Source organism: Rattus norvegicus, chromosome 15 (genome assembly GCF_036323735.1).
Source record: "Rattus norvegicus strain BN/NHsdMcwi chromosome 15, GRCr8, whole genome shotgun sequence".
NCBI classification, from domain to species: Eukaryota; Metazoa; Chordata; class Mammalia; order Rodentia; family Muridae; genus Rattus; species Rattus norvegicus.
Genome location: NC_086033.1, coordinates 29,292,207 through 29,355,979, shown reverse-complemented (window position 1 = coordinate 29,355,979; position 63,773 = coordinate 29,292,207). Strand labels below are relative to the sequence as shown.

General features: G+C 40.9%; 3 gene segments (V, D, J or C); all 3 read right to left on the bottom strand.

The window, feature by feature from the left end:
- Positions 1–19,499: 19,499 nt before the first annotated feature.
- LOC134482304 (T cell receptor alpha variable 10-like) lies at positions 19,500–23,414 on the bottom strand. The segment is given in 2 exon segments: positions 19,500–19,813; positions 23,369–23,414. Coding segments are annotated over 2 exon segments (360 nt in total).
- Positions 23,415–31,626: 8,212 nt separating this feature from the next.
- LOC134482303 (T cell receptor alpha variable 13-1-like) lies at positions 31,627–33,693 on the bottom strand. The segment is given in 3 exon segments: positions 31,627–31,742; positions 33,192–33,479; positions 33,642–33,693. Coding segments are annotated over 3 exon segments (456 nt in total).
- A 9,101-nt stretch (positions 33,694–42,794) lies between these two features.
- LOC134482302 (T cell receptor alpha variable 9-1-like) lies at positions 42,795–43,325 on the bottom strand. The segment is given in 2 exon segments: positions 42,795–43,150; positions 43,280–43,325. Coding segments are annotated over 2 exon segments (402 nt in total).
- Positions 43,326–63,773: the final 20,448 nt, after the last annotated feature.

Genomic DNA, 63,773 nt, shown 5'->3' with positions numbered 1-63,773 from the left:
GGGCTTCTGCAGACGGAAGGAGCGGCTGCTCTTATGGAGAGTGGCGTGGAACCCTTCGTGCTCGGTCCTCTTGTTGTCTGTAGAGCTCCTCAGGAGTAGCCGAGGGGCTTCATTGAGATATTGCACATACCAGAACAGGGTAGAAACTGAGTAAGTAGTCTGATAGGTGCAGTTCAGCACCACAAGCGACCCCTCTGTGAGAGTGACCAGGCCTTCTGTCTGGGTCACTGAGTCTCCATTGCTCCTTCCTGAAATAGATAGATAGATAGATAGATAGATAGATAGATAGATAGATAGATAGATAGATAGATAGACAGACAGATAGATAGATAAGAATTACTTTTGTATGTGAAGAGGAACACTAAAGACTTCTAGAGTTGTAAGAAAAGGACGTCATTAACCCTTAGAGTTGAACATAACTTACTGAGTATTAGGAGGAGCACGAGAACAGAGCAGGTGTCAGGAAGCATGTTCATAGAAGAAATGACACTTGGTGCACCAAAGTCACAGGGCAAGTCCTCTGCAGGCTCTCCTCAAACTCCTCACTCAGAGACAAGGACCTCTGTCTGCACAGTGAGTCTCTCATGTTAAGTCACCTCCTGAATGAGATCTTAGCCACATCTGAAGAGGCAGCGCCCTCTGCTGATTTCCCTTCAACCTGTACCACAGAGATCAGCACCTTGTAAATAAACTTAGAACCTCACCGAAAGGAGGAAGGTCTCAAGCCCCCAGTGGATGGCTGAAATCACAACTGTTACTGGACTATGTGTATCCTATGATATTTAGCACAATGATTATACATAAAGTATACAAACACATCTGTTAAAAATCTATCTATATTCTCTTGGATTTTTAGTTTTTAAAGATTGCTATGCAGTGAATTTTGTTTATACTCACCTGCTCCCTCCCTTTCTGCCAAATCCATCCCCTCTTTCATACCAAAACAATGTGCCCCACCCTTTTTAAAAATAAAGCATAAGAAGTTTTGTGCTAGAGCTTGTACTATTCATATACTCTTGGATACATGGCCTTCAGTGGAGAGTGATCTATGTGCCAGTGTCTGTACCTTTAAAGAGAAATGGAATCTCATCTCCAGCAGCTACCAACTACCAATAGCTCCTTAGTAAGGACGGGAACGCCCACTTTCCCCTTTTGCGACAGAATTTTTGACTGACCTGATCGTTTGCAAGGTTTGTCAACCTCTGTGAGTTCATATGTGCAGCTGTCCTGCAGTCTCCAGAAAATGCTGTTTCCTTTACAGGTTCATAGAGTCTTCCCACCCCCTCGTCCTCATTGAACTCTGAGTCTTGGGAGGAGGGTGTGGGATGTACATGTTCCATCTGGGGCTGAGTGAGCTACAACGTCGTCTTCTCTGTATCATGTTCTGGTTTTTATTTTATTTATGGAAGGATCTATAATTCATTTCGATGTGAAATTTCCAAAATGCACAATGGGAAAAGAGCTTCATTTTTTCACATATACATCCAAGAACATTAAGTACCTAGAATATTAAAAGAACATAAAAATCTAAACATCAATAAACCAAACAACCAAATAAAATTGGAGCATGGAACTCTATAAATAGTTCTCAAAAACTGAAGGACAGTTAGTGTTAACACCTCTAGATATCATGACAATACAGATTAAAGGTACTTCACGGTTTCATTTTACCCAGAAATAATGGCTAATGCCCAAACAAATAAACAAGCAAATCAGAAACAAATGAATGTACTATTGTTTAATGACCAATTCATCAGCTGTATGTATTCCCTAACTACCATGAGCAGAACAACAATGAACATGAATGATCAGATGCAGTCTATAGAGTTACAGAGTTGTCAATAACACAGAACAAAGAAAATATCCCAGGATCATCTGATAAACCTATTTCTAGACTTTGAGGAAACTTTACATTGATTCCATTAGTATGCACACCCATCAGCAGTGAATTAATGTTCCCCTTTCTCCAAATCAAAGGCATTATTTCTCATCCTTTGCTTTTTGGTTCTTAGCTATCATTTTTAGTACTACCCAAGTAATATAGAATCTCAAAGCAGCTTTAGTTTTCATTTATGTAATAAGTGGGGATGCTGAACATTGTAAAATGTTTCTCAGCCATTCAGTATTCAGTAGTGTTTGTTTAGTCCCATCTTTAATTTTTCAATTGGACTTGTTTCTTGATGTTTATGGGTTTTAGTTGCTTGTATACTCTACATATGTGTAGCTTAAAAGGATTTTCTCATTCTGTAGGATGGCTCTCCACGCACGTGTTGGAGCACTTAGCTGTGCAGAAGGTGTTTAGTTTCATTGGATCTTGTTTATTGCTTGCTGAGCTTATGTCAGAGCAGAGTATAGAATGGAAAGCAGAAGTGGAAAGTCACATAAAATTATATCTACTACTGTATAAGTTTCCTATGTCTATACACATATTAAATAGACTGAGCCTATAATGGGACAACAAGGCTCCTAAAAGACACCATGGAATAACAAATTAAAATCCCAGTGCCAGGATGAGTATTATTTTTTGAAGTTATTGTCCAATGGAGTTCCATATTCCCTCAAGTACTACACTTTATTGCCAGTTCTCTATATTGGCTGTATATTGGCAGTGCTCTGGTTACTGTCCAGAACTTGATGATAAAACCCTATTCTGAATGAAACATATGCTTAAGTAGTAAAACATTAAGAAATGAAGCTGGTACTCACTTAGAAGCTCACCAACAGACACATTTATTCACTGGCTTACTCATTCTCTCACTCACTCACTCATTCACTCACTCACTCCTCACTCACTCACTCACTTCCTTATGGTCCCAAGACATCCAGTCCTTCACTAGGTAATTACTTGCTGCTTTTACCCAGACTTTTTAGTGAGAATGGAGAGAATAAAAATAGAAAGATATAACGTGTTTAAAGCTACAGACATGATAGGTGCAGACGAACATCAACCGTAATCATTCAATAGATCAATGCTGGTATAGAGAGTACACGCTACTTTTCACTGGAATGCTGGAAATGGTGCCTGGACGGTAAGATACCCCAGAGTAAAAGAATAGAAGATTTTTCACTTAAAGAAAAGGTTCCTGCAAAACAGTCTCTTTGGGCCCTTTCTGGAAAAAGTTTATGCTGGGAAGTGTTTTCCTTAATTTAGTCACTTAGACATTCAGGAGCCATTCCCTGTATCAGTGATAAAGGGTCCAGACTACAGGGGAACTTGGCAGGAGAATTCAGTGTCATTTGCCTAATGCTTGTTTTGAAGAATGTACCAGCCTGGTATCACCAATGCCTGCACTGAGGCACACAGGAAAGCTAGGGATACCAGGCACGGTACAGCACAACCAGATTCCTGAAAGCCTTGAGAGGCCAAAGGGTGAAGTTGGCAAAACCCAAGTCATAGTGGTGACCACTGAGTGTTTCAGATTCCAGGAAGAGTAAATGTCTGCTGAGCAAATCTGCAAGATTTGAAAACTCTAATGCATGTGCATAGTAGAAGCAAGTATAACTAGATATTAGAGTGCATTTAATCATAGGAATACTGTAACGGCTGGTTATATGTGTCAACTTGACACAAGCTGAAGTTATCACAGAGAAAGGAGTCTCAGTGAGGAAATATGTCAATGAGACCCAGCTGTAAGGCATTTTCTCAACTAGTGGTCAAGGGGGAAGAGCCCAGCCAATTGTGCCATTCCTGGGATGATAGTCTTGGGTTCTATAAGAGAGCAAGCTGAGCAAGCCAGGGGAAACGAGCCAGTAAGTAACATCTCTCTATGGCCTCTGCATCAGCTCCTGCTTCCTGCCCTGCTTGAGTTCCAGTCCTGCCTTCCTTTCATGATGAAGTGTAAGCTGAATAAACCATTTCCTCCCCAACTTGTTTCTTGGCCATGATGTTTACGCAGGAATAGAAACCCTGACTAAGACAAACACCTACCTCCAAACCATACCATTTCAGGATGCTGCTCATTTTAACACCTCATGTTCAGCACTTCTTGGAACTGGAAGATTTACCTCAGTAAGTCAAGGGCCCATCTAGGACTTAATGCTACACACAGAGATTAGGGGCCTTTCACTACTAAGTCCTTCCTCATGATCCACAAGTATTCAAACCTTTTTATTCTGGACAGTATAAATAAATCTGCTAATATATATATTCATATATATATATGTATATATATATATATGAATATAGTTGACCAAGTGCCTTTGTGAGATGTTGGAGCATCGTTTGGGTATATGCCTAGGAGTGGTATAGCTGGGTATTGAGGCAGAAATATTCCCAGCTTTCTGAGAAACCACCAAATTGATTTCCCAAGTGGTTGTAAATGTTGGCATTCCCACCAGCAATGGAGGAGTGTTCCCCCTGCTCCATATCCTTGCAGCATGTGCTGTCCCTTGAGTTTTTAATCTTAGTCATTCTGATGGGTATAAGATGGGACCTTATAGTTGTTTTGATTTGCATTCCCTGATGACTAAGGACTTTGAACATTTCCGTAAGTGCTTCTTGACCATTTGAGATTCCTCTATTGAGGATTCTGTTTAGTTCTTTACCTAGTTTTTGGTTATTTGGGTTGTTGGTGTCTAAATTCTTGAGTTCTTTGTGAATCTTGGATGTTAGTCCTTTGTCAGATATAAGATGGGTAAAGATTCTTTCTCAACCTGTGGGCTGCTTATTTGTCCTATTGACAGTGTCCTTTGCCTTACAAAAGCTTTGTAGTTTCTTGAAGTCCCACTTATGAATTGTTGATCTTATAGCATGAGCCATTGGTTCAGGAACTCATCTCTTGTGCCAATTCATTAAGGGTATTTTCCACTTTCTCTCCTATGAGATTTAGCATATCTAGTTTTATTTTGAGGTCATTGAACTACTTGGACATGAGTTTTGTCCAGGGTGGTGACTATGGATCTCTTTTCATTCTTCTATAAGTCTCTCAACTGAATAATGTATAAAGAAAATGTGGTACATCTACACAATGGAATACTATTCAGCTATCAAAAACTAAGACATAATGAACTTTGCAGGCAAATGGATGGGACTTGGGAATATCATCCTGGGTAGGGTAACCCAGTGCCCAAAGACATGCATGATATGAACTCATAAGTGGATATTAGCCATGAAATGCAGGGACCACGTTACACTCTACAAAACTGAAGAAGCTAAACAAGAAGGAAGATCCAATCTAGGGAGCTTGAATTTCATTTACAGAGGGGAAAAAATAGTCATAAGAGGCTGATGAAGGGAGGGTACTGTGAGGAAGGGAAGGGAGATAGGGGAATGGGGGAATCAGGATCAGGTGTGGAGGACAGGAGAGATGGCTAAATGACCATTAAAATGAAGGGAAACTGCAACTAATGGAGGTGAGGAAGTAGGGGGCATCTCCAGGATGAGACAGAGACCTGGGATAAGGGAGGCGCCCAAGAATCAATGGGATGAGCTTAGCTGTGACTCATTACAGTATATGGAACCTGAAGAAGCCACCTCCTGTAGCCAGACCGGAACCCCAGTGGAACAATAAAACACGATTTCACCCATAAAACTTTCAACTCAAAATTTATCCTGACTACAAGAAATGCAGGCACAGGGGATGGAGCAGAGACTGAGGGAATAGCCAACCAATAACTGGCCCAACAGGAGACCATCACATGGACAAGCACCAGTCCCTAACATTATTAATGATACTATGTTATGCTTGCAAACAGGAGCATGTTGTTGTCTTATAGGCCCCACCCAGCAGCTGACTCAAACAGTAACAGACACCCAGAGCCAAACAATAAACAGAGCTTGGAAACTCTTATGGAAGAATAAGAGTGGCCCCTGAAGGGGATAGGAACTCCAAAGGAAGACCAACAAAATCAACCAACCTGGGTCTCTCATAGTCTGAACCACTGTCATGGTTAGATTTTTACTGCTGTGAACAGACAGCATGACCAAGGCAAGTCTTATAAGTGACAACATTTAATTGGGACTGGCTTACAGGTTCAGAGGTTCAGTCCATTGTCATCAAGGTGGAAGCAGGGCAGCATCCAGGCAGGCCTGGTGTAGGAGGAGCTGAGAGTTCTACATCTTGTTCCAAAGGAGCCAAGAACAGACTGGGCATCCTCAGGAGGATAGGAGGTAGATCTCCAGGTCTACCTCCACAATGACACACTTCCACCAACAAGGCCACACCTTCTAATAGTGCCACTCCCTGGGACAAGCATATGCAAACCATCACAACTACCAACCAAACAATATACACAGACTGGACCTAGGCCTCCCCACACATATGTAGCAGATGTGCAACTTGGTCTTCATGACGGTACCTAACAACTGGAATGGGGGCTGTCTGAAAAGCTCTTGCCTGTATGTGGGATATGTTTTTCAGGCTGAATTGCCTTGTCTGGCTTCAATGGGAGAGAAAGTGTCTAACCTTGTAAAGCCTTAACATGTCAGGATGGGGAGGGAGATATTCAGGAGAGCCCTCACTTGCTCTCCTGAGAAAGTGAGAAAGGGAAGGGCATGGGGGAAGGATTGTGGGAGGGAGTAACTGGAAGGGCAGCAGCCATAAGTAAAACAAATTAATTTTAGTAAAATAATTATTAACTTATTCAAAAGGGAAGATTCTTTATTCTGATATTAGCGTATGAAGAATATTTTGTGATTGCTCATCTGCATCTTTCATTTCAGTTGAAGAAATGCAAGGTCATTACGCTTGAAGATGTGTACACAAGAATGGCCAGAGTTGAGCCTGGTTTTTCAGGTTTTAATCTAAGCTCGTGGTATTTTGCCTCAATCAAAGAACAGGGGAGGGAAAGGGATGGGTGTGGGGAGAGAGGAACATGATCTGGTACTGGGTGGGGAAAAGGACTGAAGCCTGAGGGCCAGCAGAGAGAATGGAAATAGGTGAGCTTGACAGGAAGGAGTTTGGGAAGACCCTCAGAATGTACCAGAGACCTGGGAAGTGAGGGACTCTCAGGACTCAAAGGGGTGGACCCTATATGATAGGCCCTACAGATGGGAGAGGGAACTTATTGAGTCCACCTCCAGCAGAAAGACTTGGCATCAAGTGAGGGATGGTGTTGCTATCCCACAGACAATGCACTGACCCATAATTCTTCCTGACTGAGAGAAATGCAGGCGTGGAAATGGAGAAGAGCCTGAGGAAAAGAAGGTCCAGCGACAGGCCCAAAGTAGGTTCCAGAACAAGGGGAGGCCCCAAGACCTGACACCATTACTGAAACTATGGGGCATTCACAAAAAGGGTCCTACCATGACTACTCTCCAAAAGACCCAACAAGCAGCTGAAAGACTCAGATGCAGATATTTGCACCCAACCAGTGAACAGAAGCTGCTGACTCCTCTGATTGAATTGAGGAAAAGATGGAGGAAGCTAAGGAGGAGGGCGACCCTGTAGAAGAACCAGCAGTCTGGATTAACCTGGAACCCTGAGATCTCTTAGACACTGGATCACCAACCAGGCAGCTACACCAGCTGAGATAAGGCCTCCAGCACATATACAGCAGAGGCCTCCTGGGTCTGGGTTCAGTCAGAGAAGATGCTCCTAACCCTCAAGAGACTGGAGACCCCAGGAAGTTTAGAGGTCTGGTAGGGAGGGTGGGGTGGGGACATCCTTGTGGAGATAGGGGTTGAGGGAGTGCGGGGGGCCTGGAAGAAGTATGGAATGTGGAACTCTCGGGGGAGGGGTGGTGGACCAGGAGGAGAATAAAATCTTGAGTGTAAAATTAAATAAATAAATAAATTTTTTTAAAAAGTCACAAGTTTTGAAAGGGTTCACCTCAACTACTAACAACATCCTTTTCTTTTCGAGAAGACATAAATACTAACTCCATCTATAGTTGGGGTTTGTTGGAAGCAAATGATATGATATAACAAGCACTGTAACCACAGCACAGCAGCAGTGTGTGCAGCCAGGAAAGGGACAGAAAAGTGCTCTGAGGAGAGGTCTTTTCACCTTCTGGGACTGTGATAAATTCCTTTTCTCTGTCAGTTAAAAAATTACTAGGTAGGAAAATCTTGAGCACAATATAGAAGCAGAGAGAACACAGTAGACAGCATCAACTGATGATGAGAATCTTATATTATCATGAGAAAACACATAGATGATAGATAGATAGATAGATAGATAGATAGATAGATAGATAGATAGATAGATAGATAGATAGACAGACAGACAGACAGACAGACAGACAGACAGACAGAGACCAGAGAAAGAACCTCTGCAGAACAGAGGCGGCATTCAGGAACCCAAAAGTGTAGTGTCTTCTGCAAGGCTGGTGTTTATAAGGATCTTTAAGAAGATTTCCTCCCCTCATTTAGGTCTGGTCAGTTTGAATAAACACAAGATGGTTGATTGGCCCTAGCTTTGGTGTAAACTTGTCCTGATCAGGTCTTGACCATGTTCAGGTTCAGATTTAGCATCAGTGTAGGTAGGGGTACTTGTGGACAAAAGTCACACCATGCCTCTGTTTTAAACTGCCAAGCTTCATCTCAGGTAAGATGGTGAAGAAGAAGCCAGCCATCTTTGAAGTCCATCATTGTGGGTAACTATATGCCCCTCCTCCCTACCTGTCTGCCTAACAGTGAATCTATTTCACTCCTACTCCCTCTGTGTCAACAGTGATTTTAGTCTTCCACTGTTTCTTTGTCACAATTAACTTTATTAAGATAGCTGGGCGGACCTCCACCTGAGTCCTGCCTGTGCCGCTGCAGGGCAGCTATCGAAGCTATGCGACTGCAGTTCTTGGTGATATGTTCAGCCCCCTAGATGCTTGGGGCCTGAGAATTCCCTTCTTGTACGTTGTTCACCTCTAGACAGAAATAAAGGCTGGAGATCAGAAGTTAGCATTTACATTTTCCAAGTGCACTTCCAAACTATCAAGACCTGGCCTCTTGAAAGTTACAGCCACTGAACTTAGATGTCCCTGTTCCCATTACCAATAGATTAAGCTCACCAGATAGTTGAAGGCATGCAGTCATGAAAGCTCCCAGAGTTGATCAATTCTCACTTCTATCACAGGGGATGCAGCTCTGAACTCTTATTTGGCACTAGATTCCTACAAAAGAAGAGTGAGTTCCCGATACTGAGAACACACTCTAGTCTATTTTCCAGAGCCTTTAGTCAGAGGAAAGCTTAGTCTACACACACACACACACACACACACACACACACACACACACACACACACACATGTCTAAAAGGACAGAAGCACTGCCACATTGCCATCTGCCATCTGGTGCTTGCCACCTCATTCTGCCACTAGAACACACTGTGAGATTCCTGAATCCAGAGCTCCTCAGAAGAAATTACAAAGCCATTCCATTCTCTGCCTTCTCTAGAACAGTTTAGAGGCAACGGTTTAATTCAGTAAGACATGGATGTGGAAAGGGTTTTACACAGTTCCCAGGGATGCAGAGATCTGTTTGGCAGCCCCACTCACAACTCAGCTTATGCATGACCAAAGGACCTGGTGCCAGACACTGACATCACCAAAGATTGACCTGGGACAGTGGCTCTGAGTTTGTGACCTCAGGTCAATGAAAGTAAAAATGTGGACTCTTATATGTGTATACAAGCCAAGGAAATCTTTAAGAGAATTATAGAAAAGTGAGGATAAGGAAAAGTAAAAGAAACTTGTGAGAGAGACTCCAGAGAGGAAAGAGCTGGCAACCTTCTTATCTAAGGTCTTTATGGAGCTATGGAAGAGACTGGGCATGTGCCTGTGTAATTATGCTGACATTCGTTAATTATCTGGGTGATCATGCTCTATGCATGTCTCAACTTGGGAAATGACCATGTGATATTCAGGTACTAACCACCCACTAGAAGTTGACGAAGCCTCCTCTACCTACCTTAGAATTGTGCTTTCTTGGATGCTGTCCTTGACTGCCTAATAGCTGATAGTCACTGGCTGGTGTTGACACTTGTGCATCTCAGATGCCTCTAGTGCTGTTAACTATATTAAGCTTTTTATTCTTTAGGCCAATAAGAAAATGCCACATGGGACAGAGAATTCTATGAGAATGCAGAAAGGAAACCAAATTGGGTCTCCGCAAAATTAAACAAGGGATAAAGTGACAGAAAACAAAATATACATAAGAACTTTGACCCAGGCTTTAAACACTACAAAGGATGATAGCATGGGCTGAATAGGAACATGGCTAGTGTTTATACCTAGAGTCCTGAGGAAAGTCATAAAAGTGTGACCAGATCTGAGACTCCATCTAGGAAGTTTTCTTGAACCAACATCGATAACCTGATCATCCAAAGGAAGAGTCAAAATGTGCCGACAAGATGCAAGGAAGGAATGTGACTGAGTTCAAACAAAATGCAATGACCAGAATAGTGTTGGTCTTAACCTTGGTCCAGGAAGCTTTCTTTTCATTGAACTAATGCCGAGATGCATAAAAACTACCTGAGGTGCGGAGAGTAAGTGCTGAGGGTTCAAACCTAAATGGGATATCTATATCAGCCCCTCCAAGGCTGGGGAAACATCACAAAAGTGGGGATTGAGGAACTGTAGAAAGCCAGGGATCAGAGGAATTGCTCACAGTAATGAGAATAGGAGACCGAGAATGCTTAGCCACAGGTGAAACATCTACCAACTCCTCATCCCAACAAAGCTTAGGGAAAATCCTAGAAGAGAAGTGGAAAAAAACATAAGACTGAGAGGATGAAAGCTTAAAATCTTTTCTTTGGACATGACATGGCTGTTGCCCAACATGAACTCACAGGGCCTGCAGTTACCTGCACCAGACATGCACAAGATCAAGACATGTGAAACTTCAAGTATGAAGAGTAAAGAGGCTCCTGAGGCCCCTTCCATGCTGAGGAGCAATTGGTGGCTGTTGGGGCAAGGACAGTCATTATTCCTTAGAAAGGTGGCCCCTTGTAGGTTGCCCGTGTATCAGTAAATGATCCACACCATAAGCAGAGGGGCACCACTCATTAGAGTCACTAGATTATGAAAAATAAAACGGAGGAGGAGGGAGAAGACTCACGAAGCTTAAAGCACTATGTGTTGAGACTGAGGTATTGGCATAAGGTAAAGACTTCAAATCAAGTCTGCTCTAGCTCAGGCCTTGTGGGACCCAAGGTTTGGGTGCAGGCTGCAGGTGCCTGGGGAGCACTGTGTGCTCACTGCACAGAGGTAGACAGCAGAGTCACTGGGCCCCAGGTCTCTGATGTGTAGAGAAACATGCAGTCTGGCTATATTGAGGTGAGCTGTGAATCTGCCTTCTTCTTTTTCACCATTGGAGAAGATAGACACCAGCAACTCAAGGCCTTTCCCAGGAAGCTGTCTGTACCACCTGAAGTCGTTAGAAGCACGATCACTGAATGTGCAGTTGAGAGAGGTCATGGCTCCCTCTGGAACAGTGAGGGATTCTGGGCTCTGCTGCACCTTCTGCTGGCTGCTCACCCCTGTGCAGAAAGACAAAGGTCAGACAAATAAGACTGGATGCACTTGGATGGTAGCATTCTAGAATAACTTTTCCATGGTCCTCCCATCCCTTAACTAGAGACTTAAAACATCTGTGTTTCTACCATTATCCTAAAATAGACAATGACATCATACATCACACCTTCTATCCAAAAGAAATGCCCAAAACTCACAATTAAATTGGAGCCACAGGATCACTAGTGAAACACTCAAGGATTTCATCATTTCCCCTTATCTCTCTGTGCTGGGGATTCAGATCTTAAGCCCCTAAAAATGAGTTTCACATTTCTAATGTTTCTCCTTCTGGAAACATAAAAATGCTGTCCCACCAAGTAGAGTAAAAGCTCTTTTCAACACCCTTGTTCCATCAGCAAGCCCCTCCCTTTTCCCTTCCCCCTCCTCTCCTACCACTTCCCCCAGGACTCTCATTCAAAAACACTTGAGAGTTTCCTCCAGAGTCTCTGAGAAGAGGCTGCCATCTTGTGGATATTGACAGTGACCAAAACAAAACAAAACAAAACAAAACAAAAAGCCAACTTTCCTATTTGAGATGTTCAAAGTAAAAGTCTGACATCTTAGTGACAAAACGAAATCAAGAGGCATTTACTCCAAGACACTGTGGGAGAAAGTGTATGTTTTCGTGTATTTCAAGTTAGAATTGAAATATTTCCTGTTACCTCAAGCAGCCACTTTCCTGGGCCCAATGACTGATACTTTTTCTGTGACCACCTCGAAGTGAGATCTTATAGATCAGGATTATCTCACACTGAACAGCTTCTCTTGGTGCGAGACAACACACCTGTGTAAAACACTTCACCTTTGAATGGAAAGACTGTCTCTAACTAAAGGATTTCTGGAAAACCCACTGGGTTAAAATCTCACTTAATAAACATGGTTCCATCTTAAAATATAAGGAGGTTTTGGGGGTTTCTTTTTTTTGTTTGTTTTTTGTTTTTTTTGAGACAGGGTCCGCTGTGGTGGTTTGAACTGGAATTTCTCCCTTAGGCTCATATATTTGATGCGTTGTCACTGACTGGTGGAATTGTTTGGGAAGAATTAATAGATGAGGGATTTTGGAGGAGGTTTGTTATTGGGGATGGGCTTAGAGGTTTCAAACCACCAAGCTGTTCACAGTTGGCTCTCAGACAGCAGGCTGAAAGCTCTTACTTACTACTTTAGCACTATGCCTGCCTGCCTGCCTGCCACTGCCATGCTACCTGCCATGATGATTATGGACTCAATCTCTGAACTGTCAACCCCCGTTAAACTTGTTCACAAGGACTCATCACACTGGGAGAAAAGTCAGACAGGACGTGGTGGTGTAAATGGAAATGCCCCCCATAGGCTCATAGGGAGTGAGCAGCACTACTAGGACGTATGGGTTTTGGAGTAGTGTGTCACTAGGCATGGGCTTTAAGACTTCGAGAGACCAGGGACGCTTTCTTACTGCTGCCTGCAGATTTGGGTGTAGAACTCCCAGCTCCTCCCCAGCAACGTGTCTGCCTGCGTGTTGCCATGTTTGTAGACATGCTGACATCTCTGAAACTGTGATCTAGCCACAATTACATGCTACCCTTTATAAGAGTTGCTGTGGTTGTGATGTCCCTTTATAACAGTAGAAAGCATAACTAGACACGGGGCTTCTCTTTGTAGTTCTGGATGGCCTGGAAGTCTGTACAGATCAAGCTGTACTGGGAACGCTTTTAAATGTTATAACAATTTCTATAATAGTAGTTTTCTATGATAATTTTCTATAATTTTATTTATTTTAACTGTAATTGTTTTTGAAATTAAAATATAAGTTTAACAAATATTCAGAGTCCCTGAGGAAATATCATTGTATTTTGCACTAATCACAGACTTGTGTCCAACTAGGAAGCCAGAGTTATCTATTGTGTGTGGTAGAAGCCAAGGAGCCAAATCCTTTTCTTCACAAATACCTTGTTCTTTAAAAACATAACAAATGGATTTCTCAATAAATGTGAAGGCCCAAAGATGCATAGCAATGGCATATGAGAGCATCTGCCATGACTTAGAAAATGTCTGAATATTCAATAGAAAGCCTTAAAGACAATGCGTGGACCAGAGGCACAGTGTTTATACTAAGCACACCTATTAATAAGATGATTTTTAACAATGACAAGATAAAATATATAATACATTGAACGCAGTAGAAATGCAAGAACCACATAGCAATGATAAACTAACAAATTATACTGGCTGAAATCAGGGTTGTACTGGAAAAGCTAAACATGATGGTAAGGGAGTGTGAAGACCTACAGGTTCACACAGGAGAGTATTACATTTGACCATGAGCCAAAAAAAGCAACAGTACATTTAGTGTTGCTCCTTTGTTTTCAATGGGAATAAATGGCTATTTATCCCAAAGCATATAAACCTCAAATATAAAAATTTTATTAAAAATTATGTCAGAACCCTTATATATACAGAAAACTATACATGTAGTCATCTAATATGTTATTAGGAACACATCTAGTGTTTATCTATTGTATCTTATGCATTTATTTTTTGAGCTATGTAAAAGGAAACATGCTACAAAAGATATTAATTTTGCATTTATCTATATATCAATTTTTATCATGTTCATTAATTTTGCATCACTCCAAGCTATTGCATGTTGCTTTTGTATTTCAGCTTGCAGTATTCTCCATATTTTATTAATTTTAATAATTAATTTTTATTTAATTTATTATATTTTATTAATTTGTAGTTTTATGAGGTCCCATTTGTCGATTCTTGATCTTAGAGCATAAGCCATTGGTGTTTTTATCAGAAAATTTTCCCAGTACCCATTCCCTACTCTTTCTTCTATTAGTTCGAGTGTATCTGGTTTGATGTGGAGGACCTTGATCCCCTTGATCTTATGGTGATAAAAATGGATCAATTTTCATTCTTCTACATGCTGACCTCCAGTTGAACCAGCACCATCTGTTGAAAATGCTATCTTTTTTCCATTGGATGAATTTAGCTCCTTTGTCAAAGATCAAGTGGCCATAGGTATATGGGTTCATTTCTGGGTCTTCAATTCTATTCCACTGATCTACCTGCCTGTCTCTGTACCAACACCATACAGTTTACATCACTCTTGCTCTGTACTACTGCTTGAGGTCAGGAATGGTGATTCCCTCAGAAGTTCTTTTATTGTTGAGGATAGTTTTTGCTATCCTGGGTTTTTTGTTATTCCAGATGGATTTGCAAATTGCTCTTTCTCGCTCTATGAAGAATTGCGTTGGAAATTTGATGGGGATTGCATTGCTTCTGTAGATTGCTCTTGGCAAAATGACTATTGTTACCATATTAATCCTGCCAATCCATGAGCATGGGAGCTCTTTCCAGCTTCTGAGATCAATTTCTCTCTTCAGAGAGTTGAAGTTCTTATCATACAGATCCTTCACTTGCTTGGTTAGAGTAACACCAAGGTATTTTCTATTATTTGAGACTATTATGAAGGGTGTCATTTCCCTAATTTCTTTCTCAGCCTGTTTATTCTTTGAGTAGAGGAAGGCTGCTGATTTGTTTGAGTTAATTTTATAACCAGGCACTTTGCTGAAGTTGTTTATCAGGCTTAGTAGGTTTCTGGTGGAACTTTTGGGGTCACTTAAGGATACTATCATATCTGCAAATACTGATATTTTGACTTCTTCCTTTCCAATTTGTATCCCTTTGACCTTTTGTTGTCTGATTGCTCTGGCTAGGATTTTGAATACTTTATTGAATAAGTAAGGTGAGAGTGGGCAGCCTTCTCTAGTCTCTGATTTTAGTGGGATTGCTTCAAGTTTCTCTCCATTTAGTTTAATGTTAGCTGTTAGTTTGCTCTATATTGCTTTTACTATGTTTAGATATGGGCCTTGAATTCCTAATCTTTCCAGGACTTTTATCATGAAGGGGTGCTGAATTTTGTCAAATGCTTTCTCAGCATCTAATGAAATGATCATTTGGTTTTTTCTTTGAATTTGTTTATATAGTGGATTATGTTTCTGGATTTCCCTATATTGAACCATCTCTGCATCCCTGAAATGAAGCCTTCTTGATCATGATGGATGATCGTTTTGATGTGTTCTTGGATTCAGATTGCAAGAATTTTACTGAATATTTTTGTATCAATATGCATAAGGGAAATTGGTCTAAAGTTCTCTTTCTTTGTTGGGTCTTTGTGTGGTTTAGGAATAAGAATTATTTTTAGCTTCATAGAAGGACTTGGGTAGTTCTTTGTTTTTATTTTGGAAAATAGTTTGGACAATATTGGTATGAGGTCTTCTATGAAGGTCTGATAGAATTCTGTATTAAACCTATCTGGTCCTGGGCCCTTCTTGGTAGGGAGACTTTTAATGACTTCTAATTCTTGTGGAGTTAGGAGGTTGTTTGGATGATTTATCTGATCCTGACTTAACTTTGGTACCTGGTATTTGTCTAGAAAATTGTCCATTTCCTCCAGATTTTCCAGTTTTGTTGAATATAGGCTTTTGTCGTAGGATCTGATGATTTTTTAAATTTCTTCTGATTCAGTTGTTATGTCTCCCTTTTCATTTCTGATTTTGTTAATTTGGATATGATTAGTCTGGCTGAGGGTTTATCTGTCTTGTTCATTTTCTCAAAGAACCAGTTCCTGGTTTTGTTGATTCTTTTTCTTTCTACTTGGTTGATTTCAGTCCTGTGTTTGATTATTTCCTGCTTTCTACTCCTCCTGGGTGTATTTGCTTCTTTCTGTTCTAGAGCTTTATGTGTGCTGCCAAGCTGCTAATGTATGCTCTCTCCTGTTTCTTTTTGAAGTCACTCTGAGCTTTGAGTTTTCCTCTTAGCACTACTTTCATTGTGTCCCATAAGTTTGGGTGTGTTGTACCTTCATTTTCATTAGAGTCTAAAAAGTCTTTAATTTTTTTCTTTAGTTTTTCCTTGACCAAGTTATCATTGAGTAGAGTGTTGTTCAACTTCCATGTATCTGAGGGCTTTCTCTTGTTATTGAAGACCAGCCTTATTCCTTGGTGATCTGATAGGATGCGTGGGATTATTTCAATCTTCTTGTAACTGTTGAGGCCTGTTTTGTGGCCAATTATATGGTCAATTTGGGAGAAGGTACCATGAGATGCTGAGAAAAAGGTATATTCTTTTGCTTTAGGATGAAATATTCTGAAAATATCTGCTAAGTCCATTTGACTCATAACTTCTGTTAATTTTTCTGTGTTTCTGTTTAATTTATGTTTCCATGATCTGTCCATTGATGAGAGTGGGGTTTTGAAATCTCCTACTATTATTGTGTGAGGTGCAATGTGTGCTTTGAGCTTTAATAAGCTTTCTTTTATGAATGTAGGTTCCTTGTATTTGGAGCATAGTTATCTAGAATTGAGAGTTCTTCTTGGTGGATTTTTCCTTTGATGAATATGAAGTATCCTTTCTTACATTTTGTGATGACTTTTGGTTGAAAGTTGATTTTATTCGATATTAGAATGGCTACTTCAGCTTGTTTCTTTGGGCCATTTGCTTGGAAAGTGGTTTTCCAGCCTTTTACTCTAAGGCAGTATCTCTCTTTGTCTCTAAGGTTTGTTTCCTGTGTGCAGTAGAATGCTGGGTCCTCTTTACATGTCTAGTCTGTTAGTCTATGACTTTTTAATGGGGAATTTAGTCCATTGGTGTTAAGAGAGATTAAGGAATAGTGATTGTTGCTTCCTGTTATTTTTGTTGTTAGAGGTGGAATTATGCTTGTGTGTCTCTCTCCTTTTGGATTTGTTGCAAGGAGATTGCTTTCTTGATTTTTCTAGGTTGTAGTTTCCCTCTTTGTGATGGAGTTTTCCATCTATTATCCTTTGTAGGGCTGGATTTCTAGAAAGATATTGTGTAAATTTGGTTTTGTCATGGAATATCTTGGCTTCTCCATCTATGTTAATTGAGAGTTTTGCTGGATATAGCAGCCTTGACTGGCATTTGTGTTCTCTTAGGGTCTATATGACATCTGCCCAAGGTCTTCTGGCTTTCATAGCCTCTGGTGAGAAGTCTGGTGCAATTCTGATAGGTCTGCCTTTATATGTTACTTGACCTTTTTCCCTTTCTGCTTTTAAAATTCTTTCTCTGTTTTGTGCATTTGGTGTTTTGACTATTATGTGATGGGAGGATTTTCTTTTCTGGTCCAAACTATTTGGAGATCTGTAGGCTTCATGTAAGTTTATGGGCATCTCTTTCCTTAGGTTAGGGAAGTATTTTTTTTCTATAATTTTGTTGAAGATATTCCTATCCCTTTAAGTTGGGAGTCTTCACTCTTTTCTATAACTATTATCCTTAGGTTTGATCGTCTCACTGTGTCCTGTATTTCCTGGATGTTTTGTTCTAGGAGCTTTTTGCATTTTATGTTATCTGTGACTGTTGTGTCATTTTCTTTGCTATCTTCTGCTCCTGAGATTATCTTTTCTATCTCTCGTGTTTTGTCGGTGTGGCATCTATGACTTCTGATCTCTGTCCTAGGTTTTCTATATCCAGGGTTGTCTCCCTTTGTGCTTTTGAAATGGTTTCTATTTCCATTTTTAAATCCTGGAGTGTTTCGTCCATATCCTTCACCTGTTTGGTTGTGTTTTCCTATAATTCTTTAATGGATTCTTTAAGGGATATTTGTTTCCTATTTAAGGGCTTCTATTCGTTTACTTGTGCTGGCCTATATTTCTTTAATGGAGTTATGTATGTCCTTATTAAAGTCCTCCATCATGGGTGCTGGTTAATAGCATTGACTGCTCTTCCAGAGGTCCTGAGTTCAATTCCCAGCAACCACATGGTGGCTCACAACCATCTGTGATGGGATCTGATGCCCTCTGCTCCTGTGTCTGAAGACAGCTAGAGTGTACTCACATACATTAAATGAATAAATTTTAAAAAAAGTCCTCCATCATCATCATAAAATGTGATTTTTAAATGCAAATCTTGTTTTTCCAGTGTGTTTGGCTATCCAGTATCAGCTTTGTGGGAGAGCTGGGCTCTGATGATGCCAAGTAGTCTTAGGTTCCTGCGCTTGCCTCTTGTCATCAGGTTGTCTCTGGTGTTAGCTTGTCTTGCTGTTTCTGAAAGTGGCTTTGCCCTCCTGTAGTCCTGTGTGTCAGCACTCCTGTAGACCTGTTTGCTTTCAGCCAGATCTGGGAAAAGTGAGTTCTGCTCTCAGGTGTGTAGGTGCTCCTGGTGACTGGCTTTCAACTCTTGTCACAGGCAGAAACCGGAAGTTTCCTGCCTCTGACTACCCCTAGGTCCTATGCCCAGAGGGCACTGATCGCACTAAGTAATTACCTCTTGGGTCAGAAATGTGGGCAGAAAGTATTTGTCCCCTCTGTGTTCTCAGAAGTGTCCACACTTATGAGGGCCCAGCTCTCTCCCACAGAAGATTTGGGTGCAGGGAGCTGTGGTACTGGTTCAGTCAGTTCTGGGTGCAGGCAGAAACCAGCCAGTTCCTGCCTCTGACTGCTCCTATATTCCTGTATCCAGAGGCACTATGCATTTTCCTCTCAGGCTGGGAATGTTGGCAGAAGTGGCCAGAAATGGCTGTCTGTCCTGAGGTCTCAGGATTCTCCACACTTCTGAGAGTTCAGCTCTCTCCCCCAGGTATTTGGGTACAGGGAGCTGTGGGATTGGTTCAGTTCCATCAAATGTGTTTCTGTTTCCTCTTCTAAGCACGTATCTCAGGTGCAGTCCTTTTACCTGGGACATAAGAGTGCAGTACTGGCTTCCCTCTGCACACAAATGCAGGGCTCAGGCTCAGCCCTCCTTTACTTTTTTCCATAACATTCAGTACTTTCTAGCAGTTTCTCTGACCTCCCTGGCTAACGAAAAGGCTAATGTTTTCTCTACCTCCTCCCTTTATGGTGGCTGCCAGGATTTTCTGTTTTTCTACAAAGTTTTTCTCTTGAAATCTATTGAAAATTCCTTCAAGCTCTCTTTTCAGACTGTTTTAAAATTGTCTTTCTAATGAAATCATGGCCCAAAAAGGGAATTTCAGTTCCCAGTACAGTATTTGAAAGACTTCTCTGTCACCTATGCCTTCTCAAAGCCTCCAGGAGCAGGTTTTGGTACTGACTCTAAGTTTCTGGGGAGCATGGTGCGGCCACCACACAGATGTAGGTGGCAGCGTCATCCAGCAGGGAGGCTGTGATGTGCAGGGTGCTGTGCTTAGCGCCTTCATCCAGAGTTGCCGAGTATCTTCCCCTTGATGTTTTCTCTTCCTTGTTTGTCAGGACTGTCAGGGACACAGGACCTCTGCCTGTGTCTTGTTTGTACCACCTCAAGTTGTTGAAGGGAGTCACAGTGTAATTGCATTGAAGGACACAGCTCTCTCCTTCATGGACAACCAGGGACTGGGGACTCTGCTCCACTTGGGTCTTGCCAGCCACCCCTATTCAGAAAACAGTGAGAGAGTCCAGAAATCAATCATCTAAGCTTAGATGAGATCCTTCCTTACTCTCTACAAGCATCTCAGGTTATCCTCAAGCAGGCCCATGTGTCTCTCCTGGCACACAGAATGACATCCTTCCCCAAATCCTAAGATGCCTTCCTGTGGCCCCCAGCTAACACCTCCACTCACTCACACTGATGATGCAGCCACAAAAGCACCCAGCAGGCACTCAGGTGCTTCCCCATGGTTTTTCTGCAGAAGCCTAGCCCAAAGCTGCTGCCTGATTCATCAGCTTTTTCTTGTAGCATTAAATGGGGACTCTCAGTAAGTACAGCCAGCCAGTCAGAGACTGATGCACGCACGCACTCACACAGGCATGCACGCAGGCATGCACGCAGGCAGGCACACACTCACCAGCTCCTGAGGTAGGACTAACGCTCGCACTGCCATCTTGGGGTCAGAGTTGTACTTGCTCAAAATCTCTGAGTCAGCTTTCTGTGGTTGCTTTTTACTGTCGGAAATTTGGTGCCAAATGTAAACTCCTATGTATGTATGTATGTATGTATGTATGTATGTATAAGAACCACAGGAGGGTGTCTATAATAATTTGTCTCAGGACTATGTAAGACAGTTAATATTTACTTTCCTCATCTGAAAATAGATGCCAAAGGATCTTTGAAAGTTTAATAGAAATGATTCATGGTAAAAGGTAATGATAATGACAAGCCTCAATTTAGTGCTCCCCTAAAATGTAAATGTCTTTAGAATGTGACTTTTCCTCTGCTCTATTTGCAACTATGTTACCAATTTCAAATGACGAATTTTGTCAAAAAGCAGGTACATTAAAATTCTGTGTAAAAAATATGTATGTTTATTAATTCTTTGACAATTTCGTGCTAACACACGATGTGTTTCTGATTTAATATAAAATTATCCTCTCATAGTAATGGCATGATTTTTGATCATTCATTATTAGTCCAACAATGCTTTTCAAGACCTACGCTACCAAATTGTCCATAAGAATCAGCAATTCTCTGTGCTCATAAATGACACACTAATGCAGGAATAGTTGAGTGTCTGGCACAGACACCGATGAGTGGAAAGTGCTGAAGGTTTTGAAAACTCCTTTCTTCAGGCGTCACACTTCTCAGTGAAAATGGAACTGTGAAATGTTTAAGTGTGTGAGGATTTACCGTATGTCTGAGATCTGATGCGCAGAGACGATGACAAATCTAAAGGAACCTGGAATAACCCTGTCATACAGGACACAGCAAGTTTTTACGGGAAAATTACTAGAAGTAAAGACGGTGTGATCTCTGGTTTTGTGACAGCATGGACAGGCCATAGCACCCACATAGTTAATCCAACACTTGTCTAAATCTCACTGTGAAATAGTTGGATCTCATATGATCATTTTGAAGGATTTAAGAGAAAGATGATAGCTTTTCCCTGTGATTTAGGAGGCAGGCAGAGGCAGAGGCAGAGGCAGAGGCAGAGGCAGAGGCAGAGGCAGAGGCAGAGGCAGAGGCAGAGGCAGAGGCAGAGGCAGAGGCAGAGGCAGAGGCAGAGGCAAGTGTATCTCTGTGAGTTTGGGGCCAGCCTGGTTTACAAATAGAGTTCCAGGGCAGACAGGGCAACACAGAGAGACACTGTCTCAACTTTAAAAAGAAAGAAAAGAGAGAGAGAAAATGATGTGGTTTCCCATAAAATAGTAGAAACTCTGTCTTTTGCACACTGAGTGTCCCCTTCAGCTCTCCAGGTTGTTGTTGCTCCTGGATCCCTGCTCTTCCTCCTTCTCCTTAAGAATTCAGTGGAGTAGATTCCTCTCAGGTTACTCTCCACTCGCAAAGACTCCTAGTGATGGGCAACACAAACACAGCCTGAATTGGCCTCTTCTGTAACCAGCAGAGCCTCAGGGGGAGCAACTGGGAAAACTCAGCCACAAGACCTTTGACCTAGAGTTTGTCCTGCCTGCAGAGTGTTCTGGACCAAGTCTAACAGAATCATCATCAAAGAGACCGGCAGAGGGGAGCAGATGGAGAGTCCACAGCGTCATAGCAGGCTACACTCACAGGGTCCACAGCCTCATAGCAGGCTACACTCACAGAGTCCCGCAGCCTCAGAGTTGGCTACACTCACAGAGTCCACAGCCTCATAGCAGGCTACACTCACAGAGTCCCGCAGCCTCAGAGTTGGCTACACTCACAGAGTCCACAGCCTCATAGAAGGCTACACTCACAGAGTCCTGCAGAGGATGGGGAGGAAGGACTGGAAGAAACAGAGGTGTCAAGGACAACAAAGCCATGAGAACAAGATCCACAGAATCAACTGACTGGGACTCACGGAGACTGGCAGAGATCAGGGATCCTATAAGGGTCTCCCCTAGCTCCTCTGCATCTATGTTATGGCCAAGTGGCTTAGTGTTTGGGGGGAATCCTAATAGTTAGAGCAGGGACTGTCCCTGACTCCTTTGCCTACTTGTAGGACCCTTTCCTCCTATTGGGTTGCCTTGACAGCCCTGATGTGATGGTTATGTGCCTGGTCTCCTCACACTGTGTTTGGTTAATGTCACATGAGCCCTGCTCTTTTCTGAGGGGAGGTGGGGGTGTGGATCTGGGGGAGAGGAAGGTAGGGTGAGAAACTAAGGGGATGAGAGGGAGGGAAAACTGTGGTTGGACTATAATATATGAGAGGATAATAATCTTTTTCAGAAAAGAATTCCACAGGCCTTTGTTAGGGAATGATTGCTGCTCTCTCACATCTTTCCTTCCGGACTCTGTGTAGATCATACTACCCAGACACCACTTTCCCCAGCACATTTGATTGTCTGAACATAGATGGAGTTTAAAATGTGGTAGACCATTTGCCTTGCTTGCGTGGGGCTCTGGGTTTGACCCAGCACTGCAGACAAATAACTTAAATGTGACACCACAATGACCCCGGAGACTTGATCGTTTCTCTAATGATTTCTGAAGTTAATGTCGCCTGGCAGGAGGACACTTGTATGACTTTTCACCAACAGAGTTGAGTTCGGTCTCGCACGGAAGGCTGTGCTGAAGTCAGGTGATCTCAGAGGCAGCTTCTCAGCAGTCAGACCACCTGTTGCCTCTCGGTTTGTGCTCAGCTCCCCCTGTGGTTTCTGCCACTGTGTCACCCAGAGCACAGTAGTACATGGCCGAGTCTGACTCTTGCACTGAAGCTTTCTGCAAGTGGAAGGACGTGGTTTCTTTATTGTATGTGGCTTCAAACCCTTTGCTGCTTCCCTTCTCGCCAGCAGTAATGACTTTCAGGAGGAGTTGAAGACTTTCTCCAGGATATTGAAAGTACCAGAAAAGAGTAGGGTAACCTATGCTTGTGGCTGAATAAGTGCAATTTATTCTCAGGAATCCATTTTCTGAGATGGTCACTTGGCCTTCGGTTTGAGTCACTGAGTCTCCACGAGTCCTTCCTACAGTGCAATGGAAGGAGAGAAAGAGAGAGGGAGATGAGCTCTGTGTCGCCTTAAAGATAATGGTCTTTCATAACTCACTGCTGAAGACTCCTCTGTTTACTTACCGAGTAGAAGAAGTATCACAGCCACGAAGCCTGGAGAAGAGTCCATCTTTAGTGTCTTCTAGAAAGTGGTCTTGATGTTTAGCATGAAGAAGTGTTAACTCAGAGAAAATGAGTCTTCTTAGATATAGATCACTCAGGCCAGGAGCTAGTGCTATGAATCTGCGCCCCCTCGTGGACAGGAGCTGAACTGAGCATGAATTAACATTTGCCTTGTGCCTTCCTGATCTTATCAACAAGGCATATGTCAATCTTTCCGTCTATCATGGTATATCTCTGTGAATTTGGGGCCAGCCTGGTTTAAAAATATAGTTCCGGGATGGACAAAGCAACATAGAGAGATACTTGCAACTTTAAAAAGAAAATATCTCAAGGTTGTTTCACTTCAGATCACAGCTCTAAGCACACACATACAAATAACACAGAGCTTTATATGTTCTTGTATCTACTGTGAGACAAGCTGCAATACAGGGAACTCCCATGAAAGTACTTCAGGTTAAACTCACAGAAAGCAGTAAGAAGTCTCCTCATGCTGTTGGATTCTGTTTTTCAGAACATGTAAAGGAGCTATTGACAATTTATATTTATTAAAGGAAATAAAAATAATGAATAATGACTGGCTTAGGGGTGTAAAGTCATTACTCAAACAGCCATATTTTCTCTGTTCTAAAAGAACTATATTTTAAGATTGTCATCTTTCCACAGAAGTTTTTCACATTGTATAATCCATATACAAGTACTAATTAATATTTCAGAACACTCACTGGAAAATGGAAAGTATGAGTTCTAGGCAGAACATGCTCCACAACATAAATAACTGAATCCAAATGATCTGCTATTGATGTCGTATTTGCTCATAACTTCCCTCGTCTTCAACACGGGATAATCAACCATCAGGCAGGTGCTGATGCTGTGATTCATGCTGGTCCAGCAGGAAGGATTCCTTCCACATTGATGTGCACTGGGGCCTGGCTGGTACCCACTTTCCATAAAGAATCAACCTGTGAAACTTCCTCAGACACAAACACAGGTAACAAATTCAAGGCCTGCTCTTCTGAGTTCATGAATCCCTTCTCCTTCTTTTCCAGTTTACAAGTCACACCAGCAGGACTTCTTTACAGAACTATGCCATGAAACTTGGAAAACACCAGACATAAAATTATTTCTTATACATGACAACAACATAAGGATTGGATGAAACAGGATTTTTTTAAAGTATGTAGCTTTATTTTCACACAATAAAGAGTTCTACAGGTAGACGGGTATGCAACAAATATGCATGTACTTAACATTACCAAAATTTTTATTACTAATTTTTAATTCACTGGTTGAGAATTTTATACATATACTTAATGTGTTTTTTCACAAACCTGTACGTTTTTTCCTTCAACTTCTATACTATATGTGAGGTGGTAAACGTTCTCTCTGAACATGCATCACTTATCACACTTACAACTACTATAAAGTTGGTGCCTTTTATGGCTCCTAAGCCCCACCTTGGAGTTTCACTTGCAAAGAAAGAGGAGGTTACAATACAGGATAACTTATTAGCCAAACTCCACCATTCTAACTCTGTGCACATATAGAACATAAGGTGAGAGACAGAGGGAAGGAGTCAGAGAATGAGAATTTGGGACGGCGAGAACGTGTTTATGGTAGTAGACCTGGGGCTGTGTAGAAAACTCCACAGGGCAGCAGTGAATGCTGACTCAGAAGAACTGTGTGAAGGGTGAGGCTGGGGAAAAGGAACTCATATCTGTCATTTTTCCAGTGGACTTCGAGGAACTAATCATGATTGGCTTATTGATAAGAGCATGGATTGGCACATAGCAGATAAACTTACGTACAGAAAATGAGACATTTTATGCTATAATTGTGGAGGGCTATAAAATAGAATAAGTTTCCATGATAAAACCTGTTGCACAGTAGACAGTCAATATTTTCCATAATAAACAAAAGGGCATAGTTTTTCATTCTTGCTGTGCTACTGCATGTCTAATTTCTTGACATAAATGTTATATGTCTATCAAGATTGAACTTTTGGCTGCCATCTTTTAGCTCTTGGCCTAAGGTTAGCTATGACTGACTCCATAATAAAATTTAATAGTACACTTAGTATGAATGCATTACAGACCATCTACATTAAGGAAAGACAAACCCAAATAAATAAAAATGCACAGAGAATACGAAATATAAAGCATCAAAAAAATAAATGTCCCACAGCATTTTGCTGATAAAATATTAAATATAAAGAAAAACAAACAAGAAAAAAGGTACTAAATGAAGGTGTGTGTGTGTGTGTGTGTGTGTGTGTGTGTGTGTGTGTGTGTGTAACTCTTTCTACTAGGGACCCATAGAGGTCTTACTAGATCTGGACTCAGGAGCTTTCCTATCCGTCATTGCAGTCTCTCCAGACTTACTCTTAGTCCAGTAATAGCCTGCTTACTGGAGCCTCTCCTCCAACCTCACTTCCATTCCATGGACTGAGAATCCAGTCCTTCTAGCTCTTTCCCTTAGATACTCTCAGAATACCCTCCTAGTCAGTCTCCAATTCTTCCTGTCACCTGACAACCCACAGAAACACTCTTCAAGGAACCCTAGAGCCACCACCCTTGCCTAGGTTCCAGAGAAGGCAACAGCAGTTAACTAAAAGAAAACTCACCCATCAAATGCAAGACTAGATATTGACACCAAAAAACACCTCAAAGATAACTACTACAGATGCCTAGATCCCAGCACAAAAACATGGGCATGAACAGGAAGACAATGTTCCTCCTCTCCCAACTTTTCATCTGAGGTTGCTGTCTTTTTGGTAGGGAGGGGGATCCATCAAATATGAGTGAGGAGCTAGTAGTGATTCAGTATTGGCCAAGTCCATGCTATATGCTCAGAAGTCTCTTTACCAAAGACCAGGAGCAGGAGCAAAACATGTCCAGTCCTCCTGTTTTGAGACCTTTGACAGTGTCTGGTCCATGGGACAGCTCAGAAAGTGATGCTCTTGCATGTCTCAATGGTATTGGAAAAATTAACTCATACAACCTGCAATAAATGGTTAGCCAGTATTTCTGCTCCTTTCCAATGCAGAACGTGAAGAACTGACTAGAGCAATAAGACAAGAGGATGCAATTAAAGGGATACATGTAAAAATAAAAAGTTAAATCATCTCTCTTGGCAGAAGGTAGAATATTATACATAGCAGACTGTAAATATTTCATCAGAGCACTTCTAGAAGTGATTAATGCAATTTCAGTAAAATAGTAATCTACAAAATCAATAGACTTTCTATACATCCATAGCATACATGCTGAGAAAGGCATCTTGAAAACATTCCCATCATAACAACTTCCAAAAGGGTCTAAGAATAAACCTAGCCAAGGAAGTGGAAGATCCCTACTCTATAAAGAAATTTATTTATGTAAATAAAGAAAAAAGATTGGGGAAGACCCTAGGAGATGAAAATACATACGATGCTCAGGGGTTGGTAGAAATAGCATTATGAAAATGACCATTCTACCAAAAGCAATTTATAGTTCAATGCAGTACCAATCAAAATCCCAATTTGTCACAGAAATAAAACTAAAGTTTATATGAAACCACAAAAGGTTCAAGCTAGCTAAAGTGATCTGCAGCAGAAAAATAGAGCTAGGGATGGGGCTCACCACCCCAGAATTGATATTCATAGCAGTGTCAGCACTTCAGGGTTCACAGGCTGTGAGACATCTGTCCAGGCCCTTCCAGCTTTCAAGGTCTCTGTTGAGAAGTCTATGTGATTCTGATTGTCAGCCTTTGCATGTGACTTGGTATTCTGTAAGCTTCGTGTATGTTTATAGGCATCTCTTTAGGTTGGGATTATTTGAATGATTTTGTTTAAAGTATTTTCCGGTCCTTCTGACTTTTCACCTTCTTCTGTTCCTATTATTCTTAGGTTAGGTCTTTACATATTATCCCTGATTTCCTTGAAGTTTTGTGTTAGAAATGTTTTAGATTTTCTTTGATAGATTTATCAAATTCTTCTATTGTATGCTGTGCCTGAGTCTCTCTTCAATCTCCTGTATTTTGTTAGTGATGGTTGGGTCAGTTGGTCCTATTCTCTCCCCTAGGTTTTCCAAATCCAGAATACCCTCGGGTTCTGTTTTATTTATTACTTCTATTTCCATTTCAATTCTTGAAGAGTTCTATTAATATCCTTCACCTCTTAACCTGTATTTTCTTGTATTTCTTTAAGGGATTTATTCATTCCCTCTTTAAAGCCCTCTACCTGTTTGATTGTATTTTCCTGTATTTCTTTGAGAAATTTACTCATTTCCTCTTTAAAGGTATCTATCATCTTTTATATTTGAACTTAAGGTCATTTTTCTTGTACTTCAACTGTGTTAAGATATCCAGGGCTTGCTGTAGTGGGACAGTTGTGCTCTTGAGTTGCCCTACAGCCCTGGCTTTTGTTGATTGTGTTCTTACAGTTGGCCTCAAGCCATCTGCTTGTCCCTGGATGTCCCTGGTGCAGCAGGCCTCCTGGGGCTGGATTATGAAACACAATGGGGCAGTGCAAGTCTCAGAGCAGCTGGAAATGACCCAGGGGGTGGAGGAAAGAGGACTAGGGACAGAGGAAAGAGACTAACCTGGATGCTCTTGGTGATGCAAGCCTGATGGAAGTGATCTGGCCATGGTGATAGGAAACAACTCAGAGTAGCTGGGAATGTCCAAGGGGACTCGGGCAATGAATGGCAGATTTAACTTGGATAGTACTTGTGTGGCACGTCTAGTGGTGGCCAGGTGAGAAGCAGCAGCAGCTAAACAATAGAGCTAGGCTGACACCAGGCAGCTAACTCAGGCAGGCAGGTATGATTCTGGGGATTTGGTAGGCAGCAGAATCAGGAAGAAAGGGGGTCTAACCTGAATGATAAACTGTGATGAGTTAAATGGGGGCAGGTGGAGTGGTACCTGGAAAATCTGGAGTTAATTTTTGTGAAGGTGATAGTTATGGGTCCAATTTTATTCATAGTGATATAAAATATAGTATTATTAAGAAAACAGAAGTCAACAGAACAAAATGGAAGATTGAAACATGGGTACATGGAACAACAACCCATTTGATACTTGACAATGATGCCAAAAATACACGTTGGGGAAAAGACAGCATCTTCAACAAATGGTGCAGATAAAACTGGTTGTCCACATGTGCAAGAAGGAAAGTAGATTTATCACCTTAGGAAAAATGAACTCCAAAGGGATCAAAGATCTAAATGTGAAATCTCAAACAATGAATCTGCTGGAAGAAAACACAGGCAATCCCAGAAGGTGTAGGTTTAGGAAAGAACTTTCTAAACAGGACCGCATTTGCCCAGGAGTTAATGACAATAGTTGACATGAGAGACCTTGTAAAATGAAAATCTCGCCTACAGATAAGGAAGCAACAGAGCGAAGTACAGACACCCCACAGAGATGGAGAGAATCTTTTCCAGTGAAACATTTGGTAGAGGGTTAATATTTAGAATATACAAACAACTCAGAACAAGTGACACAATTTGAAAATGGGCCGTGGATCAGGACAGTTTCCAAAAAAGAAGAAATATCTAGGGAATATCAGAAGGATTGTTCAATTTTGGCAATTAAGGAAATGCAATTCAAGTGGTGTGAGTGTTTACTCATAGCAGTTTCAACATTTTAGGTTTTACATTGAGGTCCTTGATCCATTTCCAGTTAATTTTTGTTAAAGTGGTAAGTATGAGTCCAATCGCATTTTTCTACTACTTTGAGATTTCATCTTACCTCAGGCAGAGTGATCCATGTAAAAACTATTTCTTTAGGTGCTTATAAGAAATTCAATATTCCTCAGCTGAGAATTTGTTTAGCTCTCTACCCCCATTTCAATAGGGTTATTTGGTTCTCTGCAGTTGTACTTCTTGAGTTCTTTGTATACATTAGATATTAGCTCTCTATCAGATGCAGAATTGGTAAAGATCTTTTCCCAGTCTGTTGGTTGCCACTTTGTTCTATTGATGGTGTCCTTTGCCTTAGAGAAACTTCGCAATTTTTATGAGGTCCCACTAATCATACTTGCTCTTAGAGCATATGTCATTAGTGTTCTGTTGAGGAAAATTCCCCCTATGCCCATGTGGTCGAGGCTCTTCCCTACTATCTCTTCTACTAGTTTCAGTGTATCTTCTTTTATGTAGAGGTCCTTGATCCACTTGGACTTGAGCTTTGTACAAGGAGATAAGAATGGGTCAATTGGCATTCTACATGCTGACCTCCAGTTGAACCAGTACCATTTGCTGAAAATGCTCTTTTTTTTCCCACTGAATGGTTTTTGCTTTTTTGTCAAAGATCAAGTGACCATAGATGTGTGGTTTCATTTCTGGATCTTGAATTCTATTCCATTGCTCTACCAGTCTGTCTCTGTACCAATACCATGTGGTTCTTCTCACTATTGATTTACAATACAGCTTGAGGTCAGGGATGGTGATTCCCCCAGAAGTTCTTTCATTGTTGAGAATGTTTTTTGATATCCTGGGTTTCTCCACATAAATTTGATAATTGCTCTTTCTATCTCTGTGAAGAATTGAGTTGGATTTTTGATCAAGATTGCATTGATTCTGTAGATAGCTTTCATCAGGACAGCCATTTTACAGTGTTAATCCTACCAATCCATGAGCTTGGGAGATCATTCCATCTTCTGAGGTCTTCTTCAATTTCTTTCTTCAGAGACTTGAAGTTCTTTTTATTCAGATCTTTCACTTGTTTGGTTAGCATCATACCAAGACATTTCATATAATTTGTGACTATTGTGAAGGGTATCATTTCCCAGTTTCTTTTTCAGCCCATTTTTCCTTTGAGAAGAGGAAGGCTGCTGATTTATTTGAGAAAATTTTGTATCCACCCACTTTACTGAAGTTGTTTATCAGGCTTAGGAGTTCTCTGGTGGAATTTTTGGCTCACTAAAGCCTATTATCATATCATCTGTAAATAGTGGTATTTTGACTTCTTCCTTTCCAATTTGTATTCCTTTGACCTTCTTTTGTTGTCCAATTGCTCTGGCTAGACTTTCCAATACCATGTTGAATAGGTAGGGAGAGAGTGGGCAGCCTTGTCTAGTCCCTGATTTTAGTGGAATTGCTTAAAGTTTCTCTCCATTTAGTTTGATGTTGGCTACTGGTTTGCTGTATATTGCTTTTACTACGTTTAGTTATGGGCCTTAAATTCCTGATCTTTCCAAGACTTTTAACATGAAGGGCTGGTGAATTTTTGTCAAATGCTTTCTCAGCATCTAATGAGATGATAATGTGGTTCTTTTTCCTTGAGTTTGTATATGTAGTAGATTACATTGATGGATTTCCGTATATTGAACCATCTCTACATCCCTGGGATGAAGCCTACTTGATCATGATGGATGATTGTTTTGAAGTGTTCTTGGATTCAGTTTGTGAGAATTTTATTGAGTATTTTTGCATCAATATTCATAAGGGAAATTGGTCTGAAGTTCTCTGTCTTTGTAGGGTCTTTGTATGGTTTAGGTATAAGTGTAATTGTGGCTTCATAGAATGAATTGGGTAGTGTTCTTTCTATTTTTAGTTTGTGGAATAGTTTGAAAAGTATTGGTATTAGGTTTTCTTTGAAGGTCTGATTGAATTCTGCACTAAATCCATTTGGTCCTAGGCATTTTTTGGTTGGAAGACTTTTAATGATTGTTTCAATTTATTAGAGTTTATGGCACTGTTTAAAAGGTTTGCTCGATACTGATTTAACTTTGGTACCTGGTATCTGTCTATTCCCCAGTGTAGGAAAATGCCAGGGTGGTAAGGTGGAAGTGGGTGTGTGGGAGGGGGAGCACTCTCATAGAAGCAGAGGGAGAGGGGATGGGAGAGGGGGAAACCAGGCCAGGGGATAACATTTGAAATTTAAATACATAAAATATCCAATAAAAAAGAAAAAATTAAAAACTGCCAGTGAATATGTTTACGAGGATATGGGGAAAGAGAAACATTCATTCACATTGGTGGAATTGCAAACAGATGCATTTGTGGAAATCAGTGTGGTTAATCTTCTAAAAGATAAAAGTAGATCTACCATATGATCCATCTATACCTCTCCTTGGCACATGCCCAATGAGCTCAACATTCTACTCCACAGATACTTGTTCAGCCATGTTCATGTCTGTTCTATTCATGGTAGCTAGAAAATATACATGAACTAAATGTCTTTCAACAGATTCGTAGATAATGAAAATGTGGTACAGTAAACTTTGAAAGTAAATGATGGATCTAGAAAATATACTGAGTGGAGTATCGCAGACCCAAAAAGACAAATGCAACACATACTCGCTTACTTCCAGAACCCGTCTCTGAATCTTCACCTCTGAATATACCACCTGTAGTAACTGCAGAAAGCAGGAGAGTTAAAAGAAACCATGGGGGTCTTCAGAAGAGAATAATAGATGCTGGAGCTATGAGAGAGACATGGGTAACATGGAGGAATGCTTACCTGATGAGCAGAAAGCAGCAAACATTGGGAGGGGGAGGGAGGGAGAGAAGGGGGATAAACAACTTTAAGGATGTTTGAAAGAACCATAATCATACTATCTCATATTTGCTTAAAATTGCTTATATAAGTGTATCTTATATATACATGAATATATTTAAAGAAATTATGACATTTTGATGTGGCAATTATTCCCAACAAAAACAACCCCCCCAAAAAAAGCCACCATTGGGTCATGCATATCTCCTTTGAACTGTTGATCAGGGGAGTCCATTGACCCCCAAAACTATATATTCTGTTGCCATTATCCAGATAAAAAACTTCAGCTTGTGTAAAGTCGGCATAATTAGCCAGCATAAGGCCTACTTAACATGATGGAATCCATGCCCAATACTCTAAGCCTAGCCCACTATACATGTCTGACTAAGCAATGAGCCCTGGATGAGAAACTATTAAAGTCACTTCCCTAAACCAGTCCTATTTCTAACTGTATTCTAAATATGGAACCTACACCCAAAGGTAAGTGTAGCTCCTATACCATGTGGTGGTTGGAGTGATAAGCACCCCACAGGATCAGATCATATGTTTGGGTATTTTGTCACCAGTTGGTAGATGTCTTCGGTCTTGAATAATGTGGCCTTGTTGTAAGAGTATCACTGGGGATGCCACTCTCTCTCTCTCTCTCTCTCTCTCTCTCTCTCTCTCTCTCTCCTGCCCTTCTTTAAGGCTGTCATCTCTACATGTAAGCCCCCAATAGCTTATCTAGCATGCTGCCTATTTGATTGTTGCCATGCTCCCTGACATGATGATCATGGACTCCTCCCCTGAAATTGTAAGCCAACACCCCAGTTAAATGATTTCATTTTATAAGTTACCTTGGCCATCGTACCTCTTCACAGCAATACGAAACTAAGACATAAGAGTGTACAAAAAAATAGTTAGAAATTTTAAATTAAAAAATAAACTATTTTGGAATTATTTCTCAAAATAAGATTTCTCTGTTTAAACCTGGATGACCTTGAACTTAGAGATCCACCTACCTCTGCCTCCTGAGTTCTGGGATTAAAGGTATGAACCACTACTACTCTCTCTCTCTCTCTCTCTCTCTCTCTCTCTCTCTCTCTCTCTGTCACACACACACACACACACACACACACAAACACACACACACAAAGAGAGAGAGAGTTGAACTTTCTCATATATGTTTTAAATATCTGTATGTTATAGTTTCCATTGCAATTAAACCATATGATAAGTGCTTTACTACAAGACACAGGATGTGGATTGGGCTCCAACCTCCATAGCAAGTTTGATGATAGGCTGCAGGTGCCTGGGAAACATTGTGTACTTGCTGCACAGAAGTAGATGGCTGAATCTTCAGCCTGTGTGGCTGTGATGTGCAAGGAGAATTTCTTGGCTTTCTTATCCAGTAAAACTGTAAATTTTTGAGTCTCCTTTCTGTCCACATTTGAACGAATGTCTATCACAAAGTGGAGACTCTTTCCAGCTTCTTGCTTGTACCAAGGGAAGTATGATGAAGCACTGTCTGTGTACGTGCAGTTGATGACAGCGGTGTCTCCCTCTACAACACTCAGTGTAGAAAGAACCTGCTCAACCTTCTCTCCATGGCTCTCCCCTACACAGAAAGGGAAACAGACAGGAGGAGAGCAGTCAGGCAGTACTCTGCTTAAAATCTTTGACCACAACAACTAGAGGAAACTGTATAAAACAAACTGCCCACGGATCTCTAAGAAACATCCACCAAATATTTTCTCTTGACCCCAAATCTTCAACTCACAGTCCATCCACAGCCAGGAGAACAGGAATACAGTGTGAATGGACGCCTTCATCGTTCTTCCTGCCTGGGATCAACGTAGACTTGCAATCTCGTGCCAAGCAAGCTCTTTGTCTTTCCAGGTTTTCCCTTTTCTCTAACAGTTATAGCAGCTTCCTGTGTTATCTTACTAGCCAATAAGAAAACGGATGCATTGCTTCAGGATGCAATGAAATGAGCTTGCTGTGCTTCTCATCAGCTGCGCCCTACTGCCATCTTGTGGCCACTTCTCTAATTACTGAAAGCCATGAATAAAGATGTAGAGATGGGGTTGGTTTTTTTTTAATGTTACTGAGTCATTATTAGTAACCTGGAAAGAGGTGCACACAGTCTGTACCACTGAATCATGGGCTAGGATAAACATTTGAAATCAAAATGTCACTACGATTCATCCTTATGAATGAAGGCAAGAAAATATTTAATTTTCAGTCAATAGCATTTTTCTGGGCAAAGAAGGGTTAAATACAGAGGGAGGAAGAGAGTATGGCAGAAAGGATGGGTGCATGAAGGGCCTACTAACATTAAGGATGTTTCAAAATTGTGTGTGTGTGTGTGTGTGTGTGTGTGTGTGTGTGTGTTTGTGTGTGCACGCGCGCGCATGTATGTGTATGTGTGTACAAAACAGAAAAGAGAAGAAAGAGACAGACAGAGACAAAGTGAATTAGCACAATACCACACCCCCCAGCAATATAATTCCAAATAAAAAGCCCAAAACCAGCTCTGGGACACATCTCCTAGTGTTGATCTGGAGCAGCCATGGAGACCCCTGAAATAATGGAACCTGTTGCTGTTGCTCTTGGTCACCCACCAGAACTTGATGGCAGGAACACAGTGCTGAAGACACTGCATATTTGGTCACAGGACTTAGCACAATCCAGCCAGTACTAATGAGGAAGCCTCCTCCTTACTGTCCACATTTTATAGTGTCAAAAGTGTGACTAAGGCTGCCAGGGGAGAAAATTTAAGAAGACTTAGCCTGCTGTGAGCCCTCAGATCTACAGAAGTGACCATCATGGCAAGATACAGATATGCCCATTGGCACAAGGACAATGTGAATGTTATAAGAGTGGTGAACTACTTTTTAATTTAATTTCAGGCCTACTTCATGGTAGAAAAATGTATAACTAGTACTATAAACAGGTCAAGAACTAATGCCCGTGGGGAATATAAGTCCCAGGTGGGGGAACTACTACTATTGTTTTTGCTTAATGGATGCACTGTCAAACTTCCCTCTACTTTTACAATACCAATAGAGTAGTGCGGCAGTCGAACCTAATTAGAGGAATAATCTTTTGTACGACAGCTGGTGGGAAACACACAGACTCACAACTGGTCAGCACGTTGTTTCTTTTAAATTTTTATTTTATTTTACATAAGACCATTTACACACACACACACACACACACACAGAGAGAGAGAGAGAGAGAGAGAGAGAGAGAGAGAGAGAGATTCCAAAATTCCAAGAGGTATAACTAGGCTTCAAAATATATCTAGTTTTAGTTTGTTTTGTTGGTAGTTTTCTGATTCAATTTTTTTAAGAACCCTCATTCTGATTTCCTTATAAAAATTGCTTTAAAACGAATGTGAAAGAGAGAGGCATCCAATATTGAAGGTCATGTATTATCTCAAACTCTGCTCTTCAAGAATAGTTTTGCTAGAGACCTCACTTGCGGCATTATTAATAATCAAACAATTTCGTCTTCATCACACAGATGACTATAATAAAATGAACAGATTCTATCTCTGTGAAAAAGAGGCAGGGTGATGAGTTCTTGAACTCTTTCTACTCTAAAATTAGAAACCATTTTGAGTTTGAGAGTGCAATGAGAAATCTGGCTTGCTCTGAGAAATGTTTGACTTGCTTTGAGAAAAGCCCTTGATTTGTTTCTCCTCCCATATTAGAAAAAAATGACTCAGCAATTACAAGGAGAAAGCTGATTTGCTCTGAGAAATGTTTCCCTATGGCTGAGTGGTAAAAGAAAAATTAGAATCTCAAATATCATTATGCTACTCATTTGTAAAAGGCAAACACGTACAAACGTATTCTCTGTTTATTTACTATTTTACTTTGTGATGGGAATCAAATCCAGATTTTCATGCATGCTAGACAAGTATTCTACCACTGACCTATGTCCTAGCCCTGAAAGTTTATTTTTTGACTAGGCAGTGACAGGCATGTCATTGCTGGCATTTCCTCTAGCATGGGAGCCAAGCCTCTAAACATGAGTCCTGGCTGCATTGGTCACTCATTTCTCTCCCAAACTTTACAATAGTGTGTTTCCGCAGAGCACTGAAAGAAAACATTTCAGCTCTACATTCCCAACATTGTTTCCTTCTGCCTAGAAACCATTTTGTTCTGCTCTAATCTCCTGATGCTTTTATTGCTTCTTCAAGAGTAATTCTTGGGATAGCCAAGTATTTCCTGGGTCTGCTGCAGGGGTTGTACAAAAAGAAACTGACTCCAAAGAGCCAATTAAGAATTGGTTTCTGTTTTGCTATTTCCTTTTATCCTTTTATGCTATTGCATAAGGGGAAGGAGAACCAATCTTGAAGAGTTTTCAGGAAAGTCACATGGAAGCCTCTAGAAGCTTCCTAAAAGATGTGCAATCACAGATATAAAAGGAGTTTTAATGAAGTCATCCTATAACCAGGAAACGATGCCCCTACTAGGTATGATAGGCTAACAAATGAGTCCAGTGCAAACAATAGGTTACCTCTTTGGAATTGATGGCCAGTGAGGTCCCATAGACCCTACTCCTCACACATTACAGGCTAACGCCAATGATCTTAGTTACACTACAGCACTTGATGGTAAGAACTTATTACAGAGATTCTGCACCTTTAACTTATGAATGAACATGAAAAGCTTGAGCTTGTACTCACTTGGAAGCTTCATCTCTACCGGTCAACTTTCATAGGGATGGAAGATGCTATGCACCCTACCACAAGAGTAAGTCTTACCCAGCTGTGAGTTCTGAGTACAATAATAGCAACGGGCCTGGCAAGCCATGGACACCGGCTTAATAGAGGCAAGGATAGAATGAAGATAACCACTCATCTTCTGATTGGATTTAAGGCTTGATCTATGAGATGAAATACATACCTGAAGCAAAGGGGAACCTACTAATGTTAATCTGATAACTGGATATAGTATTAAATCAATTCGTAAAAACTTTCTTAAATTTCATAAGAGAAGCTTTTATTTGAAATCAATGGAAATTAACACAGAGACCCATAACCAGTCAAGATACAGATATAAGAGACTGCAAAATGACCACCCCAAAATGGGACCTCTCAGAATATTTTGCAGAAGGGAAAATAGAAAAAAATTAAGAGTGGAGTTGGTGGGTGACTAAAATGTCTATCCAGACACAGCAGTGCAGCTGTACTTATGAACCTGTGATGGTTGTGATAGATGCCTAAGACCTGTGCAAGTTCAAGTCAGACAAAAGTTCCTGCATAGAGATTGATCAGGCTATGTATTACTGGTCATATACACTACTGTCCTCTATATCTCTTTCTACTTAGGTATCTTATTTTTCCTAGTTTTCTTCTTATCTGCATATTTTTCCCTGCACTCTGTGAAAATATTGGATATCTGTGGGACTAAAATTCTTTCTTGGTCTGTGAAAGATGAGATATTTTACCTAAGAACATAAAAATTCCAAACTCCATATAGCAAGCAGGTAAAATGGGAAGTTGGTAGAGACTCTGATTATGGGGGGAAAGATCATGTTCTCCATATTGTTTTTATTACTTCTTATTCGGCCATTGCAAGGACAATTTATCAGTCAACCTGATGGACTCTGAACTCTATTCGATATACAGCTGGTATTTAGAATCCTGAGATTGATTTAAAAATAGTAACGTGGTACAACCATTCTGGAAGTCAGTCTGGAGGTTCCTCAGAAATTGGACATGGTACAAGCTGAGGACCCAGCTATTGCACTTCTGAGCATATACCCAAAAGATGCTCCAAAATACAAGAAGGACACATGCTCCACTATGTTCATAGCAGCCTTATTTATAATATCCAGAAGCTGAAAAGAACCCAGATGTCCTTCAACTGAGGAATAGATTGAGAAAATGTGGTACATCTACACAATGGAGTACTAACCAGCTATTAAAAACACTGACTTCATAAAATTCATAGGCAAATGGATAGAACTAGAAAATATCATCCTGAGTGAGATAACCCAATCATAATAGAACACACTGATAGTTGGATATTAGCTCAAAAGCGCGGAATACCCAAGATAAAATTCACAGAGCACATGAAGCTGAAGAAGTTGGAAGACAAAAAGAGTGGGTGCTTCAATCCTTCTCAAAAGGGAGAACAAAATATTCACAGGAGGAAATACAGAGACAAAGTATGGAGCACCGACTGAGAGAGATGTCATCCAGAGACAGCCTTACTGGGAATCCATCCCATATACTGTCACCAAACCCAGACAATATTGTGGATTCCAAGAAGTGCATGCTGATAGGGGACTGATTTTGCTGTCTCCTGAGAGGCTCTGCCACAGCCTGGCAAATACACAGGCAGGTGCTTGCATCCAACCATTGAACTGAGAATGGGGTCCCTAATGGGGGAGTTAGAGAAAGCACTGAATGAGCTGAAGGGGTTTTCATCCCCATAGGAAGAACAACATCAACCAACCAGACCCCCCAGAGCTGCCAGAGACTGAACAACTAACCAAAGAGTACACATAGAGGGACCCATGGCTCCAGCCGCATATGTAACAGAGGACGGCCTTATTCAGCACCAGTGAAAAGAGGGGACCTTGGCTCCGTGAAGGCTTAATGCCTCTGTGTAGGGTAAAGCCAGGGCATGGAGATGGAAGGGAGTGGGTGAGCAGGTTGGGGAAGTATCAGAGGGAAACAAAGATGGAAACAGAATGGTTTGTGTTATATATTTGAATTAAGTATCTGTAGAAGTGAAAATTTCTTCACTTTGCAGGAACAATTGATGCTAGTTATATAGAGCTGAACACCCACTGTTCTTAATAATAAAACAGCATGGCTGAGTCAATCTCTTCTGGGAAGTATTTTCTCAAAGTCATGACATAGATTTTGTACATACAACTGCAGCACAACTTGGCAGCTGTGTGTTTTCCACATGAACTAATTTTGAAAATGTGAAAGGAGTTTGAAAAAGTTATTAGGGCTTAATACTATATAGCAGGATCAGAATTTTCCGGAAGAGAAGCTATTAGTGATGGTGCAGCCTCCGTTGCAGTGGAGAGCATATGACACTGAAGATCCTAGGACTGTGAAATGACCACAAGGACACTGGCAGGTGTGGATTGTAACCAGACTGAACCCATGAGTTAAGCTGCTTATGTTGCAGATGGTAGAAATGAAGAGGTAAGCCTACCCAAGCCCTATGGAGCCCAGAAGATTAAAAGTGAGTCCTAGACCCTGAACCCTGAGCTATTTACACTGTTGGAGTTTGGATTTGCATTTATCTAATTGCAACTCTGCCCCGCTTCTTCCCTCTCAGAATAAGAAGTACAATCGAGAGACTTCAGGCTTTTAAAGAGACTTTGGATATTTTATCTTTTCTTTTATTTGTGTGAGTCTTAGCTTTTAACATTTGAGCTATTTATTCAGCGCAGGTTGGATATTTTTGAAGAGACTGAAATTTTAAAATGTTTACATTTTTAAAGACTGTGGGACTTTAAAAGTTTTACTGTGATTATATTCTTATATTTGCATCAGATATTGGGGAAAAGAAAGTTTATCATGTAATAATGATCATTTGTGTGTCAAGCTGTCAAGGGGTGAACTTTACTGGATAGTTTTTGTCAACTTGAAACAATCTAGCACCATCTGGGAACAGAGAATGTCATCGGAGGATTTGACTCCATTCCATTTTCCTGTGGGCATGTCTGTAGGATGCTTTCTTGGTTAATGATTGGTGAAGTAGTACGAATGTACTGTGAGTAGAACCACTCAAGGTCCTGGATTGTATAAGAAAGGATCCACAGCCATCTCCCTCACATTACCTCACTACAACCACCAAAATACAATTCTCAGAGGCTTCATAACTGTGATGGTAAAGGAGGAGTATAAATTACTCAGTTAAAATAGCTCCTAAGAAGATAAAATCTGAGAAAAATATGTAAAAATTAAAATAAAGCAGAATTAATGTTCATACAAGAAGATAATTAGAAAGTGGGAGTATGAGCAAAGATAACATATTAATAGAAATGAAGAATTAGCTACTCAAAGGAATAAAACTAAAATTAAGAGAATCCCATATACTTATACACTAATCACAGAGGAAAAAGCACTTGAATTGAATAAACACTTTTAATTTTTATCACTGGTCCATTTAGCTCCAAACTTTTTGGTTTGAATCATGACTTCTGAAGAAATTTTTGTGACTGGATGTTTCTTGTTCCTCTAAAAATCCATTTAGGAAAAAGTGGGGAAGCGTCATCATCCAGGGTATATATGATTTCTGTGTCACCAGAAATCTCAAGGGCACTGGTCAAGAAGGAGTCTGCATTCTTCATACATTTAGTATTTATCTAATGTCAGGTCGGGCAAACCCTGAGGTGCAGTCTCTCCAGCATGTTTACATTGAGGCTGACACCCTAAGAAGTTCAGAATGTGTCTGTATTCAAAGACAGGCACTTTCAAAATGATCAAGCAAATGAGGCCAACTCTAATTAAATGAGACTGATACTCACGTAAGAATAGATGAACATCCTCAGAGCAAAAGCGTGTGAGGACTCAGGGAGGAGGGGTCATCTGCATACAAGCCAAGTGGTGGACCTTGGAGAAAACTAGTCAATATCTTGATCTTGGAATTCCACCCTGCAGAACTGTGGTAGGTAGGTAAGTAGACAGACAGACAGACAGACAGACAGACAGACAGACAGATAGCATACATGTGTCCATGCAGAAAAGACTAAGCCGGAATTGTTGCTATTCTGTCTAAGCTCCACCCCCACAGTTACCTGGCAACAGCTATGTTTGCCTGATGAACTATAAAGGGGTTGCCTATTCCCTCCTCTCTCCCCTCTTTCTGCTCTTGCTCTTGCTCCTTGCTCTTGCCCTCTTCCCCTTGTCCCTTCTCCCCCCATTCTGTTCCCCATTCCCTCCACATGCTCATGGGTGGACTCTATTCCTCTTCTCTTCTAGTCTTCTTCTTTCATTACATCTCTCCATGTGGAAACATGTTGGTTGATTGTGCCCAGATGCAAGCTGAGATTTCTACCCTAACATGAATGGCATGCAAAGAGTTAAGCTGCTATATATGGTGCTTAGAGAAAATGTCACTGAAGTAGATTTGAGCAAAAAAATGGAAATTATAAACATTCAAGGGGGTGATTTTCAAAGCAAGAATGAAGAGATATCCACTAAGTATTTTTCTTAGAGTTTGCAGTGACACCTAGTACTTAAGTTAATAAAACATTTGGGTTTCTCATGAGTGAACTAGGAAGTGATTGGGTAGGAGATGTTTATTTTGTTTTGTTGGTTTGTTTTAATAATTAAGATTGCTTATTTTTTTAAAAAGTTATATGACTGATTTTTTAAAAAAAGAACATGTACTCTATCAAGTAGAGTTGCAGGAAACCTAATGTGCAGGACTTGAAGTCTTTAGGGCCGACCAGATATTCCAATTTGAAAAAAGGATAAGTCTTTGTGAAAAGGAGGCAAACTCTGGATCAAATTAAAGAGTTAAGCCCCTGGATTTCCTTTTGCTTGTTTGTTTTTTAATGCTATATTTATACAATATGATTTTTCATCTTTCTAGAGCTTTATAATTTAAGCAGATCTTCTGGGGTATTCTTTATATGCTGTATAATTGGAGTCATTTAAAATGGATATTTTTGTAATATACTACAGAAAGAACAAATACATCTTCTATTAACATGTGTATATCCTGGGTTGGAGAGATGGCTCAGTGGGTAAGAGCACTGACTGCTCTTCCAGAGGTCCTGAGTTCAAGTCCCAGCAACCACATGGTGGCTCACAACCATCTGTAATGGAATCTGACGCCCTCTTCTGGTGGGCGTGAAGAGATGGACAGTGTATTTGTATGCATAAAATAAATAACTCTTAAAAAAAAGAAAATCATAACATATATATCCATGCATTGGTCCCTAGTTTTGTTCAAGGTCTATGAATCTCTTTGGAGTAGCTGTCTTTTTCACTCTACCTAATTCTTAACCTCTGTTATCTCCTAAGTCCACAATCCAAGTGTCTTTCTCCCAACAATGTCACTTACAGCTTTCCCAGTGCCTTATTCAATTCCTTTTACTTGACCTATGAACAGAATTGAGTACACTCATCTTTTCATCTTAATTCACTTTCTCCCAGGACCAAAGCACCCAACACTCAGCATCCTTTGACTCCATGTGTATCCCAACTGTTGACGTATTACACTGAAAAAGAGAACACACCAGAAACATAAGGAAGAGGCTGAAGAATATGCTACATTTTTTGGTCAAAAGAATGAAGGGAGCCAAACAAGAAAGGCAAGAACCTATTTCCACAAGACGGGGACTATCTCCACTGAAAGCTTCTACTTTAAATTCAGTCAAACATAAAAGTCTATACAAGTAACAAGTAAATTATCAGATTTTGAGAGGGGAAAAAATGAAATAACCCTTTCTTATTTCAGGAAGACATGGAGCACATATAGCCATATAAGCCAGGGCTGTCTCTACACATGATAGCTCCATGAATGACATGAGTCAGGGTCAGAGGGCTAGGGTTATAGGCAATGATGAACACATAGTTTCATTCAACAAGAGATTTTGTATTTAAGAAATCACAAATTAAGCCTAGTGTGGTGGTTCATGCATGCAACTTCAGACCAGTGTTGATTTAGACAGAAGGAAGAGTTCACAGCCAGCCTTGGGTTCAAAAGTTGTTCAAGGCCAGCCTGGGCTACATAAAGTCCCATCTACAAAACAAAAACAAAAAAGGAAATCACTGTGATGTGTGACTGCCTTCATTCTCTCTGATTAAGCCTAAAGTGCGGTATGCTTTCTTACTGTTCTCCTAATGTGTTCCTAGTGTTAATGTGGACGATTTCTTGTGTGGTATCAACAATAGCAGACCTGCCCATGGACCCTAAATGGTTGATCTCAGACACACTCAGCAGCCAGCCCCCTGATTCTCAGAGTTTGTGCTCAGCTCCCTCTGTGATTTCTCCACTGTGTCACCCAGAGCACAGTAGTACACGGCCGAGTCCGACGCTTGCACTGAGGCTTTCTGCAAGTGGAAGGACGTGGTTTCTTTATCATACATAGCTTCAAAACCTCTGCTGCTTCGCTTCTCGTTGGCCTTTGAGGCTCTAAGGAGGAGCTGTGGCCCTTCTCTGGGATACTGCACATACCAGAACAGGGCTGGGTACTGTGTAGTTTCATAGGAACAGTTCACAGTCAAAGAAGCCCCTTCAGAGAGTGTCACTTGGCCTTCTGTCTGAGTCACCGAGTCTCCATTGCTTCCTCCTAAAAAGTGAAATTAGTAACGATTCAGTGCAGTGATGACCTGTATTCTGCCTCACAAGAGAAACTGTTGTTAAAATTTGCATCAATATCATGACACAAGACAGAAGCTCAATGTACCATTCCACTTACCAAACATTAAGAAGAGTGCAATCACCAGTTCAGGACAAGAGTTCATTTTCTGAGCCACTGGAGTGTGTGAATACTAATCTCTTAAGACAGGAAAGGTTAGGTTGTAGGGAAAGAATAAATATAAGCTCAGAGTAAAACAGGAAATGTGTATGTGCTGGACAGACACACCCCACACATACTCATGCTAACCTCAGAGGACTGCTGACCTATATTCTCAGACTGAGCTGTGCAGAGGGATGAAGCACCACCTTGGAAACATGACTGGGGGAGGCCTGTTGACCTCTGTGAACCTGACCTCTGACCTAGACTGCCACTGCTTCTGCCAGCACCATGTGCCCTAATGACCATCAACGTGACTGTAACATATTCCTGAATTGGGATGATGCATAGCAATTAAAAATACTGAAATGAAATATAGTTAATTTTCCATGTCTCCAAATTATTTTAGCAAAAACAACAAGCTTCACAGTCATATTTACAATGTTTTATTATTGGCATATATTTTTAAAAACGCAGAGCTACACACTGTTAACAAACACACATATATATTTGAAATGTAAAACAGAAACTTGAGAAATAAAGTGCATAAGTTTTGTTGTTGGAGAATGAAAGGGAATAACATTGTGGAGAAAAATCAGAAAAAGGACAATTTTATTGGTTTTAAAGTTAGTAAATTTTATATTGAGTGAAATTATATTGACTTAGATATATATATATATATATATATATATATATATACCTAAACTGTTATAATTTGTTCCAGTAACAAATACAACTGTCTAAAGCTTTGTGGACATCCACCTCTTCATTTGTGTTCTTAAATACATTCCGTGCTTGTGCCATTTTCCTAGTGGACTACCACATGTCCACAACTAGCTACATAAGAAACTTAGAAATGGCATAGAATAGTGGTCCCAGATAAGACAACAGACAAGGTGCAAATAAGCCTATCACAACTACTGTTCAGAATAACAGAAACACCATCCAATAGTTACCAGGTGTCTTAGTTGAAATAAAAGAGCCAAAATGTCACTCCACAATTGACTTCCTACAGAGGAATAAATAATAGTGCACGACTCACACATTATACTGTGCCTCAGTTGTACAAACAAAAATCCTTGCAAGGCTCCAGCTGTTCTTGCTCCAGCCTTTGTCAGTGAGCCTCAGAAAGGAAATGTTTTTGTAAAATAGCCTGTTTCCCATGATAGTCTGTCTCAGATGAGCAGGAAATACTAGAAACGGGAAAGAGCAGACTTGTACATAGCCCCTTGCGATGTCATAAGATTCCTTATCCCAAACTTCTCTATAAACTCCAAATATTCCCTTTCCTTCCTTGAAGATGCCCATTTCCTGCAAAAGAGTGTCTGCTCTTTGCTGTTTGAAATCATTTCATCTGCTGAGGTCAGACTCTGGTCTCCTTCCTACCTTCTGTCTCTTAACTCTGAGCTCTTATGTCTGCTGGAGTGAGGATGGCTTCCTACTTCCCTATCTGTGGCTGGAACAAAATGGTTGATGAAAATAATTTAGAAGGAAGAGGACTTATCTGACTCAATCATTAAGGTCACAGTCCATCATAGCAAGGGCTGTGTGCCTGTCACAGCATCGGAAGCTTGAGCCAACTTGTCACATCACATCCATAATCAGGAACAAAGAGCATAGAATGTTTGCATACCGTGCTCTACTAACTCTTCTGCATTTCATGCAGTGTGCAGGGCCCAAACTCTGGGAATGGTGCTTCCCATGTGCAGACTGTGTCTACCTACAGTGATTATTGTAATCCGCCACAGACATGCTCACAAAACAACCTAATCCAGAAAACTCCTTATTGAGATCCTCTTCAGGATGATTCTACACTGAGTCAAGGGAACTAAACCAAAGATCACAGTTGGGGAGTGCTTCTGAGGCTCTTGAGGTGTGGAGTGCAAGCAGTGTACTTCCTTATCACTGACCTCGGTGTGGAGCTGACAGAAGCCAATACTTCTCCCTCTGCTGCACACTGTGTAAGCACCCACTGCAGCTACCGGTTATGTACAACTGAGTTGTATCTTAAGTCTAATGGACGTAATCAGTCATTAGAAAATGCAACCTACAGAACAAACATTAAGAAGGCAATCGTGTCTCAAGGGCTATTTAATGCATTTTATCTTGCTATGTCACTTTTCCTGGGAGCCATGACCAAATGTGTATATACCCCACATAGGGTTCCAAGGATAGAGCAAAATAATTCCAGAGAAGTCCGACTTGGAGGACCAGTGAGTTTACTTAGTCCTTCCATGGATGATGAGCGTGAATGATTGAGAGTTGCTCAGCTGCAGAATCTTCCTCAGCATCTTACAGGTTTGTGATCAGCTCCCCCTGCAGCCTCAGACACTGTGCACTCAGAGCACAGAAGTACACAGCCGAGTCGCTCCAGTGCACAGAGGCTTTCCGCAGGTGGAAGGAAGAGTCACTCTTGTTGAATTCAGCCTCAAAGCCGTTCGTACCACGAACCACGGGGTCCCCTGAATAGTACTTGAGGAGAAACTGGAGGCCATGGCCATGGTGCTGGATGTACCAGAAGAGGTAAGGGGTTCTACTATAGGAATACTTGCATCTCAGCTCCACGGAGTCTCCTTCCAAGACAGTGACATGGGCATCAGACTGAGAAACTGTCTGTGTTTGGACACCTCCTGCAAAATCAATGACAAATCCATATTGTGATACAGGCTTCATAAAGAAGAATATTCTTACTAAAATTAAGTGAGAAAAGCAATGAATTGTGTGCATCTACAACTGTCAGGATATTTGACTCACCCAGGAAATAATGTATCCCCAGGAATGAGATGAGGACCAGAAGCATGGCTGAGCACTGGAAACAGCTCAGGTGCCTTTCTGGAAAAGCTTGGTTCTCGAAGCAAAATGACTTCAGTTCCCTGTTAATGGAGACAGTTGGCACAAGGTTGACCAGACACCTTCCTGTTTTAGGTAAAATTCTAAAATTCTTAAAAAACAAACAAACAAACAAACAAACAAACAAAAAACTGCAAATGTCGTCCTGGTTCTTGGAACTTCTTTCTGGCCTCTGATTGTCTTCAGTTGTCAGATACTTTAAGAACTCAGCCTGATTTAGGGAGGGACTGAGTGAAAAAGGGGATTGGTGTGTGTGTTTGTGGGGGGGGGTCATTGCATAAATGGAGTGTCTAGTCTGTGCAATGTCGCCCTCTGATGGGCAGTGGAAACTGAATCATTGACGCAAATCTGTGTTCTGTCTAGAGCTCAGTTCAACTTACTAATCTAGCTATGTCGAATTCTAACCTAATGAAAAATAGGCCATTTTCTTTAGAAAAAACGTATGATAAAACATTATATTTTGGGCCTATTATCACTTGGGTATAAAAGCAGGAAGCTGCAAGCAATCGTGCTGCCTGTCATACAGTCAAAAACCAGAAATTGAGTCTTTAAAGTGTATTATGTTCAAACTGAGCAGTCAGAAAAAAAATCTGCCTTCCCCATTATTTTCTTATTAGTGTTGTTATAGAAAACCAGAACAAGAGAAATCAATTTAAAGTTCAGTCTCGTCCGTCTGGCCAGATGGCTCTTGATCTGAGATTTTCTTTCCATTTCTCTGTCTCTGTCTCTGTCTCTGTCTCTGTCTCTGTCTCTGTCCCTTTCCGTGTGTGTGTGTGTGTGTGTGTGTGTGTGTGTGTGTGTGTGTCACTGTGTGTATTTAATATTTATTGATATCATCCGTTTGGATCCCATCCGTTACCATTTCCTTTCCTCCAATGCCTCGCATAGCCTTCAACTTCTCCCTTCCAAATGTGTGTGTGTGTGTGTGTGTGTGTGTGTGTGTGTGTGTGTGTGTGTGCTTGCTTCCTTACTTGTTTTCTCATTTTTTTGTTTTAAATCAATATCCAGTGAGTCCACCTCGTATTGCCTGGTATATGCATGGTGTGGAATTATCTGATGGGTAACTTAGAACCAAGACCCATGAAGAAAAGGGATTCTCCCTCTTTTCTTCCAATTATTGAGTTAAATATGGGGAATAAGTTACATGAAACAAAATTATCTGATGTTAGTTCATGTTTGTTTTTTTCTTATGCTGAGTATTAGCATGGTGTTTAACTTTTCCCATACTTTCATTTTCAGTTTTTCAGTCTGTTTTTGTCAGTAAAGAAGGATGTCTTTTTTTTTTTTTTTTTATTAACTTGAGTATTTCTTATATACATTTCGAGTGTTATTCCCTTTCCCGGTTTCCGGGCAAACATCCCCCTCCCCCCTCCCCTTCCTTATGGGTGTTCCCCTCCCAACCCTCCCCCCATTGCCGCCCTCCCCCCATAGACTAGTTCACTGTGGGTTCAGTCTTAGCAGGACCCAGGGCTTCCCCTTCCACTGGTGCTCTTACTAGGATATTCATTGCTACCTATGGGGTCAGAGTCCAGGGTCAGTCCATGTATAGTCTTTAGGTAGTGGCTTAGTCCCTGGAAGCTCTGGTTGCTTGGCATTGTTGTACTTTTGGGGTCTCGAGCCCCTTCAAGCTCTTCCAGTTCTTTCTCTGATTCCTTCAATAGGGGACCTATTCTCAGTTCAGTGGTTTGCTGCTGGCATTCGCCTCTATATTTGCTGTATTCTGGCTGTGTCTCTCAGGAGCGATCTACATCCGGCTCCTGTCGGTCTGCACTTCTTTGCTTCATCCATCTTGTCTAATTGGGTGGCTGTATATGTATGGGCCACATGTGGGGCAGGCTCTGAATGGGTGTTCCTTCAGTCTCTGTTTTAATCTTTGCCTCTCCCTTCCCTGCCAAGGGTATTCTTTTTCCTCATTTAAAGAAGGAGTGAAGCATTCACATTTTGATCATCCGTCTTGAGTTTCGTTTGTTCTAGGGATCTAGGGTAATTCAAGCATTTGGGCTAATAGCCACTTATCAATGAGTGCATACCATGTATGTCTTTCTGTGATTGGGTTAGCTCACTCAGGATGATATTTTCCAGTTCCAACCATTTGCCTACGAATTTCATAAACTCGTTGTTTTTGATAGCTGAGTAATATTCCATTGTGTAGATGTACCACATTTTCTGTATCCATTCCTCTGTTGAAGGGCATCTGGGTTCTTTCCAGCTTCTGGCTATTATAAATAAGGCTGCGATGAACATAGTGGAGCACGTGTCTCTTTTATATGTTGAGGCATCTTTTGGGTATATGCCCAAGAGAGGTATAGCTGGATCATCAGGCAGTTCAATGTCCAATTTTCTGAGGAACCTCCAGACTGATTTCCAGAATGGTTTTACCAGTCTGCAATCCCACCAACAATGGAGGAGTGTTCCTCTTTCTCCACATCCTCGCCAGCATCTGCTGTCACCTGAGTTTTTGATCTTAGCCAATCGCACTGGTGTGAGGTGAAATCTCAGGGTTGTTTTGATTTGCATTTAGAAGGATGTCTTTTTAAAAAAAAAGAATGATGTGCATTGCATGGCAGAGAATTAGACTCACTTCATGGTTCTTTTGATTGGAATGCTTTGCTGTTTATATTTAATGTTATTATTTTAGGCTCTAACTTGAAACAAAAGCAACTTTGATATGTGCTTAACTTTTGAAGGATTTACCATTGTTGTTTTGTTTTTTCCTCTTACACTTTATCTTAGTATCCCTCTATTTCTGAGTTTTGGAAATTTTATAAGATTATAATTCAGACAATTTCAGTATGAACATTTTAAAATCCCAATGCCATACATAATACACTTCTCTGTAGGTTGTTGATCAAGATGGTCCCAGAGGCCCCTAAAAGTTAACGTCCATCCCAATTCTATAGTGTCAATCTCTACATCACAGGGCATCAGTGGCACTCAAACCTTGAAGAACTCCAGTGAGAATTCATAAACAAAAAGTCTGGAATAACAGCTCCTTACCTTGGGCACTCAGCCAGATCCACTTCATAGATGTAACAAAGGGTTGGGAGACACATTTGAAATCAAAGTGAAGTTGATTCAGAAAATAAAGTTGATAATACATTTCTGTGCTATAAATTTTAACTTATATAGGATATTTCATGGAGATTCATAGATATTTTGGCCTAACAAATTTCTTACTTGGAAATCATTATTTTGCAATGTTATAATATGACCGTTGGGAGGTATTATACATAGAACAGAGAAACCTACTGTGTGACTGTCCTTACATGACAGATTTTCTCCATCAACACTCTTTTCCACTCCTCATAATATCTCTACAGTACAGTGAGGGACACAGCAGGAGACACAATTTTACTTAGCATGAAGAAATGTCTTCCCACCTGCATTGCAATGCCAAACTTTGTTTCCAAAGTGCAGTCCTGACTCTCCAGCCCTGTGCATTGTATTTCAAGTCAAGCCGACCTCGGAGAGCAACAGACGAAAGAAGAGCCAGTCGTCCTGAATCTGTCTGCCATGATTGCTACAGGAGGAATTTTATTTCAGTTCTGTGTCAGACATCCCTGTACCATGAGGCTTTATCATACTCAATACATGAACACAGGAATGGGGCAGTAAAACATCACAGATCTTACAGTTGGACACCAGAGGGCAGTGCTTCAGTGAAACACTACTACCTCCCTCCACAGGGAGCGTGCAAAGGACTGACTCTCAATAAAGAAAAACAGATTTAAACATTTTGAGAGTGAGGTGAGCCTTGCCTGAATACATACAGGATACATATTATAAATTTTACCAAGCATGTGTGGCTGGGAAATGATATACCCTACAGCTCAACAGACTAGTTTGCTAAATGAGCACAGTATCAAATTGCATTTTAATATGAATCTCACAGATAAGCAGGAAAATGGATGGACTTATAATGTATAATATGATGAGAGGTTACACAATCTCAGAAGCTTAAAAAAAAGCTCTCCTTCGTCTGGGAATCACAGCTTAGTATGCATGTGTACACATGTAAACAAAACTATTGATGAAGAAGCCTCAAAATCAAACAAAGTACAGAGAAAAACTGTTTATGGAATGCCCAGCCATAAATGGTACATGTAACACACACACACACACACAGAGAGAGAGAGAGAGAGAGAGAGAGAGACAGAGACAGAGACAGAGACAGAGACAGAGACAGAGAGACAGAGAGAGAAAGCGCGCTAGCTCTTGGCCCATATTGGAAGGAGGGGTGAAAAGACTGTAAAAACAGTGGCTTCTAGACTGGACACAACTGATGCACTAATGAACTCACACCTGCACAACATCAAGTCAGCAGTCCACCATGAATGAGAGAGACACATGACTCCCATGACTAGCTAAGGAACTGTTGACAATTGATAACTATTAAAGGAAGGAGAAGGAGTGAGTACTTTTTGTGGGGTGCACCTGGTAAGTTTCTCATCCTCCAGTGAATGATCCTATATCTATCCATAAATGGGCAGTAGTATTTGGACTTAGCAGGCTTCTTAAAAAAAGAGAAAGAGTTTCCAGTCCACACATTCACCCAGGGCCGATCACCTCATGCCTACTCTCTCCCATACCCCACAGCTTGCTTGTCCCCCAGGAGGTCTGCTGTAACCAGGGACACAGCCTGATTGTCTCTCAGGAGGTGAACCATAACCAAGGACAAAGGTGAGATGCTGACCCCAATGCTGGAGTCAGCTGGGACACCCACTCACAGAGAACCCAGCAGACCTAAACTCTATCCCACTCTTCCTGAGGCCCATAGCCCTTCCAATCTGTATCTTTATCTGCAACAGGGAAGGATCCTGCCCCTGGACCCTAAAGCCTGCCTCTCTCAGGAGGTTCGCCCTAACCAGGGACACAGGAAAACCCACCTAACCAAAGACTGCACTGCCTGCCTCCCAGGAGTCCTATTCTAACCCAAGGAGACTGGATCCAGTCAGAGACACCCAGGCCAGTTAACATTAGAGATAACCAGATGGTGAAAGGCAAGCACAAAAACATAAGGAACAAAATCCAATGTAATTTGTCACCACCAGAACCTAGTTTTGCGACCACAGCAAGCCCTGGTTATCCTAACACACCTGAAAAGCAAGATTTTTACCTAAAATTCCACCTCACGAAGATGCTAAAGGCCTTTAAGGAAGATATAAATAACTCCCCTAAAGAAATACAGGAAAACACAATCATGCGGGTGAAGGAATTGAACAAATTTGTTTAAAAACTAAAAATGAAAATAGAAACAATAAAGAAATTCCAAGTGGAGGAAACCCTAGAAATGGGTAACTCAGGAAAGAGATCAGGTGCTATAGATGCAAGGATCACCAACAGAATAAAAGAAATTGAAGAGACACGATACCAGAGAAAATACTGACACATTAGTCAAAGAAAATACAAAGCATAAAAATCTAACACAAATCAGACAGGAAATTCAAGACACAATAAAAATACCAAACCTAAGAATAATATAGTAATCGAAGAGAGTGAAGATTCAGAGTTCAAAAGGGCCAGAAAATATCTTCGACAAATCATAGAAGAAAACTTCCATAACCCAAAGAAAGTGGTGGTTTTTAGACATACAAGAAGTCTACAGAACACCAAATAAATTGGACCAGAAAAGAAAATCAAAACACTAAGTGCACAGAATAAGAAAGAATATTAGAAGCTACAAGGGGAAAAAGTCAAGTAACATATAAAGGCAGCACTATCAGAGTAATACTTAACTTCTCAAAAGAGACTCTAAAACCCAGAAGACCCTGGACAGATGCCATGCAGATCCTAAGAAAATACAAATGCCAGCCCAGGCTACTATACCCAGCAAAACTCTCAATCACCAAATTTGAATAAATCAAGATATTCCGTGAAAAAAACAAATTTAAAAAGTATCTTTCTACTAATTCAGCCCTACAGAGGATCATAGAAGGAACACATGGAGGATAACTACATGCAAGAAAACACATGATATTAATAATCTCACAATAAATCTAAAAGAACAGAAACACACACACACACACACACACACACACACACACACAGACACTACCAACTCCAACAACAAAAATAGCAGGAACTAACAACATTGGCGACTCAATTCCCCAATAAAAAGTCATAGGTCAACAGACTAGATACATAAACAGAATCAAGCATTTTGAAGCATATAAGAAACACACCTCAGTGACAAAGACAGATACTACCTCAGAGTAAAAGGCTGGAAAAAAAAGATTCCCAAGAAAACATTCCCAAGAAACAAGCTGTAGTATCCATTCTAATAACTAACAAAATAAACTTCCAACCAAAAGTTATCAAAAGATATATATATATATATATATATATATATATATATATATATGTATATATATATATATGTATGTATGTATGTAGAGGGCCGCAATAACATTCACCACCACTAGATGGCGCTGGCTTCCACTGCACCCCACGTGGAAGACCGAGCTAGACAAGATGGCGCTGGCCTCCGCCGCGCCAGCCAACTTCCTTTCAGGAAGTTAACTGTGTGCACATGTGCAAGAGTGCCTTCGTGCCAGATCTTTGCCCATTCTGGGGCGTGCCTTATGAGATCATGGGTAAGCGAACAATCAGGTGTGGATGCGCCGCGCTAGGGTGTATATAGCCGCTCCATGTTGGCGTGCCGGCTCTCTCTCCTTAAGATTTTAATAAAGTTTGGCTGCCGCAAGGATTCGTATGTCCCCGCGTGTTTTCTTGCTGGCGAGGTCGTGCGTGGGATACATATATATATATATATATATGTATATGTATATGTATATGTATATGTATATGTATATGTATATGTATATGTATATGTATATGTATATGTATATGTATATGTATATGTATATGTATATGTATATGTATATGTATATATATGAATTTCATTTTTAAAAAGGATATGTCAGACTCATCAAAGGAAAAAAATCCATCAAGATGAAGTCTTAATTCTGAAAATCTATGCACCAAATGCAAGTACACCCACATTCATAAAACAAACATTACTACAGCACAAAACACACATTGAACCTTACACAATAAGACTGGAAGACTTCAACACCCCACTTTCACTAATGGCCAGGTCATGGAAAGAGAAATTAAACAGAAACCCGGTGAAAGTAACAGAAGCCATGAACCAAATAGATTTAACAGATATCTACAAAGCATTTTACTCTAAAACAAAAGAATATAACTTCTTCTCAGCACACCATGGAACCTTTTCCAAAACTGACCGTATAATCAGTCACAGAACAGGCCTCAACAGATATAAGAAGATAGAAACAGTCCCAGGCATTCTATTAGATCACCACAGACTAAGGCTGATCTTCAATAACAACAAAAACAACAGATAGCCCACATTCTCAAGGAAGCTGAACGACTCTCTACTAGATGATAACTTGGTCAGGGAAGAAATAAAGAAAGAAATTAAAGACTTCCTAGAATTCGAGGAAAATGAAAGCAGAGCGTACCGAAACATAGGACACAATGAAAGCAGTGCTAAGAGGAATATTCATAGCACTAAGTGCCTTCATGAAGAAATTGGGAAGATCCTACACTGGCAACTGACCAACACACCTGAAAGCTCTAGAACAAAAAGAAGCAAACACCCAAGAGAAGTAGACATCGGGAAATAATCAAACTCAAGGCTGTAACCAGCCAAACTGAAACAAAGAGAGAGAGAGAGAGAGAGAGAGAGAGAGAGAGAGAGAGAGAGAATGAGAAGAAGAAGAAGAAGAAGAAGAAGAAGAAGAAGAAGAAGAAGAAGAAGAAGAAGAAGAAGAAGAAGAAGAGGAGGAGGAGGAGGAGGAGGAGGAGGAGGAGGAGGAGGAGGAGGAGGAGGAGGAGGAAGAGGAAGAGGAAGAGGAAGAGGAAGAGGAAGAGGAAGAGGAGGAAGAAGAAGAGAAGGAGGAGGAGAAGAGGAAGAGGAAGAGGAAGAGGAAGAGAAGGAGAAGGAGAAGAGGAAGAGAAGGAGAAGGAGGAGAAGGAGAAGGAGAAGAAGAAGAACTGGTTCTTTGAGAAAATCAACCAGATAGATAAACCTTTAGCCAAGCTAACTAAAAGGCACAGAGACCAAATTAACAAAATCAGAAGAAGTGAAATTGGGGACATAATAACTGAAACTAAAGAAATTAAAAAAATCATCAGCACTTACTCCAAAAGCTGGAAAATCTTGATGAAATGCATGGCTTTCTAAGCAGATATTATGTACCAAAGTTAAATCAAAATCAGCTAAACTATCTAAACAGTTTCACAATCCATAAGGAAATAGAAAGAATAGAAAGAAACATTAAAAATATTCCAACCAAAAAGAAAAAAAAGCCCAGGGCCAGATGATTTTGGTGTAGAATTCTACCAGAACTTCAAAGAAGAGCTAGTACCAATACTCCTCAAAATATTCCACAATAGAAACAGGAGGGACTGCCTAATTCATTCTGTGAAGCCACAGTTATGCTGATACCTAAATCACACAAAGACCCAACAGAGAAAGAGAACTTCAGACTAATTTCATTTCTTAATATCGATGCAAAAACAATAAAGTTCTTGCAAACCAAATCCAAGAACACATCAAAACCATCATTCACCATGATCAAGTAGGCTCCATCCCAGGGACACAGGGATGGCTCAATATATAAAATTCCATCAGTGTAATACACTATATGAACATACTCAAAGAAAAAAAATCATATGATCATCTCATTAGATGCTGAAAAAAAACCTTCAACAAAATACAGTACCCCTTCATGTTAAAAGTAGAGCACCAGACAGAGTGTCCTATTTTTTGGGCATATACTCAAAAGATGCTACACCATATCGCAAGGACATGTACTCCATTATGTTCATAGCACTCTTATTTGTAATATCCAGATGCAGGAAAGAACCGGATGTCCCTCAGCTGACAAGTGGATACAGAAATGTGGTTCATTACACAATGGAATACTACTCACCTATTAAAAATGAGGACATCATCAGTACTTAGTATTTAATAAAGCTTACTTTAAATTTGGCCCAAAATCATGGGATTGATTTTTCTCCAGAGAATCTCAAGGTTAACACCTTTCATCTCTCTAAACCCTTCCGTATACCCCTCTTTACTTGCAGAATCATCACCTCTAATCTTTTTTTTTTTTTTTGGTTCTTTTTTTTTTCCGAGCTGAGGACCGAACCTAGGGCCTTGCGCTTCCTAGGCAAGCGCTCTACCACTGAGCTAAATCCCCAACTCCATCACCTCTCATCTTATTAACTGCTTATAATATGCTTATATGTGTGTGTTCATATGTACATGTATATGCATGTATATTCCTAAGTATAACCTGCTAAGTATGCATAATGTTATTTGTCAATATGCTTTCAGGGTTAATATTTTAATATTTTCTAGGTCTGAAAGAAAACCCAAGTACCCCAAAAGGACCAGCCCACTAAGTTCAAGTTGAACCCCTGGTTTCAGCTGAAAAGGATTGCTGGCAGATATTTTCCTCAGTAGCATGAGAGAACCTATGAGAAGGGTTTCTGTCTGCAAGAGCTAATTCCCTATCTCCCCTTCCTCTGGCCGAGGAAACATCCAGTTCCCTGTCCACATACCTATGGTACAGGCCAAAGCCAGTGCTAGTCTCCAGGCTCCTGTGATCCAAGTTCACTCTAGCCTCCTGGCTTTCCTCCCCTCCCCTATGCCCTAAACCTCCAGGCTGCTCTAGGTCACAGTATTCCTTTCCCCCGCCCTGCAGGTTTTTCTTTATACCCCAGGATGCTCCCCTCATCTCTCATCCTCTTCCTCTGGGAGCTATCCCTGACCCCTGGCCCTTGCCAGCAGTTTCCTTTCTACCCCAGAGAGATGGCCATGCCTGCTTTGGACTTCCCCAGAGTGCTCGCGCTCTCTCTCTCTCTCTCTCTCTCTCTCTCTCTCTCTCTCTCTCTCTCTCTCTCTCTCCCCTTATCAATCATCTGTAATGAAAAAATGAAAATGTTTTTTCCAACATATTGATCTGGAGGTTCAGTGACTTCCCTGTCCTCCCTAACAGTATTGTATAACCAACTGCTGTGTTCTCTGAGGAAGACTTGTTTGGGTTCTTGTCTTTTGCCACCACTCAATCAGAAAATAAAGGTTCTATGGTTCCCAGACCACAAGGTCTGTGCAGGCTGGGAAGTGTGGCTAACCACACACTGCTGTCCCACCTGCTCCTCAGCTCAGCTCATTAAGCTCAGCACCTAAGACTGAGCTGAAGAACAACAACTAGGGCTGAGGCTGGAACCACAGGGGCCACAGACTGAATAGTGAAGCACACACTGATGGTGCTCACTGGGATAACCTGAGGACCCACTTAAAATTTATTGCATGACGCAGTATCTTTTTAAATTTAAGATCTTTAAAATGTATTTGCTTTAATTTTATGTTTTATTGCATAAAATACATAAAGTTTTTTATTTTATTTTTAAAGATTTGTTGTGTTCTACTTCACTTCCCAGGGAGACCTGTGCATCCATGTACCTTAGAGCACTCCTTGTTATTTAGCCTCTCTTTGTGGATTATAGAATGATTACCCTTTACTTTACATCTGATATTCAATTATAAGTCATTACACACTATGCTTGTCTTTCCGTGTCTGTGTTACTTCACTGAGGATTTTTTTTCTAGTTCCTTCTATTTGCCAGAAATTTTCATGATGTTATTTTTTTTAACATCATGGCACAGTGACTCAGGGAGTGTGGGAATGAGGGATCAGGTGTGGTGGGGGATGGTAAAAGAGAGTATGGAAAGAGACAACTGGAACTGGAGGGCATTTGGGAGGCTGTGTCAAAACCTAGTGCACTAAAAACATCCAGGATTCTTCTACAAGGGCGACCCTGGCTGAGACTCCCATTAATGAAGGATACAGAGCCTGTCCTTCTGTAACCAGGCGACTTTCAGAGATGAGACTGGGTCACCAACCTAACCACTAATCTTCACCTACTCTAATCTACCCTGCCTGAAAGACTCGCTGGGACAATGGAGGCTCAGAACTCGTGGGAGTGGCTAACCAATCACTGGTCTAATATGAAGTCCACACCATGGAAAGCCCAGGGTTGGCGTTGCCTCGATGACTAGGAACCGGAAACTGAACAGCCCAGACACCTAAGATGAAAAGAAATCAATGAAAGATTCCTAATGCTATCCCGCTCTATTCATAGATCAGTCTGTAGCCCGATCATCAGGAGAGAGGCTTCCTCCAGCGGACGATGGGAGCAGACTCGAGACCCACAGCCAAATATTGGGCAGAGAGCCCAAGGTGGAGGTGTTCGTCAGCTCCCTCCCCTCAAAGCTCAAGGAACCCCCTCCCCCAGAAGAGGGGGAGGAAGAATTATAGGAGCCAGAGGAGGACCTCAGGAGAATACAGCCCACAGAATCACCTAAGCAAGGCTCATGGGGGCTCACAGAGACTGAGGCAGCAGTGAAGGGGCCTGCATGAGTCCGCAGTAGGCCCTCTGCATGTATATTATGGCCTATAACTAGATGTTCTGTGGGACACCAGTGGGAGTGGGATTGCTTCTGACTCTTTTCTGCTCTTAGGACCCCTTCGCTCTTACTGGTTTCACATCCCCAGAACTGATAAAAAGGTTTATGCCTACATTTAATTTTTCTCTTTATGCCCTGTGTGATTCATATCCTTGGAAGGCTTGCGTTTTTACTTAAGGGAAGAAGAGAAGTGGGTCTGAGGGATTGGAGAAAGAGTATTGTAACATGTATTAATCCCATCCTGAGGTGTCTACCTTGCCTTAGCTCTTTAAGTTCCAGGATGAAAGGCGCACACATACGGCCTTTATATTTACAATAAGCCTTAAACAGTACAAGAGCTGGGTGGCTGCCTACCCTCTATGCTGTTAGAATCTACTTTCCTCTCAATAACCTCAAGTTATTACTTACTATTTACTCTGTTTATCTGGGCTGTTCTTAACTCCAATCAGCCAGCCCTCAGGGCCATGTTTTTATGACTCACCTAGTTCAGAGTGCCTTCTCCCTCCTCCTCTTAATCCATGGTGGATTCTCTCTTCTCCATTCACCTGCTTCTTCTCCTTGTGGTTCCTCCCTGAACCCCGAAGCCTGGGAAACCTAAACCCCGCCTATGTCCATTCTTCCCAGCTATTGGGCTGTTTGCCGCTTTATTTACCAATCAGAAATAACTTGGGGCCAAGGTGTATATGTGGACTCTCTAATCTCTGGGACAACCAGGTCTTGGGTGCCTGCATGCACTTAACATTACAATAAATAGCAAAATTCAACAGGAGAGGAAACTGCAGTTGGGATGTATTGTATGAGAGACAAACAAATAAATTGTTTTAAAAGATTTGTTTTGTTGTACAGGGCATCAAGACATGCTCCATTTTGGAAAAGCTTCTCTGTGCTGCTGAGTTTAATATGTATTAATATGTATTCTTTGGAGGTTGAGTATAATATTCTGTAGATGTTTGTTAAGTCTATTTAAAGTCTTTAATTCTGATGTTTCTCTGTTTACATTTGTCTCAATGACCTGCCTGTTAGAGAAATTGTGGTCCTCAAATAACCCACTATTAATTCATTAGTGTCAAACTGTGCTTTTATATACCTAAGAACAACTTTTATGAAACTTGCCATCTCTGAGTTTGGTGCATACATGTTTAGAAGAGTACTATCCTATTGATTAGCTGTTCCCTTGATTGAAACAAAATATCCCTGTTTTCTGACTGATTTAATTTGAAGTCTATTTTATCATACGTTAGGAGAGCAGCTCTTTGCTTCCTGGTTCCACCCAGCTGTAGTATGTTTGCTATCAAAGGCGGTGAATTGAAAGGCGGTCTTTAAAATTGAGATGAGTTTCTTGTAGGCAGCATGATGTTGTTCTTGATTCATTTGTTTAGTCTGTTTGTTTTTTATTGGAGAACTGAGACCACTGACATTTAATGTTACTGAAGTGTGTGTTTTAGATGTAGTCATTGTGTAGTTGACCTTGAGAGACCAGGTCTTTTGGGTTCAGACTCCATCTTAGAGAACCTGACCAAAGGTTGGACTTGAATTAACTGACAAACTGACACTTAGTACCAGTTTCCAGGTTACTCCTCAACAAATCTGCACCTCCAGGTTATAAGCCTGCCCCTGACACCTCACTTCTTAAGAACCACCAAACAGGAGGAAAACAGAAATTAAGTTTATGGTTAGGCTCCCAGCACCAGCCAGTTATGTTAAAGAATATATTCCCCCCACCCCCGCCCCAATCATTTGTGTGCCAGGTTAAATACTTGCTTCTTGCCTGCTTGAAATTGGGACTCCACCTTCTTGTCTTGCTGTGTCAAGATTGGTGCAGAGCCCAAGTTCCAGCTTGAAATAAAGAAACCCTAGTGCGATTGCATCAGAATCAGCTCCTTGGTGGTCTTTTGGGGGTTCATAAATGCTTCCTAGCACAATAATTTTTGTAATCAGTGGAATTTTGTATCTGAATAATTGTGGAGTAAGTAGGACCGTGTCACCAGACAGAAAACCTGGTAAGGTCAAGCAGATTAAGGAACCCCAGAAATTCTGATAATTGAGAATGGTAAGCTTCTAAATCTGCCCCTGTCCTGGTTCCTGCCTGGAGCACATGACCATGACACATCACTAAAGACTTAAGACAACTGATCACGTGACTAGAGTTTTCCATACTAATGAGATATCTAGCTAGGTCCTGAATGTCTAGCCAATGAGCTTCCCTTCCCAGGTATCTACTCCTGAGAAAGGTACTTAATCTCTGGTCTACCCTGAGTAAGTTGTATGAATAAAGAGTTCGGACAAGTAAGGACTGTCTCCTTACTCATAGACTGCTGTGGGGGTAAGTCTTCATCACACAGAGCCCCTCCTAATTTCCCACAGAAGTCTCTCTCTCTCTCTCTCTCTCTCTCTCTCTCTCTCTCTCTCTCTCTCTCTCTCTCTCTCTCTGCATTCCTGGCACTCATGCTGAGCTAAGGCAGATCCTCCCCTCCCCCGCTCCCCTCTCCCCCACTGGCAACCAGGGCTCATCTCAGCCCATGAACCTCTCCACCACCAACTCTCAACTCTTCAAGGTTCCTGTTGATATCTGGGTGCCCAGGAGCTTGAGAATTACAGCCCTGCCCCAGTCTGTGCCAGTTCCCACACAGAGAAACATGGGCTAGGTACCCTATTTTAAGGCTGCATTCTGCCTTCCCTGGGAGTCAGGCTTCCAAGAACTTGACACCCCAAACAGGGAGAAAGAAAGTACCCAAGTGCCTCTGTTTTTCACCTCCCCAAGTAGCATCCAGTCACCCCAACAGCAAGGGGAAACACAGAACCACAAATATTTATGACTTCATATTTCTTCCCAGTCTCTTGAGTATATTTATTTCTCTCTTCAGGCCAGAATACTGCTTCCTGCATTTTCTTTAGATTTGCTTTGTTGAATATAAATTCTAGAAGGCTTTTTATCATTGAAAGCTTTACTTTCTCCTTAATGATGGTGGATAGTGTTATTGATTATATTAGGTTGCCTGTCATGCATGGTCTTTTAGGACTTAGGATGCATTTGTCTGAAGCTCTCCTGCTTTCAAAGCTTCCATTAAGAAATTAGTTGCTCATCTTTAGTCATAAGGGAAATGCAAATCAAAACAACCCTGAGATTTCACCTCACACCAGTGAGAATGGCTAAGATCAAAAACTCAGGTGACAGCAGATGCTGGAGAGGATGTGGAGAAAGAGGAACACTCCTCCATTGTTGGTGGGGTTGCAGACTGATACAACCATTCTGGAAATCAGTCTAGAGGTTCCTCAGAAAATTGGACATTGAACTGCCTGAGGATCCAGCTATACCTCTCTTGGGCATATACCCAAAAGATGCCCCAACATATAAAAAAGACACGTGCTCCACTATGTTCATCGCAGCCTTATTTATAATAGCCAGAAGCTGGAAAGAACCCAGATGCCCTTCAACAGAGGAATGGATACAGAAAATGTGGTACATCTACACAATGGAATATTACTCAGCTATCAAAAACAATGACTTTATGAAACTCGTAGGCAAATGGTTGGAACTGGAAAATATCATCCTGAGTGAGCTAACCCAATCACAGAAAGACATACATGGTATGCACTCATTGATAAGTGGCTATTAGCCCAAATGCTTGAATTACCCTAGATGCCTAGAACAAATGAAACTCAAGACAGATGATCAAAATGTGAATGCTTCACTCCTTCTTTAAAAGGGGAACAAGAATACCCTTGGCAGGGAATAGAGAGGCAAAGATTAAAACAGAGACTGAAGGAACACCCATTCAGAGCCTGCCCCACATGTGGCCCATACATATACAGCCACCCAATTAGACAAGATGGATGAAACAAAGAAGTGCAGGCCGACAGGAGCTGGATGTAGATCGCTCCTGAGAGACACAGCCAGAATACAGCAAATACAGTGGCGAATGCCAGCAGCAAACCACTGAACTGAGAATAGGACCCCCGTTGAAGGAATCAGAAAAAGAACTGGAAGAGCTTGAAGGAGCTCGAGACCCCATACGTACAACAATACCAAGCAACCAGAGCTTACAGGGACTAAGCCACTACCTAAAGACTATACATGGACTGACCTTGGACTCTGACCTCATAGGTAGCAATGAATATCCTAGTAAGAGCACCAGTGGAAGGGGAAGCCCTGGGTCCTGCTAAGACTGAACCCCCAGTGAACTAGACTGTTGGGGGGATGGCGGCAATGGGGGGAGGGTGGGGAGGGGAACACCCATAAGGAAGGGGAGGGGGGAGGGTGATGTTTGCCCGGAAACCGGGAAAGGGAATAACACTCGAAATGTATATAAGAAATACTCAAGTTAATAAAAAAAAAAAAAAAAGAAATTAGTTGCTATTCTGATGTTTTCCTGTATTTGTGACTTGTGGTTTTTGTTTGTTTGTTTCTATTTTAACTTTCAATACACTTTTTTGTTCCATATCTTTAATGTTTTAACATTGATATGCCATGGGGATATTCTTGTCTGGTCTTATCTGGATGATCTGTGTGCTTCTTTCATGTTTATGAGTATGTCTTCCCTTAGTCTGCGGAAACTTTCTTCTATGATCTTACAGAAGACTTGGTCTATGGCACTGATTTGGGATTTCTCCCTCATTTCTGCCTAGACTTGGTCTTTTCACAGTGTCCCACAGTTCTTGCATATTCTTTTCCTGAGTGTTTTAAAATCTTTAATATTCCTTTTTTATGTGGTCTAGATTTTCTGCTAGAAAATTTTTAGTCCTGGTATTTTTGTCTTCTACTAGATTCAATCTACTTGCAAGGATTCCCTTTGAGTATTCTAGTTCAGTTATTGGATTTTCAACTCCAAATTCATTCATTCAAACATCCCCCCAATGTTTCTATTTCTTCATTAAATTCCATTTTCAATTCCTGAATTGTCTTCCTCATTTCCATGAGGAAATGTTTATGTTTTCTTGGGTATCACTCAGGCATTTATTCTCCTGAGTTATTTTTCCTGAATTTAATTGATCTGGAATTTTTAATGCCTGCGTCTTTCTTAAATGCCTAGAACTCTTTGATGAAGTTTATAGCTGTTCTTTTAAATTCTTTGTCATGGATTTATTAAAGTAATTCTCATTGGCTAATGTTTCTGTAGGACTGGTAGGTTTTTAAAATGGAGATGATGGCTTGATCTTTTATGTCATTTGCAGTTTTGCAATTGTAACTGGGCATATGGTCTTTTGCTAGTTCTGTGTCTAATGTGGACAGAGCAGGTTGTGACAGGAGAGAGGATGTATGAGCAAGTCGGGCCTAGAGGTTGAAAGTATCTTAGGTGGAATGAAGTCCGGTAGGTAGAAGAGACTGGGCTCATGTGCAGGAGGTGCATCATGTTTTAAAATATGAAAAGATGTGCTGTGAAAAACATCCTTTGGCGTTACCTAACTGAAGGACATGTCTTACCATGGCCATTGCTTTAAATTGATGTTAATGAAGGAAGGATTGAATTGAGGAAATAAAGGTACTAACAATACAGAATTCTTTCCAATAATTTGAAAATAATACAGAAATGAGCCTCAAAGTCAGCTTGGTTTCAAAAGTGCATGAAAAATAGAATTTTCACTTATAATCATGTTACTAAATTATTATGAGTAATATATAATCATGTTTCAGAAAAGTAAGTCTGTGAGTGCAGTTTCCTTGCATGACCCCCAGTACTAGAATCCTGCTCCTCCCTACCCTACCTGTAGCTTTGAGACTCATATACAGGAAGTTGTGTAGACCTATGTACATGAACAAGCAACTGTCTGGGACAGAGAATGAAACTGAAAAGAATCTGTCTTCTGACTAAATCATGGGAATATTGTTCATGATACCACTTGGAAGGAGGCTCAGAATACAGGGAGAACAGATGACAAGGAAGTTTCTGTCCTTATTCTAAGACCACAGCTTACATGCAGATGTTTAAGAAGGCACAGTGGTCTTCGAGCTTAGATATAGTGTTGTGTAGAGATCTTTCTTCTTTTGACACTGTGGATTTAAGCCTTTCTGTCTTGTTTTGTGTTATGGTGTGTGTGTGTGTGTGTGTGTGTGTGTGTGTGTGTGTGTGTGTGTGGTTTTGTTTTTGTTGGTTTGGTTTGGTT